A 72,089-nucleotide genomic window follows, 5' to 3' on the forward strand; every position below is an offset into this window, starting at 1 on the left:
AACAGCATCCTTAACTCACTGGGTCCCAAAAAACTATATTTTATGAATATTACAAACAGAAACAACTCTTTGATTTACAGTTTCAACTACTTGGTATATTTATTAAACTCTATGTAGCAATATGTTGATGCCATTCATGTTGGCATGCTGCGAACATGTTCCTATGCTGTTTCTCCTCTTTGTAATACAGTTTACAGTTGCTAACACACTAAAATGACCCATAATGCGTAATTATGTACACTGATTCTCAAAGAGCAAAACTTCACACACAGGAACCAATTAACAAATACACATGCCAACAGACCATAAACACCAAACCGCTTTGCTACTGACTCATCAATCAGGTTGTAAGCAGTAGTTAAAGGCTACAAGAACTTTTTACAACAACTATGGATATATGGACCTAGCAGGAAGAGGTAGAGGGAGGAGAAGAGACAGAGGGGCAATTACATTTTTTTTAGTTGCTAACAAACTAAAATGTTACATAAAGCACAATTATTTAAACTGATTCTCAAAGATCAAAACTTCAACTCAAATCTTCCAAACTACAAACACACTTTCAGCTCTGCACCCAGTTTGCAATTCAACTTGGCACTTTTTGCAAAACACTGCACATGGTTCTCTAAGTAAGACAGAAATCTGAAATGTTCACTTGTTTACCATTAAAAAAGCTACACACAGGAACCAATTAACAAATACATGCCAACTCACCATAAACACCAAACTGCTTTATTACAGACTCATCAATCAGGATGTAAGCACTAGAAAAAGACTACAGTAAGAACGACAGCAGCAAGAGGAAGAGGTAGAGAGAGGCTAAGACAGAGAAGGAGGGTGAACTGAAGTCAATTGAAGAGTTATTTGCAGTGTAAGGTTGAAGCTGTATGACCGTCAGGCCTATAGGAGCATGCTTCTTCTGCATGTTGATGAGGTGCTTTGCCAGAACCAGCTAAGCTTAAGCACTTTCTTTCCTCAGTTTTTTGCACAAATAGTTTTTGTATTTCTTTTTGCTCAAAGTTTTCCTCTCCATTTACTGTATATGACAGAGGAATCATTTTTCCAAAGTACTTTGGAAAAATATGTAAGTACTGTATAACAGTATATTTGTGTTTCTGTACATATTGTTGTAGACTCGACTGTTGTAGTCATACAGAACGCCATAAAAATTAGATGAATGTGCTTTTGTTAGAGCCATTTTTGTGTAATTTTAAATGATTATTTTCTAATTAATTCAGGTCTAATATATTCTTTTAATTTATAACTTTTATTAAATGTAATATTTTAAGAATAATTTGGATTGACCGGGACCAGCTGTTATATAAGGAAGGAAGGAGGGACTGAGCCTCGGAAACGGGGAATCGGGATAGTGTTCGACCTCAGGATACACTTAGAACTTTTTGTTTATTTGTTTGTTTTACTTTGTCGAAAAGGAAAATAAATCTGCCAAAGGAAGGCAAAGGAAATCAGCGTATGCAGAGCTTTATTTGTACGTGTGAGTCAAGAAGCGGAACCCTGTTTATGTGGCACAGTTTTAAAACATTCTACGAAAATGTGCCACGACAGTTTTAGATTAACCACATGTAGTTGGTTGGACAGAAGTGTGCGCCATTTGGTGCAAAAGATTGGTTTTGTTCATGTAGTTTTGGGTGCAGTGCTTCATTTTGCAAGATATATGAGGTGTTTTGCACTTTGGGTGTGTGGTTTTGTGAAATGTGTTAAGTAGGATTCAGCATAGTTAGCCTACATGAAGGGACACATACTGTAACACCATTTGTGTCTCCTACAGTGTGTGGCTAAATCCTTTACATTGTATGTTAAAACATAAAACATGTTTGAATTGAAACAGTATTTAATTTCATTTTACTGTACAATATTTAATTTTACATTCTGTTCTTGTATATAGGCTATTATATTCCATTTACATGTATAGACTTAGACTTCTTCTTGCACAATTATTATTTATTTGTATTTACTTGCATGAAACATTGTTTTGCAATATTTTATTTCTATTCTGATATTTCTTTAACTATTTGTATTTGTTCTATGTTCTCTATATATTATGTTGCATGAGAGGAGCTCGGGACGAACGGTTTTAATTGCCATACACACACTACTGTGCATATGACAATAAAACCTTCAAAGGTAATGATTGACATTATAATAAAGGCATTTTATCAGGTTTACATTATCATTTAAAATAATACAGACTGTCAGATTGTTAAATTAATAATATTTCTAGTGTCCAGCGGTAGTTTTAGTTACGTCATACTAAGTGGAAACAAAGAGCTGCATCGATCTCACTGGATAAAGCCGTCCATGACCGGAAGTAAAACACGTTTCCTTCACAATAAAAACGCTAAAACGAAACAAAAAATAGCGCTTTGCAATGCAATATAACAAATGGGTTGGCTATCAATCAGTGAAGTCATAATATTATATACAATAAAATCAATACCATAATATGTGTTTTTGTAATAATTTACAATTTCTGTATTTTTCATTGCATCCATGCATATCCTTATAAAAATAAGATAAAGATAAGAATTGCTTCATTAATCCCAGACTGGGAAATGTGTGTGTTGCAGCAGCACAATACCATACAAGTCATTGCACATAGTAGAAAATAAAATGAAAATAAGAAAAAAAAATTTAAAGTATGTACATAAAGAAGAAATAGTACAATTGACGTTGTGCAATAGTTGATTTACAGAATGATATTTTAGACATGTGCTGCTCTTTGAGAGATGTGCTGCATTGTTAGAATAGACTAACAAACAATAAAAACATGTTAAAAACGACTTCTAGTGAGAACATTACAATGCTGTGTAAATGATACAATGTGTGAATATTCCTCCACATTTGTAGTTTGCCGGGGTAGAAAACGTTTTGATATTCAAGATTGTCCCTCTGAGGCTCTTATTCTGAAAGCGGAAGCCGCCAGCAACGCGTGTTTATTATTTGGACGTTGACGCTGGTTCTTTTCCAGCACAGCGTGCAGTTTATCTCAAAGCATCTCTGCTGAGACATTCCGGAGGGAGAGGAGTAAGCGGAAAATGGAGGAGAGTCCAGCCGGCTGTGAGTTCTGCAGCCCGGGAGCAGAGATCCGGGGGTAACGTCACATACAGCCGGGACAGGAAGGATATCCATCAGCATTTACCGGAGTGCGGCAAGTGAGCATGCACTGTGCGTTAGTTTTGAATCCGATTTTTTTTCAAATCTGGACTGGTGGATAATTTGATGGGTTAAAGTTGCTGTACTTGTGTGGGAGATCCAGAGCCAGGTGATGGTTGTCCTCTGCTGCTGGCTCTGGGGGCGGGGGGGTGGGTGGATGGGGGACCGCTGTGCTGCACCGAGCATTAGATCATTCTCTCTCTGCTCACAACTACTCAGGGTGAGTGACGGTATGCAGATCCTGAAGGACTGAAATAAAGCTGCACACCTGCTACAGCTACTCTTTTTGTGTAATGTTGATTTTCCTCCTCTATATGACCATTTGTCATAAAATCAGCAAAGGCTATTTCATCTTAAAGAGTCTTAAGACAGTGGGACTGCTTGTTGGCCTGTGAGCATCTCAGATTTTCTGATGCTTTATGTGGGAAGAACATGCAAACACATTCGCATTAAATGAGCATTCAGATGTGTGATTTCCTGCTTCTCCTGAGGTAGGACCTCCTTTGTAAGCCCCCCCCCCCCCCAGCAGCCATGGACCCCCTCCCGGAGTACTCTCTGTTCCTGGTCCGGATCCTGGATGAGTTGGACACAAAGCACAACACCATGTCCTACCAGGACCTGTGTAAGTCCCTGTGCGCTCGCTTCGACCTGGTGCAGCTGGCAAAGCTCCGCAGCCTGCTGTTCTACACCGCCTGCCTGGACCCCGCCTTTCCAGCCACCCTCTTCAAGGACAAGATGCGCTGCTCCATGGAGGACCCACAGTCCAAGAAGCTCATGGTGGCAGCAGACATCGTCACCATGTTCAACTTGATCCAGATGAATGGAGGCATGGTCAAAGACAAGCTCCCCTTAGCACACAGAGGCAAGTTCCACAAGAACCAGTCGTTGGAGCTGTGCAGGTCTGATGATGACTCCTATAAGTTTCAGGACTGTGACAGGGGGCTTGGTTATGAGCACATAGATCACCCCAGAGCTGGACACCATCACCACCACCAACACCAACATCAACCTACCAAGCAGCACCCTGTGCCTCAGAGCATCACCCCCTCCGCTGACTGCAAGACCTGCCAACCGTTCATCCCCTCCTCGGACCCTAACTTCCTTCTTGGCGTCAACAAGGACCTGAAATGTAGAGCAGCGTCTCTGGACAAGCTGCACCACCTGCCCCAGTACTCCAGCAGCAGCCCGCCCTCTCCCCCATGTGACATAGAGAGCACCTACTTCCCCATGGATATGGACAGCGAGTGCACCACCGACCAGGAGTCCCTGCAGCACATGGGCCATCCAGAGCCCTTCTCTGTCCACTCCTGCATCCAGAAGAGGACCGTCTTCAAGGAGGACTTCCACAACTTCGTGGCCTTCTCCCCACAGGTTTGTGTTTTTATTTTCTAGAAAAAAAAAGGACGTTGGAGATGGGGAGCAACTTGATGCACTGTTGATGTACCTCAGGGATTCAAACAACACAACAGCGTGTGAAGAGCAAAGAATGATTTTATGAGTATGTGTTGGGTGGACAGTAAATGAAAAGTGTGTCGTCCTGAAGAAAAAATTACACATTGTTTTAGAGGCAATGGAAAATGTATTCACATATTTAAGAAAAAGGTATTAAATTAACAAAAAGAGACACAAATGGAAACCCTCTGTGCTAGTTTGCAGAATGGCCTGATTTAAACCTTATGAATACATATATCTAATTAAATATGCATATTATTATCTATGTATATTTACAGATATAATGTAGTGTATATGAGTATTGGGCAGGTTCGTTAAAAACACTTATATTCTGTGAGTAAAATGTATGTTTTGAATTGAACAGGTATCAAATAAACAGGAGGAGAATAAAGTTCAATATTTCCATCTAAAATGTGGATAAGTAGAAATGCTAAGTAATATAAAATGGAAGACTCAATGGTCTACCATATATTTTGTTACTTTTCTTTGCTGCAGAAATATAGGTAAAAAGGCAATGTTGTACTTATATATGTATACTGTAATTAGTAGACTAAACTCATGTCCTTTGTACAATCCCTAACATTGGTTGTCAAAGGATAAGTAATGTATTGTATGTATCCTTTTAAGCACACATTTAAATGCTTGCATCACCTTTCCAGTCTCTGTCTCTCTCTCTCTCTCTCTCTCTCTCTCTCTCTCTCTCTCTCTCTCTCTCTCTCTCTCTCTCTCTCTCTCTTATTACATTACTTACACTTTTCTGTTTTATCTGACAGGCTGTTGCGCTGGTATATGAGTATAAACACCACATTTATTTCTTATAGCATTTACCTCTTTTATCCTGCTGATCAGTGTTCCATATTAGAAGTATTATAATTCCCATTAACACAATTTCACTGAGAACTACTTGAATGCTTTTTTTTAATGTTTCACTCCATTTGCAAATGGTTATTTTTAATTTATTTTTTAATTCTAGTTCTTACATGAACCCAAAGTGACAAAAAGTAAACTGTTGTGCTGTGTTTGCTGTGTTAATGTGTTTTAAAGGTTTAACAGTTCTCGTCTCATTAACTTCCTGTAGGTGAATCCCAGTAAAAGCAAGCAGGGCAGCAAGGCTGCTGAAGGCTACCACAAGAGGGAGCTGCACAAACCTACTACCTTCTTCAACCACAGCTTTGAACTGCCCTACAGTAACCCCTACTTTGAGCCAACACTCAACTCTCCTCTTCAGGACAGGAGGAGGGTGAAGCATGAGAGCCTGGACGACTTACAGGCCTCCACATACTTTGGTCCCACTACGGTCTCTGAGAGCATCAGCAGCAGGAAGCACAGGAACAAAGCAGGGAAGCAGCCGTCATGGCCAGTGAAAAGCCTCAGTCTCAACACAGAAGAGGGGCCTCCAGAACTTGAAAGATCCTTTCTGAACAGCAGACCACTTAAAGAAAACCACCATTGCAATGTCCCCATTAGAAGAACTGACAATGAGCAGCATTTTCAGAGCCCAAAGGAAAAGGTGGTAGCTTCTCCTTCAGGGTTTGCAAAGAAAAGTGAAGGAATAAAAACCAAGGACGTAGCACTGATGACGAGTGGGCCGGTGGGTTTGGAGAAAAGAGAAGTAGCCAAAAGGTTCAGGGACAAAAACAGTCCGTCTTTTCCGGGAGTGGACAGCTCCTTTAGTGTTGGGACTCAAACAGAGCAGGCTGAGAAGAAGAAGGGGAAAGAATACCAAACGAAGTACAGTGACAGAGAGAGGCACGCCTTCAAACACTGTGAGGAGGACTCTGAGATCGTCAGCGATGACATAAGTGATATTTTCCGTTTTCTGGATGATATGAGTGTTTGTGACTCATTGGGAGTTGTCCAATCCTCATGCTACAACAGCAATGGCTCCCTCTCTCAGGTAACGCTGAAGTCTGAAGGCGACAGCTCCCCTGAACGCAACACGGTCAAACTAGCCAAGTCCAAGCTGGACCGCCTCTTCCATTCGCTGGAAAACACAGACGATGAGCTCAAATCCAGCGTGTGCAAGCTGGTCACGAGGATCGGTGAGATTGAGAAGAAGCTGGAGGGTCTGTCGGGGGTCCGCAGTGAAATCTCCCAGGTGCTTTCCAAACTCAACAAGCTGGACGAGAAGATCCAGGAGCCTGAGGCCAACGGGAGACATGGGGATACGGCGTCAACATCTGGAACCAAGGCCACCCCGGACAAGTTGCACCCCAACCCTCATCCACATCCCGACATCACCCTCTCACCTCGAGTTTTCCAGTGCCACACCACCGGTCACAACGTTAAAGTGGACAAGAGCCCCTCAGCGGAGTGGGGCTGCTCGGATGGGAACAGCGATAGCCTCAGGGTTAAAGCTCTGAGGAAGAGCATGTTCACCAGGAGGTCATCCCGCTCCCTCAACGAGGAGAACAGTGCTACTGAGTCAAAGGTCGCCAGCATCACCAACTCTCCCCGGGACTGGAGGACAGTGTCCTACTCCTGCCACCCTGGAGACGAGGGCCAGGACAGACAGCGGAAAGTCAAAGAGGTACAGACTGATTTAAATTCACTTTTAAAGGAAAGAGAAACACTCATTATATGACTGATGTAGAACACTAAGCCTGGAGTCTGTAATAATTCAAGACAGCAGTTATCACACACTGTATGGATAATACCTACAGTGTGCTGCATCGAAAAACACAAGAAGTAAGAACAAAAATATACATCATAAAAATATCTCTGGATAGAGACTAACAAATTATTGATAGGTACCTCGTTAGTTTCAGTTGTATGCTCTGCTGCAATGATTGTATTTAATACACTCGGCTATTATAACATTGTAATTCTTATAGTTTCAATTTTTTCATTGTTATATTTATAAAACTACATCAACTTGATCCCCCTGTCATCAGCCTCACAAGCTGTAAACCAACATATACAAATGATCCCTAACATATTATTTTATAAATGTGTAATGGTAAACTTGTCGGTAAGCAGTTGCCTATTGACACAGACCCAACAGAGATATCAACATGTTGAAGTTGTGTTTGTGCTCAGCCTTTCAGCTCTGTTTTTTGCCTCCTCCAACTCCTGAGAGAAATATCTGTTTCTAGCTGCTCAATGCAACACTGTGTGCACTATAGGGACTATTTCACTTTTTTCCCATGATCAACCCTTGTTAACTGATCATTAAACCCTAAGCAACATTAGTGCCCTGCATGAAAGGGTTCTGTGGTAGAAATTCCTAACAAGCCTCCCAGGTGGAGCAATTATCACACAAACAGGTTTAATTCATCAGTTATCGGCAGCTGCAGCGAGACAGAGAGAGTCCTGTCTGCAGAGATATCTCCAGGGTGTTTAGTGGAGGTTCATGCAATCTAGGGCCACTTTTCCAGGATCCTTAGAGGGGGCCTATTCTGCTCATTTGAGGTTCATATCAGTATGTAGCGTCTCTACTTTAAAGAGTCCTCTCCTGCTGATGTTCAGGTGTATTCAGTATGTAGCGTCTCTGCTTTAAAGAGTCCTCTCCTGCTGATGTTCAGGTGTATATCAGTATGTAGCGTCTGTACTTTAAAGAGTCCTCTCCTGCTGATGTTCAGGTGTATATCAGTATGTAGTGTCTCTACTTTAAAGAGTCCTCTCCTGCTGATGTTCAGGTGTATATCAGTATGTAGTGTCTCTACTTTAAAGAGTCCTCTCCTGCTGATGTTCAGGTGTATCAGTATGTAGTGTCTCTACTTTAAAGAGTCCTCTCCTGCTGATGTTCAGGTGTATATCAGTATGTAGTGTCTCTACTTTAAAGAGTCCTCTCCTGCTGATGTTCAGGTGTATATCAGTATGTAGTGTCTGTACTTTAAAGAGTCCTCTCCTGCTGATGTTCAGGTGTATATCAGTATGTAGTGTCTCTACTTTAAAGAGTCCTCTCCTGCTGATGTTCAGGTGTATATCAGTATGTAGTGTCTGTACTTTAAAGAGTCCTCTCCTGCTGATGTTCAGGTGTATATCAGTATGTAGCGTCTCTACTTTAAAGAGTCCTCTGCTGCTGATGTTCAGCTGTATATCAGTATGTAGTGTCTCTACTTTAAAGAGTCCTCTCCTGCTGATGTTCAGGTGTATATCAGTATGTAGTGTCTCTACTTTAAAGAGTCCTCTCCTGCTGATGTTCAGGTGTATATCAGTATGTAGCGTCTCTACTTTAAAGAGTCCTCTCCTGCTGATGTTCAGGTGTATATCAGTATGTAGTGTCTCTACTTTAAAGAGTCCTCTCCTGCTGATGTTCAGGTGTATATCAGTATGTAGCGTCTCTACTTTAAAGAGTCGTCTCCTGCTGATGTTCAGGTGTATATCAGTATGTAGTGTCTCTACTTTAAAGAGTCCTCTCCTGCTGATGTTCAGGTGTATATCAGTATGTAGTGTCTGTACTTTAAAGAGTCCTCTCCTGCTGATGTTCAGGTGTATATCAGTATGTAGTGTCTCTACTTTAAAGAGTCCTCTCCTGCTGATGTTCAGATGTATATCAGTATGTAGTGTCTGTACTTTAAAGAGTCCTCTCCTGCTGATGTTCAGGTGTATATCAGAATGTAGACGTCTCTACTTTAAAGAGTCCTCTCCTGCTGATGTTCAGATGTATATCAGTATGTAGTGTCTCTACTTTAAAGAGTCCTCTCCTGCTGATGTTCAGGTGTATATCAGTATGTAGTGTCTGTACTTTAAAGAGTCCTCTCCTGCTGATGTTCAGGTGTATATCAGTATGTAGTGTCTCTACTTTAAAGAGTCCTCTCCTGCTGATGTTCAGGTGTATATCAGTATGTAGTGTCTCTACTTTAAAGAGTCCTCTCCTGCTGATGTTCAGGTGTATATCAGTATGTAGTGTCTCTACTTTAAAGAGTCCTCTCCTGCTGATGTTCAGATGTATATCAGTATGTAGTGTCTGTACTTTAAAGAGTCCTCTCCTGCTGATGTTCAGGTGTATATCAGTATGTAGACTCTCTACTTTAAAGAGTCATCTCCAGCTGATGTTCAGGTGTATATCAGTATGTAGTGTCTCTACTTTAAAGAGTCCTCTCCTGCTGATGTTCAGGTGTATATCAGTATGTAGTGTCTCTACTTTAAAGAGTCCTCTCCTGCTGATGTTCAGGTGTATATCAGTATGTAGTGTCTGTACTTTAAAGAGTCCTCTCCTGCTGATGTTCAGGTGTATATCAGTATGTAGTGTCTCTACTTTAAAGAGTCCTCTCCTGCTAATGTTCAGGTGTATATCAGTCTGTAGTGTCTCTACTTTAAAGAAAAAAGAGAAACTGCCTCTGAAGCGAACACAGGGATTTTAGTTTTTGCAGACCATTTACATGCACTGAAACCTACAGTATATAACACACTAGAATAGAGGAAAGGGAAAAAGCAGAATAGGGCCTCTCTAAATCCACACCTCATCAGTTAGCTGAACTGTGAGGCTGTCAGCCGCTTGTCATACTCTGTCAGCTCAACTTAGGGTTCTTAAAAATGTTTCCTCCAGTAGACACTGCTGTAATGTTCACCAGATCCCAGACCTTTAGGTAGAATAGTCTAGTTACAATAACTGCTCTAACATTTAATGCAGAGTTTGTGCAGATTGAGCAGTTTTTTAGCTTCTGGAAGTTGGCCTGGAGCCAAGGAATGCTTGAGAAGCAGAGCTCTAAATGTAAAACGGATCAGAAAGGAGGTTTGTGACTTTATGTTGTTCTCCCCCTCACACAACAACACCCTGAAGGTCACTTGTAATGCATGAGGAGAAGGGGAAATATGAAGAGGTAAGGAACTTGTTTAGGGAGAGCAGGGCATGTGCACAACATATATATTTTAAATAAATATCCCTGTATGAAATAATAACAAAGGAAACAATAAAACATTTTATATATATAGTTATTTTCTAAGTACTCAAAGACATTTCACAATAAACAAAAATCATTGCATACAAGCACTGAAAGAAGCTGAAATGATAAACACCAGATGCTACAGTAAGGTCCTGACCTACAGCCATGAAATTAAAATGACACACAATTACGTGGGTAATGTGTTGAACTGTCTGTTACTGTTCTATTTTTATTCAGCTGTATTGTTTTGATCCCCACAGCAGGCTTTTAAACCACATGTTATAATGTCAAAATGTCTCATTAGGTGTTTAACACACTGTTTATTCCCTCTGACCTTTCTGCGCCATGCTAAATGGAGCGCATGGTAATTGAAAATGGTCCTGACCCGAGCCGTCTGCATGGAGCTGCTGTGGCACAACTAACGGCTATACTCCATCTCTCTGTCATAGTAATAACACTGACAAAGGAGTTTTATTCTAGTATTTGGGTGCTGATATAGTTAAAGGTCGCTTTTTGGAATACTTGCCCTCCATTCACTGCTACATTCTCTTGTTGTAAACATCCTCCATTTCTCTGGATATCGCAACTCCTCAGCTCTAATCCAGATAGTAAACAATTCCTGATCATATATTACATCCCCAATGTTTACACACCTGTCTGCTGCTGACAGATCTGTCTTGTACCATCTCTCTGAAATCTTTACCATTACTTTCAGCAGATATCAGTCTTCTCCTGACACTGTACCTCCTGTCATGACCCCGGGTTTTAGTAATATCCATCGAGTGACTCCATCTCTGAATCCCTGTGGTTTCCACACTGTCTCTGAATTGGTACCATGGCACGAGCTGAGCACACTACTATTAACTAACAGAAAAGCGTTCACGTACTGCCATTATAGGAGCATGTGAAGACCCAGGACATTACCTTTAATTTATGTTCCCTTTTTTTTCCCTCTTCAATTCCAACATTTATGTCTTGTTCCCATACATTTATTTTGTTGAACTTGTTGTTTCAGTTTTCAATACACAGAATAGACCAAAAGGTGGGTGAGCATCCCTTTAAAAGTCCCTATGTATGATAAATTCATCCATTATCAGGATATTCTCCATAAATCAGCTGAGCCCTCTGACCATTCTCTAACCCGGAACTAAACTCTCTGAAGCTGCCTTTACATCAACCAAGATCCTCTGGGTGTGACTCGTTTATAAGTATGTGCGTCAAATAACCTGTATAAAGAGCTGGAGGAATGAGTCCTAAAATCTGGAAAGAGTTTGCATTTACAACTTCCAGTTCATGTAGAAGTCAATGAAGGTTTTTAGAATGTGTTTGTGGTCAGAAGTCTGAAATAAGGTCTGTTGTTAAAACAAACTGAAGAGATTTTAACGCTTTGTCCAAAGACTGTGAGATATGTGAGTAAACACTAGCAGTGGGAATCACCAGGGTCCCCACGATACGATACTATCGCGATACTACAACATGCTAAGTGTTGCGATACGATATATTGCGATATATAATTCCACATCTTTGATTTAAACGCGACTGACGCATTTCTGATTTCTTTCTCTGCTGACTCCGACTCTTTGTTTGGACTAACCTCCTGCCAATCCCACTGACTTTACCCATGGCCATGACCGCACAACAAGCTAAGCACCATCTTGTGGATTTAAAAAGAAGTTGTTACCAAAACTTCAATTTGGATTTGCAATATGAATAGTTTATATAATAAAATATCGATACTTGGCCTTTGTGTATCGATACAATATCGCCTCGGAAAGTATCGCCATATGCTGTATCGATTATTTCCCCCACCCCTAGTAAATACCCTCTTTGAATATCTGAAGCTTGTATATGTCTTAAAAATGGCAGCTGCTAACAACGGACTGAATGAGACTACTTAACATCATCACTCCGATCATTAGCCACCTTAGCCATGAGATTGCGATGTACACTGCTCGGCCAAAAAAAAGGTCACACACTCTAATATTTGTTGGACCGCCTTTAGCTTTGATTACGGCACACATTCGCTGTGGCATCGTTTCCACATGCTTCTGCAATGTCCCATTTACTTCTGTCCGGAGTTGCATTCATTTTGTTTTGATCTTGTATTGATGACGGGAGATTCAGACTACTGCGCAAAGTCTTCTCCAGCACATCCCAAAGATTCTCAATCGGGTTCAGGTCTGGACTCTGTGGGGGCCAATCCATGTGTGAAAATGATGTCTCATGCTCCCTGAACCATTCTTTCACAATTGGATGGATCCTGGTATTGTCATCTTGGAACATGCCTGTGCCATCAGGGAAGAAAAAGTCCATTGATGGAATAACCTGGTCCTTCAGTATATTCAGGTAGTCAGCTGACCTCATTCGTTGGGCACGTTGCTGAACCTAGACCAGACCAACTGCAGCAACCCCAGATCATAGCACTGCCCCCTACAGACTTGTGACCTTGGCCGCGCATTAACACCTGAAATCACAGCTGACTGCAGGAGAGAGGAGAATCATTTTAAAGTGTGCGGCAGCACGGTGATTGGCTGCTGGAGAATGAGGTGAAATATAATTGGTTAAAGAGAACGCCCATGATGAGCTGGTTAATACAGCTGTGGAGTGAGTGAATGTACGCCCAGTCTTACTGAAAGAGCTTGCGCTGAGCTTTTTGTCGCCAATGATTTCAGGCTGAAATTTTGTGACCATAAATAATGTTATTGTCCATTATCATCAAATTAATTTGTATACTTACCAGCCCAAAGACAGCAGCAGGATGTTGCAAACTGATAAGTCTGCATCTAAACTGATACTGTTTTTGTGTTTCCTAACCCTAAGGAAACACAAAAACAGTAGGAGAGAACACTTTATCTTTATGAAGTTCAGAGAAATCCCTTTTCTTTATTATTGAACACCGTCATCATGGTTTTGACACAGGATTTGTTGAGTTGTATATAACTTAATTCATAAACAGCTTGAAAATAATATGTTTTCTTAGAGCTTTGCCAGACAAAGTAGAGGCAGGTTACAGGGTAATTAGTCAACAGGAAGCCAAACCACAGGGCCAAACAGAAGGAGTCAAGATTAAATTCAAATTAACACATGAAGGCAGATGAAGCAGAGACATAGTGGTGAGGAGCCAAGGATGATGAAAGACATGCACTACAAAAGATGAAAACAATCATTAAATATGAATTAAAAGCATGCTTTTGAAAGTGATGAGTAGAGGTTACTACCTGAGGATATAAGGCTTCAATGTTAGACGTCAATGACGGGAGTCAATTCTTAAACAAACTGGAAACCAATGGTTAAGTCTGAGGACTGGGATGGTGAGGAAGGCTTTCCTTTCTCATATGTTGGCTTTGTACCACTGGCTCTTATATAAAAAAACGAAGCTTGAAAGGGCCGAGAAACTGTTAAAAAAAACAACACTATTGTGGATTTTAAATACATTCTGGTATTCTGAGTGTGTCCAAGGTCTGCTGTGAGACATCCTTGCTGATGTGGACGGACTCCCAATAAGTATTCAACAGACTGAATCCAACTTCAATGCAGATGAATACACTACCTTATGGCATTATGTTATACGAGGTGATAGCTATTCAGCTCCATATTTAACCGAATGATGGAGCTGGCAGCTCTCACAGTCTCCTGAGGAGGTGAATTAAAGGTGTCCTCATCAACTTCTTTTCATCAGGAAAAACTCTGCTCCAGTGTGATGATATAACAGGGCAGAGGAGAATGTCAGCTTTGATGATGAGCCTTCTTTGAAACTCACACAGACCTCACACATACGTCAGTGCTTACAGATATAGGGGCATATTATTCCTCATATCCTGGGTGTTTGAGATACTGTTTTATAAGACCCTTGAAGCCAATATGCTTGTATAAATATGGTTGCCTGACTTTGGTAGTCCAAATTGCAAATGCTGTCTGAAATCTCTCACTTTGGATTATCAACAAGCTGGAAATCTGTCCAAAGCGGGGGCGTTCAGACATACTGTATCTGTCAGAGCAGATAAAACATGAGCTCCCAGATCCCATTGTAAATGTATTTATAATGCTCATCTTAATCACAAATCAATCAATCAAAGTTTATTTGTATAGCCCAATATCACACATTTGACATTGTTCTCAGGGTAAATTCAAATGGCATTACATCATCAAGTCAAAGGGCAAAAGAAAGACATTATAAAATGCCAATCAAGTTAAAAAAGGTCAGCCATATTTCTGATACATGTGACGTGTGAGAGAGAGAGGTTGCGGTCAAATTTTCTAAAAAATCAGGTCAGGTTCCTAACGTCAGTGAGAAAGGTCATGGGGTTAAGGATAGATGTGAGGGAGAATTCATCAGGGCTTCCTCACACAGAGAGACATGTTATCAACATGCAGCAGATTTTATTGCTGTGCCTCTGCTGTGGGAGCTAGACTACAATAAGCGCATCCAGATACTTTTCCTCGTGTGACAGCATTATCTACTTTCCTTTCAATGAAAGGATTGGAGCTACTTTCCTAACATCGACAGAATCTGTACAGCTCCTATAACGGCTGACACTGACGTACCTCCGAGTCATTTCACTCCATTAGGAACCTTCCTAAGCTAAAGCCAGAGAGACATGGTCAGATGGTTGCACTTTTTGGTTTCTGGGCTGTGCCAATTAGCTCCTATAACAGGTTGAGTGTGTGTCAGATATTGAAGAACTCTGGATGTCTCTACTTTGACTGTAAACATATCATAACTGACATATTTAAATATGTGTAGGTTTATGAAGAAGTTGGACCTTTATTCCCCCGAAGGGGAAATTCAGTTATCCACTCTGTTTTGTTTTATACACGCACATGCGGGCGTTATTCACACACAATTCACACAGTATGTACAGTATACACATGCCCATGCATCGTGAGGATCCAGAGTGGAGAAGCAGCCAGTCTAGCCGGCGCGAGGGAGGAGTTAGTGGTTCGGTGCCTTGCTCAAGGGCACCTCAGCAGTGGCCCAGGAGGTGATCTAGCTCCTCTCTAGTACCAATCCACACTCTGTAATGTTGTTCCGATAGGGACGTGAACCGGTGAACCTCCAGTCCAAAGTCCGAGTCCCTACAGACTAGCCTAATAAAAAAAATATATATACATCTTCAGGCGCATCTCCTTGCAAAACCCAGGAATCACGTGATTAACGACAGGTGTGCACTGTAGAGTTGTAATTTAGTATAACACACCTATTATTTTTTTAATTGGATGTGAATGTTTGTGGATGAGGTACTTTTTTGTCCATTGAAATCTTATTATCTTTTCATTTGAAAAGATGTTTTGATTTGATGTGGGTTGTGATGACATATAAAGACACAGGTCAGCGCTTTAGGTTGGGTCGGCTGGGTTTCCAACATTGCTACTAAAAACAGACTGAGGGCTGGACAGATAAGACTATATGATGCCGCCTAACATAATACGGATAATGATTGGAAACACTAGCCAACTAGAGTTGGTAGAATTTCATTCAACATAGATCTGCTTTGGTTGACTGCAGGGCTGGAAATGTGAAAGTAACTAAAATAATGTGAAGCTGTCTGAATGATGAACTGCTTTGTGAAATCATTTAGTCATTTAGCAGTCCAGTTGGTAGGAAGATCAGTGCAGTGTGCATCACTTTTAGTCAGTTGGGATTGAATGATTCACTGAAGATGTTGAAGAGAAGCTGGACTTCACTCAATTTGGACCTCCACCATTTCTCTCTGAAAAGAGAAAAATCAGTCACGATTCTACAAATCTACAAGAGGCTACATATCAGTGTCAAATTGCTGACCAGACTGAACACAACAAAACTGTGAATCTATCAAACTCTGAGTAATGGCCTCTGGACAAAAAACGGCACTTTGTTTTCCACAGTACATGTTTGGATACGTAAGGAGATTGGAATGAACAGAGTCCTCAGCTGTATAAATAGGACTGTTCTAAATCTAAACCACAAAGCATGATAAGTCCACAGCCCGGCCATGGCAAAGCTATCTTCTCAGACATATGGATTGTCTATATTGTCATTTTATTATGTTTTTTGTTTATATAGTCACACTGAATAAAATGGAAACGTTGACTTTAATTAAATGTATGATATCAACAGATAAAACATAACAGTATTAGGTTAGTTGAAAGCAATACTATTAAGTTCAAATAAATAAAAAATGTGTTGACTTAATACACTTTATCAAAGTCAACGGTTCAGTTTTTTCAGTGCAACATCTGTCTGTCCTCTGAAAAGGACCCCGCCTCAGTTTCTCTCCCTGAGGTGTCTTTTATTTTTCCCTTTAATTGGGTTTTGTATGAGGGGACGTTTGAGTCAGAGACTGTTTTATGCTGTACAGATGGTAAAGCCCCCTGATGCAAATGTGTGATATTGAGCTATATATATATTATTTGATTAATGATGAATTAATTGACACAGAAGAGTCAGCCTTTGCAAAACACAAGTTACTCTCAACAGATGGCTGTATGAGTGTGTACATCATCCATCAACATGTTGGTATGGGGGAAACAGCTAGCACAGAGTGGTCTCTTTTAGACTGCTGTCTTACTGATCCATCCATCCATCCATCCATCTTCTCCCGCTTTTCCGTCAGGGTCGCGGAGGTAACAGCTCCAGCAGAGAGCCCCAAACTTTCCTTTCCCTGGCCACATCAACCAGCTCTGACTGGGGGATTCCAAGGCGCTCCCAGGCCAGTGAAGAGATATAATCCCTCCACCTGGTCCTAGGTCTACCCCTCGGTCTCTTCCCAGCTGGACGTGCCTGGAACACCTCCCTAGGGAGGCGCCCAGGTGGCATCCTCACTAGGTGCCCGAACCACCTCAACTGGCTCCTTTCAACGCGAAGGAGCAGCGGTTCTACTCCGAGTCCCTCCCGGATGACTGAACTTCTCACCTTATCCCTAAGGGAGATGCCAGCCACCCTGCGGAGAAATCCCATTTTGGCCGCTTGTATCCGCGATCTCGTTCTTTCGGTCATGACCCATCCTTCATGACCATAGGTGAGGGTAGGAACGAAGATGGCCCGGTAGACAGAGAGCTTTGCCTTCTGGCTCAGCTCTCTTTTCGTCACAACGGTGCGGCAAAGCGACTGCAGTACCGCTCCCGCTGCGCCGATTCTCCGGCCCATCTCACGCTCCATTGTTCCCTCACTCGAGAACAAGACCCCGAGATACTTGAACTCCTTCACTTGGGGTAAGGCTTCATTCCCTACCTGGAGTGGACAATCCATCGGTTTCCTGCTGAGAACCATGGCCTCAGATTTGGAGGTGCTGATCCTCATCCCAGCCGCTTCACACTCGGCCGCGAACCAATCCAGTGAGTGCTGAAGGTCACAGACCGATGAAGCCATTAGGACCACATCATCTGCAAAAAGCAGTGGTGCAATCCTTAGCCCACCGAACTGCAAGTCTTACTGATCATTTTCTTTAATGAAGTGATACAGCAGCTACAGGACAAGTGCATACAAATACAGGGTCATGAAAACACACGAGTAAAGAGTATTTACAAGTATAGACAAAAAACAATGGCGACCAGGTGTGTGCGTGTGCGTGTGCGTGTGCGTGTGCGTGTGTGAGATAGAGAGAAGAACAACATTTATAATACAAATAATATAACATACGTAACAATAGAGTTGAATATTTCATTCTGATTGGTCAATATGGATGTTTCAGAGTTATAGACTGCCTGTCAGTTAGACAATAAACATTCATTTGTCCATCAGAAAACTCTTACATTTTCTAAATACTTTTTGAATATTTATTTGTATATTTGTTGAGAGCAAGACATATTGGATTAATGATGGCTAAACTGTCCTCAGCAAAGAAAAGTAAAAGAGACCAAGAGAAAGAAAGACGTTTAAATCGCTCCTGTCCAGCAGTGGCTCAGTAAGTCCAGCAGTGGCTCAGTAAGTAGGGGCTTGGACTGGGAATCGTACGTTCGCCGGTTCGAATCCCCGAACAGACTTGAAATATGGAAGGTGGACTGCTACTTGGAGAGGTCCCAGTTCACCTCTTAGGCCCTGCTGTGGTGCCCTTGAGCAAGGCACCGGACACCTCCAATCCCCCCTCCCCATTGCTCCCCGGGCGCTGCACGATAGCTGCCCACTGCTCCTAGTACTAGGATGGGTTAAATGCAGAGGACCAATTTCACTGTGTGTGCTCTGCTGTGTGCATGCATGTGACTAATAAAGAGGGTTTCATCCTCCAACTCTATCTGATGGTTGACCTCGACATTACAATTAAACTCCAGCCCACATGGGGGAAGTGGCCCAGTTAGATAATGATAGGACACCTGGGATATTAAAAAGTGATTATGCTGTAAAGACAAAATTACAGGTAACAAAATGGCTAAGACACCAACACAGCCAATAGGTCCTGAGAGAGTACTTCACTTTACCCTCGGAGAGCACAGCATCAGCGGTGCTTCTCATATAGTTGGATGTTGGCCTTACAAACTCCAAAATCATTATTTTATGCCCAAAACATGACGAATATTTATTCTAGTGTTTCCCCTTTTTCCTTTTGCAGCTGAGCACCGCTTTGTCTGTACTAACAGGGTTGGTAGTAAACCACACGTACTTCTGTGTGAGTAAAGAGAGCGTTTTGTTTTTAAGGTCCCCAATTATGCAAAATGCACTTTTTGTGTGTGTATTCAGCAGGATGTCTGCAGGAGGAACTTAGAGTAAAGTTGTTATATGTATAATACATATAATGTCTCTGTTCTAGTAGTAAACACTGAAGAAAGAACAAGCTATGTGCTGTATCAGAAACAATGCGCCACGTGTTTTGGAAGTAATATGGTCTGCGTTTACATTAGCAAACAGCGCTAACACTCAGAGCTAACGCTGTACTGGAGAGACTATATGTAATATAAAGGTCCTGTCCTTGTCGTAAACCGAGAGAGAGAAACGTTTGAGCTCCATACTGTTTCAGAGATAATGCTGGATGTGGTTTGGAACATAATATGGCGTTTAATCACGGCAGCGTTTAGCTGAGTTTCTCCAAGTAGAAAACTCTCTAGGAGGAGAGATCATGACGTGGCCAGCAGCAGCTCCAAAGGGGCGTGGCCAGCAGCAGCTCCAAAGGGGCGTGGCCAGCAGCAGCTAGTTCATTTAAAGCTACAGTCACAGAATCAGCACTTCAGGAACAGGGCTGAAATAGAGGGGGATGAGGCATGCTACAATGGGGGATCTGTTTGGTATTTTGAGCAAAACACTTCAGACATGTTTTCTAGAGATATGGCCCTCTATATATTGTTCAAATATAGCATAATAGGGGACCTTTACGGGATTATTGGGGTTTTGCCCTCATGAAGTATGTTGGAATTAATCTGCAGCCCGTTAAGCGCTGTGCACGACTCTGATAATGATAAAGATAATGGTCAGTGATGGGTCACATGGAAACTCCAGAGGCAGTCTGACTGCTCTGATTTATTTGCCATGCAGTAAACCCCTAATCATTATCTTTTAGTGAAAATGTCTGGCTTTTCACTGGGTGTTCTTTATCACTAGGAAATAACAGGTCACTGACAACCAGCTCCAAAAGTGACTTAGAATAAGTACGGTGTGGATCTTACGTAGGCTGATGGGAGGTTTATTTCAGAGAGTGACAGATAAATAATTAAAGAAGCATGCTAAATAATACATAAATGGTAATTGTGTTAGCAAATCCCCCCCACCCAGCCATCCGCCAGGCTAAAGCAGTTAACCTTGGGGAAACACAGACTCACTTCATTAACTATTTAAATGTTGGGGCCCAGGGTCTGTCTGGTCGTTTAAATACTACATTGATGGAAAGCTATGTTCTCACAGATCCCAACTCCATCCAATCTGTTGAGACCATCTTGCCGGGCAGCCGAGTGGGGCCAGCTAAGATCCGGTTTTCGGTGCTTAGAGCCGGCCCTGCTGCGGTGGAAACACGAAGAACCAGATCTTTTGTTATGTAACTTTAAAGGAATACAGTTCTTTCTTTGTATACTGATTATGTAATCCTGTTTCATGTTATCCATTACTCCCCATGCCTGCCAAACTGATCTATACTGTCTGCAGCACAGGAGTGCATATCCAAAAGTAAGAAAAACATGACAAAATAAAGACAGTAGATCATTCATTTAGACCATTTTGCATGGTTGCATTAATGATGCATAAATAAAACAGTATGTGTTTTAAAGTGTTCTCATAAAGTTGAAAAAGAATGTTCTGCTTGATGCAGTCACAACACAAGGTTGGTACGTGCCTATCACTCCCAAGCTAGGAAACTAAAATAACACAGTCCTGACTCATCATTATGAAACTTTCCTGATCTGCAGTCAGAAGGAGTTTGAGGGCTGCTGCTGCAGCGCGGGGCGGAGGAGGCTGTAGAGCCACACAACAGCCAGAAACAAAAGATAGGAATAAATAAATAAATCCAAAATTGCAACTCTCCACATAAACAAGTCGGCATTCACACACATTCATAAGAGGCTGCCATAACACACTCACACACTGTTGCCCCCGGAGAACATGGGGTTAAGTATCTTGCCAAAGGACACATCGACATGTTGACTGCAGGGGCTGGGGACCGATCCCCGTCCGCCTGATTGTGTGACGACCGCAAAGCCGCCCCCCGCCGAGCCTGTATTTCCATCATTTATTGAGACAAATCAAAACAGTACCAGAATGACAAAGGGGAGACAGAATTAGAATACAGGAAAGATCTGAACATTTTTAAGAACTTATTTTCCTGAAACGAGAAAATAAGAGTTTCTTGATGTTAGAAGACCCCCGCCCCCCCCCCCTCTCCTCACACAGCAGGCACACTGTGGATATGTTTATCAATTATTCAGATCTGAAGCAGGAATTTCATGGTGGCTAAAAACCAAGAACTGTGAGTTTTTCACGAGCAAATCTCCAAACCCTATTTTGTTTGTTATAGAAATGACATCTTAACATAGTTTTAGAAGGAGTAGAGCTGTGGAGTTGAACTGTATTTATCATTCTTTATGAATCAAACATTTGAACAGCGTAATGAGGTGCAGCTGCACCACGTTACGCAGCTGTCTGCAGTCTAACGTTGTCAGCATATTTAAGAAGTTGTCAGTTGGTATTCGGGGTGTTGTGAATCAGCATCTTTTTTTTTACTCAGTGTATTTCACATAGTGGAGCTTATTCTCTGCCTTGGAGATTTCATGTTCTCTCCCCCTATCTCCCTTGGTTTACAGGGTCGAGCACATGGTGTCCCAGGCATTGATTGGTGTCCTGCTACTATCAACATGGACTGCCACATATTGATTATCTATTTTTTTCACTATAAAACATGGGTGAAATCTTGATTCATTGTGGTGCATTGATTGTCATTCTCTCTCTGGAAAGATAGACGTTAATGCAGGTGCGGTTTCTGAGGTAGTCGATGTTACACTGGGTTCAGGCAAACACCAGCTACATTCAATTAGAAATACTTTAAGCAGTACTTCAGGTATTATGGATTTAAACCCAATGCTAATTGAGAAGCCAATAAAGTGAATAGGGCATCTGTTTCCGTTTGGTATGCAGCCTCACGTAGCTCCAGCCAAACTTGAGGCTTTGTGAAGCTGTGTGGCGTTACCTCAGTATTTCTTTTATTTGGTTGCCTTTCAAGCTGTATCATTGAAATTAATGATTTAAAAATAATACGTGAAAAAGAAAAGCGTAGATTTTGGGGACTCAGCTGCCACAGTCAGCCCCTGTGCCAGCAGACTGTAGCATGGACTAGCCCACCAGCTGGAGCTCCAAGATGGGCCTTCTATTTAGAGCACTATAAAACCCCGAGCTGGCATGTTCCCTGTGGTCTGATTCTGGGTTCACTCCTTATCTCCCCTACATTTAGACATTAGATTGGTTAATATTCAAGCAAACTCACATTTTGAATTCATATCTCTGTAATGATAGAGATATACAGATCTGGTTTTTATTATTTATAGGTATATCTTTGAGTTAAATGATTTTTTTTATTGTATTCTATAAACTACTGACAACATTTCTCTTTGTTGGAATTCAACAGACACTGGAATGGCTGCCATACATGTAGAGATAAAGATTTAACAAACATTTGGAGTGGTCTCTTTTTTTCCCGGAGCTGTATGTGTTGTTTTGGATGACTCTATGGACAGTTTGATAGTGTTGGAGATGAACAAGGGATTTATTTGTGAAATTGAGTTGACTTTGAGAGGTTAAACCTTGATTCTTCTCGTCTGTCAGCTTCATGAAAGCCATGATTGACTTTGAAGGGTTCAGACCCATTCTGCACATTTTGAAAGACCACCATCTACCAGGTGTATGTTGATTACATGGACATGGGAATCAAGCTAACCAGAACTCGAACCTAGAAACGTCATAGTCAGACACAGTATCCATTGCCCCATTTGCCATATATATTTGCTCACGTAAAGGCTGGAAACTTAGTAAAATGAAGAGACGATAGAGTAACTTAATGCAACAACTTAAACTGGACTTCCTGCTGCGGTGTTCCGGACTCGAACCGGGGTTGCTGCGGCCACAGAAGGCTGTTGATACTAAAGAAAAAACAGAAGCTTCCTGAAATCTTTTGACAGTTTGTAGAGAATTAGTGTTGGAGTTATTTGTTTGTGAGTTAAGCTGGCCAGAGATCAAAGCTAAAATCCCTCTGGTCTGTCAGTCTCATAAAAACGATGGGTTCAAAATGTTGAAACAACATTTACCAGATTTACATTGACTTTTTGGAAGGTTTGATCTCTAAATAACCTGCTAACAAAGTCCACTTAATCTTTACATCATAGCCACCTAAGCCACATTGAGGTTACAGTCAGGCTTATAGATTCCAGGCTGCATATAAATGTCGGATTTTACAAGGCAACATGTGTGCTACTATTTAAGATGAAACAGGTTAAAAGTAGCATGGCCTTTGTCTTTGCTTCTATCATTATCCATGCACTCACTGCAAGCACTCTTAACGACACCTACAAATGTAGAGGGCAAAAGACATGTTCCTATTCCGTGCGGACCCTGTGATGGGGCTGCCCGCTCAACTCCTACAACCCTGTGATTGGGTAAGCAGTTCCAGTCTGAAGCGCTGACTGATAAAACGTCCTATTGCTTCTCGTTAATGGAGTGGATGGTTGTTTATGTGTCAGGTTGTTGCAAACGGTGCAGACAGTTAACGTTAACTGTTGTGAGAAAGGTCAATGAGCTGCGGATTGTCTCCATGGTGACGTGATGAGTGTTCATGAATCATGAATGTTGTTCTCTGTTACCGTACTGTTTCACACCAGTTTCTCGTAAGAATACACAACACAGCCGCCTGAAGAACTGCTGCAAACACACACATGTTTTTTCTCTGAGCTTGGTATTGATGGAAGCTGCTCCTGCTGTGGATCAATGCAGTCGATCGTCTTTCTTCAGGACTGCGTTGTTCTTTTTTTGTCAGCAGAGGGAGAGATAATAATGAGAGGGAGTTAGCTTTAAAGATAAACTGCTCCCTGGAGATTAATTAGATCTATGTCGGATATGTAATGTTTTTAATACGAATGTTTTGAATTTTTAACTTTATGAGAATGCAACAGAGTATTTACTGAGTTGATTTCATACAACCTTTATAAAAGAGGACATCTATAGAAATACACACATTTTGGTATTTTTTCTCCCTTTTGACAGGGCTGCAGCTGATTCATCCTTTGCTGCAAACAACACTAAGCTTTATGCAAATAAATGTGTGATGACAAACCAATAAACGATAACCAATGAGAATAAAACGCTCTCTGGTGACTCTAGCTAATACAATTTTATTTATTCATACAACTGGTAGAATTGATGAAGCTAATGCAAAAGGCATATATGTTTGATGGGATGTATGGGGCCAAAGCTCTTTACATAGACATAGTGAATAGATTTATAAAAGACTGAAAACAAAACCCAGCCAACTCCAAAGAAAGGGATTGTATTTGAGAGTTGAATATGTACTGCGGTGATGATGGCCTTCTAGACTCTGACCTTACCAATCACCCCCTGAAAACACCACGAAGCTTTGCTGAGTGTGTCATGATCCTGGTTTCGTGTCTGTCATGTGTTTGTGTTGTTTGTTTTATTTTGAAAGGTTTTCCCCTCTTGTGTCAGGTTAAGTTTCACTTCCTGTCTTTAGTTTCCCTCCTTTCGCTGATTGTGTTCACCTGTTGCCCCTGTGGTTCTCCTCCCCTCTCCAGCTGTGTGTTGTTTAGTGATTAGCGTTGTGTATTTAGTCTTAGTTCCCTTTTTGTCTCTGGTTCGGTCGTCGTCGTTTCCTACCTGATCCTGTACATGTTACCTGCCTGTTCCTGCCCGTCCGTCTGTCTGCTCCTGTTCCCAGTGTCCCTGTATCCCCTGGTTAGTGTTGGTGTGGTTACTTTTCCTTTGAAAGTACAGCTTTAATTTAAATAAAGCTCGCCTTTTGTTTGGACCCATACCTGCCTCCCATTCATTTTACTGCACTTGGGTCCTGTTTCCCCAAACCCTGACAGAACGACCAAACCAAAGATGGACCCAGCAGTATGTTTGGACGATGCTCTGGTGGAGTTTTCATACCAAATTTTGTGTATTTTGGGAGAATGGAGGAAAGCAGTGTCTAAAGAGGCTCAAGATTCAGCTCTCCTTCGTGCACGCCGGGAAGTGGCAGAGAAGCCATGGTTCGTGAGCTCACTGCCGGAGTATTTGAGGACATTTGTCACTTCCCCAGAAAGCCTGCACCCTATCCTGAAACCTCGAGTCACAGCAGTGACGCCTCCAGCTCAAGCGGCAGCCAAGCCTCCTGCAGCCAAGCTTCCTGCTCAAGTTTCGGCCCTAGCCGTCATGTTTCCAGCTGCGTCCCGGCCCACTCCAGCCCCTGCTGTCCTGTCGGCCATATTATGTTCCAAACCACATCCAGCATTATCTCTGAAACAGTATGGAGCTCAAACGTTTCTCTCTCGGTTTACCACAAGGACAGGACCTTTATATTACACATAGTCTCTCCAGTACAGCGTTAGCTCTGAGTGTTAGCGATGCTTGCTAATGTAAACACAGACCATATTACTTCCAAAACAGAATGGTTTCAGCTCGCCGACTGTATATTGGGTACGATAGGTTGGCATGTTGCCAGGAGTTCAATCTAAAGCCAGCCCATATTTCGGTTTTTATGGCATGTTGGCAGCAAATCTGGATCAGCTCGTTTGTACCCCCGTCTTTAGAGATGTGGGTAAGTAGGAAAAGAGAGAGGGTTGTATTTTCTGACACTTTGTGAGTCTCCTTACACACCGGGGACTAGTGATGCGCGGGCTGGCCCAAAACCCGTGGGTCCCGCGGGCTAGCCCGCGGGTCGGGCGGGCCGGGTTGTTTTTTCCGTGGAAAATGCGGGTAGCGGGCGGGTCGGGTAAAAATCGCAATTATTCCAGCTATTATAGTTATATGTATCCGTTCATATGCTTGTCTTTTGTGTAAGGATAAAATGGGGTTTTCTCCCTCTCTTCCCGCTCCGTCTCATGCACCGCACACAGGCAGCACGTCAGAAGGCAGCAGCAAGCTGCGAGCTATGCCTCCTGTCAATCATTTGTTTAGCGAAAATAATAGCCTGCCGTGCATCTCCTCATAATTGTGAGCAAAACCCCTCGTTAATAGGCCTACCCAGGGGCGTAGCCAGGACATTATTTCTGGGGGGGCCAGCTCTGGCCAGTCTTTTATTTGGGGTGGCACTTGATTGTCAAAAACTACTATTTTAAAACTCACGCACTGCATCACTCAGAGCAGCAGTTTTTCTAACAGCTCATCTAGCCATAAACAATGGATTGAACCTTCTTATGGACACTAATGATGTCTTACTGTTACTGATAATCCCATGTTATTGGAATGGGTGCTTAGATAATGTGCGAGTGCGATGTGTCATGATTATGTGAGGGGGTTCAGGACTTTAACATGAGAAGGGGAAGCTTTTAGTGCAAATGACAGAAAGACACGATATGAATTGTCATTTTAGGCGATCATTTATTAAAGTAAACTGTAGCCTTTTAAGTGCAATATTCATTTTATTTGCGATAATAAACATATGTATATATAAAGAGTAAAAAATAAACGTCACACACACACATGTCCCATAAAACATAAAGAAAAACAAATATCAACAATGTGTAAAATGTACATTGAATTGTGTGTGTGTGTGTGTGTGTGTGTGTGTGTGTGTGTGTGTGTGAGAACATGTACATTGAACTGTTTCACTACAAACAGTGTGTGTGTGTGTGTGTGTGTGTGTGTGTGTGTGTGTGTGTGTGTGTGTGTGTGTGTGTGTGTGTGTGTGTGTGTGTGTGTGTGTGTGTGTGTGAGTGAGTGAGTGAGTGAGTGAGTGAGTGAGTGAGTGAGTGAGTGAGTGAGTGAGTGAGTGAGTGAGTGAGTGAGTGAGTGAGTGAGTGAGTGAGTGAGTGAGTGAGTGAGTGAGTGAGTGAGTGAGTGAGTGAGTGAGTGAGTGAGTGAGTGAGTGTAGGTAGATCCATGTAAATAATTTGACAATTGTCTTTTTTGTAATTCTTGAGAACATATCTGAGAGTGTCTGTCTGGAAGCTGACCAGATAAGTCTAAATAGAACAGACATGTACTAACATTGCAATACCCATGTCACATAATACACTTTAGGAAAAACAAAAAGAATGTTGGGCTGTTAATGATGCAGATTGGCAGGTATAACAGACAGATGCTGGTTACTTAGCTGTTAGTTTACAGCAGCTGTATTCTTCGGTTGTGATGATTTCTAGCAAATCGATCAACAAACTCATCTAAATTTAAAGACGCTGCCCTCCTGTGTTCTATGCTCAACACCCCTAGATCACTCAGCCTATCCTCTCCCATTGTAGTTCTCAGGTGTGTTTTGACAAGCTTCAAGCAGGAAAAACTGCGTTCACAAGCAGCTGTGCTGACAGGTATTGCCAATGCAATTTTACAAAGCCTGGAGAAAACATCAAAGACATCCTGGTATGGTTCAATAAAAGCTGCCAGCTCTACAATTGTAGGTGGTCTCTGCATCCCTTGCTTTATCTTACGATCTAAAACTCTTTTAATTTGGTAGAGCTCATGCTCAAGGTCCACAAGGTCACACCCATACAATTTGGCAAATGCAAAAAGGCTATCTTTGTCACAGAAGCTTCTGCTACTTGGATTTAAAGCTTGTATTCCACGCATTATGTCACAATTCTGATTGGAGAATCTGTTCCTGAGCTCAATGAGCATCCGGTCCAATACCAGATTAAAGATTCCTGTCCTGTAATAATCTTTGCCATCGCCTGTTTCTTGTCTGCCCACAGTAGACAGAACATGGTATCCCTGTAGCTTTGAACTTAGTGTTCTCTTACGTTTTGGAGCAGTGTCTACAGAGACATCACATTGCTTTGCAAGCTCCAAAACAGTGTCCCACAAATCACCAAACACCTGCTGCTCACTCCTGTAAGATTCAAAAGTACTAATAAGTGCCTCCACAAGATCCACTGCTTTGGCCAAATCAAGAGAGGAAGACTGGAGCATGTCTGACAGTAATTTTGCATCTCCAGAAAGTTTCTTAAATATGGCAAGAAACACAATGAACTGGAAATCAATCTGAGGCAAAAGGCCTCTGGCACCTACTGACTCTCGCCACTGTTCTCATCACCCAGTTCCTCAAGAACTTTCACAACTGCTGGCAACCTATCCCACAAATTACGGCAAGCATAATATCTGGAGGCCCACCGTGTGTCACTCAACATTTGCAACTCTCTGGGTGCACCTGCATACATCTCCTGTTGCACCTGTAACCATTTGGGATGCACTGCCGATCCAGACATGTAGACGTACAGCTGTTTTAATAAGGAAAAGAAGCAATCAGCCTCTGGGATCCCTCTCACAGTGTCCACCAGCACCAGATTAAGGCAATGCGCATTACAGTGAACGTAGAAAGCCAGCTTCGCTACTTCCTTAATTCGGGCCTGCACACCACTGTGCTTGCCACTCATGACTGCAGCCCCGTCATAAGACTGCCCAACAAGGTTAGTCTTATATTCTAGACCATATTTGGACAAGAGGTGAATTATTTTTATTGTCAAGCTCTCCGCATCTAGCTTCTCTGCTACCCTCGAATTCCAGAAAACTTTCAAGGATTTCACCATTGTAATAGTATCTCAAAACAAAAGACATTTGTTCCATTTTTTTTTTGTCTTTAGTCTCATCCACAAGTATGCTAAAAGCACCACTTTCCTTGACTTCTTTGATTATTGATGTGCGCACCATCTCTGCTAAGCATGACAAAATCTCATTTTGTATGTCAGGACTTGTATATTTAGCATTCCTGGGACCATCCATCTTTTTCAAAATCTTGTCGTCATGGTTTGCTATGATATTCAACATACCCAAAAAGTTCCCTTTCCTGCTTGAGGCCTCAGATTCACGATGCCCTCGCAGAGCAATGTTCTCGGTTGCACAATGAAGAACCACTTCAGCAAGAGTTTTGATGTACCCCCCTGTTCTCTTCAACAGTTTTGTTGTACTCTTTATTTAATTGCCCCATTAGAGATCCCTGATTTTTTTCTGCAATTTGGTATTCTTTCCATGCTAGCATGGCATTCTTGTGATGCTCAGATCTACTATGTGCAGCATACCCTCCGTCTGTATAGGTAGCTTTCTTCCAGTTTTTGAAACCGGAACCTGAATTAAACGTAGACTCATGGCCAGGTAAGCTGAAATGCCTGCAGGCAAAGCAAAAGGTGGAGTCTTCACATATTGAGTACTCCAACCAGGGGTGAACTTCATACCACTCACCCTTGAAGCTCCTGCTTCTGTCTCCCTGGAGTGTCTTGGGGAAATTAACTTTAGGTTGAGCTGGAGCTTCACCCTGGTACTTGAATGTTTAAAACTCAAGAATCCCATTATTCACTAAACATAATGTTATCCACTGCCTTACTTGTTGTTCTTTCAGTTCCTGATTGTTTGTGGACTTTTCCTTAACATACAGCTTTAATTAAATACATGTTTATTATTGGCCATCCTTAATCATTTATGCCTTGGTCTGTTCCCAAACCCGACAGAACGACCAACAAATGATGCCCATATGTTTCGATGCTCTGTGATTTCCATACCAAATTTGGTATTTTGGAGAAGGAGAATAGTGTCTAAAGAGGCTCACTCAGATTCAGTCTCCTCTCTGCACTGCTCGGCAAGTGGCGAGAATGCCATGGTCGCGACTCACTGCCCGAGTATTTGAACATTGTCATGCTTCCCAGAAGCCTGCACCTATCCTGAAACTCCGATTCACAGCAGTGAACCCTCGCTCAGCGGCAGCCAAGCTCTGCGCCAAGCTTCCTGCTCAGATTTTCGCCTAGCCTCCATGTTCCGCTGCCGGCCACTTCCACCCTTTTCTTGTCGGCCATATTATTTCCAAACCACATCCAGCATTATTCGAAACAGTATGAGCTCAAACGTTTTCTCTCTCGTTTACCACAAGGCAGACCTTTATATACACAGTCTTCCATACATGACGTTAGCTTGATTTAGCGATGCTTGCTAATGTAAACTACAGACCATATACTCAAACAGAATGGTTTCAGCTCGCCGACTGTATATTGGGTACATAGTTGGCAATTGCCAGAAGTTCAACTAACAGCCAGCCCATATTTCGGTTTTATGCATTTGCAGCAAATCTGGATCAGCATCGTTGTACCCCGATTTAATTGAGAATGTGGGTAAGTAGTAAAAAAAGATTTGTATTTCATGACCTTGTGAGTACCCTTACACACCGGTGACTAGTGATATCCGCGGCTGCCCAAACGTGGGTCCCCGCGTGCTACCCACGGGTCGGCGGGGGATCGGGGGTCCGGGGGGTTTTTCCGTGAAAATGCGGGTAGCGGGCGGGTCGGGTAAAAATCGCAATTATTCCAGCTATTATAGTTATATGTATCCGTTCATATGCTTTGTCTTTTGTGTAAGGATAAAATGGGGTTTTCCTTCCCTCCTCTTCTCCCGCTCCGTCTCATGCACCGCACACAGGCAGCACGTCAGAAGGCAGCAGCAAGCTGCGAGCTATGCCTCCTGTCAATCATTTGTTTAGCGAAAATAATAGCCTGCCCGTGCATCTCCTCATAATTGTGAGCAAACCCCTCGTTAATAGGCCTACCGTTTGGCAAATCACGACGTAAACTCACTGGTATCTTTTTTTTTTTTTTCTCCCATTTTCGCGGGTTGGGTCGGTGAAGCATGGGGGAGGAAACATCAAGCTTTGGGGCTGTTTTTCTGCAAAGGGACCAGGACGACTGATCCGTGTAAAGGAAAGAATGAACGGGGCCATGTATCGTGAGATTTTGAGTGAAAACCTCCTTCCATCAGCAAGGGCACTGAAAATGAAGCGTGGCTGGGTCTTTCAGCATGACAATGATCCCAAACACACCGCCAGGGCAACGAAGGAGTGGCTTCGTAAGAAGCATTTCAAGGTCCTGGAGTGGCCTAGCCAGTCTCCAGATCTCAACCCCATAGAAAATCTTTGGAGGGAGTTGAAAGTCCGTGTTGCCCAGCAACAGCCCCAAAACATCACTGCTTTAGAGGAGATCTGCAGGGAGGAATGGGCCAAAATACCAGCAACAGTGTGTGAAAACCTTGTGAAGACTTACAGAAAACGTTTGACCTCTGTCATTGCCAACAAAGGGTATATAACAAAGTATTGAGATGAACTTTTGTTATTGACCAAATACTTATTTTCCACAATCATTTGAAATTAATTCATTAAAAATCCTACAATGTGATTTTCTGGATTTATTTTTCTCATTCTGTCTCTCATAGTTGAGGTGTACCTATGATAAAAAATGACAGGCCTCTCTCATCTTTTTAAATGGGAGAACTTGCACAATTGGTGGCTGACTAAATACTTTTTTGCCCCACTGTAAATGTACATTGATGATAACTAACAGCAGCAGGCGTGGATTTTAAATCCACACTCACATGCTGCTCTGCCCGAAATAAAACGCAGGGCTTTATTCAAATTGTGATTTGCTGCCAGGAAATCATATCTCCGTCTATATGGATACTGGAACGGTATTAGTGAGATGCTGTGAGTGATGGTCTTGAAAAATATCTTAATCTTGCACATTGAAGACCAGGTAGACTTAATGACGCTTTATATTAGTGCAGGCTTCATATGAGCAACACAGCAGGCTGGTTTGGAAGGCACACTTCCACTTTTTATCCAAACGTATTCACATTAGCATTTTATGTTAACCAGCGGTCTGATGACGTGAGACCCTCGGTTTTGTTATGTAGGATAAACTACAATGAGTAATTCCCTAAAAAAAAAGGCACATACTAGTTCTCCTGCAGCAGAATCTCAGGATTCACATTGTCTCCTCTTATCCTCTCCCTCCCCAGGCAGAACGAGAGCGTCAGTACGAGTTCCCCCAGGCCCACCGCCCGTCTAAGCCGCCGAAGGAGTCCTATCTGAGCGAACAGGTTTTCTCTCCGCACCCCTTCACCCCCTCCATCAAGGCCCATGTGAAAGGCAGCCCCCTGTACACAGACCTGAGGATCAGCAGCCTGTCGGAAGGGCCAAGGGGCCAGCCGTCCTGGACCCTCGAGGAGTTCAAACGCAACTCAGGAGAGAAGGGGAAGCAGCTCACCGCTCTGGACCTGCAGGTACTCGACTCTGCAGACGCAGCACATCACAGGAGGGAATGGGGGGTCATAAGTATAGCTGCCCTGTTTCTTTGTAGGTTTACACCATTTTACTTTTACCTGTGACTGTCTTTTTTATCAGCAAAAGCCTGAGCATTCGATGTTTCTGGGCAAGTGCCCTGGGGCCCTTGAGCAAAAGGGGGCCCTCAGATAATTTAAAAAAAATGTTGTCTGCACAACCTCTCTTAACAACATTTTAAATAAAACTCACTCTTCCCCGCTGTAAATACCTCTGCTTCTGATGAGGTCAAATATTCTTGCTCAGCTGTCTCTGATAGGGTCTCACTAAACTATCTATGCACAGCTTTATTTATTTTAGCAACGCCCCTGGTTCAGCTGGAGGGAATTAATAAAGTGATATTCTATAAAGCAGCTGTGTGCAGCATTTACTGTAAGAATCACACACAATTATTCAATAGTGCAGACTTATTATGTGGTGTTACACATGCACACATTTCTGTCTTGGGGTGGGGTTGGGGGGCCCATGTGCTCTCAGTAGCCAAGGGGGCCCCTGGAGGTACTAATCCTGCGTTGCCTGTGAGGAAGACACAGTTTCTAACCGTTAAATGATATTATCCTACACAACGTAAAGTATATTTTTTCATTTGAGTTTTGTCTCGTTTTGATTTGAATGTATTGTAAAGAGCTGTTTTCTTTGTTGAATGTGTGTGGAAAGCCTTTTTATTTTGACACAGCATCAACACATAATTGCAATTAAGTTCAAATTTAAAATATTATTTAATTTTAATATTATTGCTTTCAACCAACCTAATACAGTTATAGGTAATTTGTTGACATATAACATTTAATTAAAGATAACGTTTCAGTTTTTTCACCGAGTTTGATGAATCTAGTGGCTTAATGGAGAACAATGAATCGAGCCATGACAACAGTCAATCACACATTTACACACTATAGCCACATACACTCAATCATTGAGACAAACTCGAAATGAACAATCACTCAATTCCTCATTAATCAATAACACACTTCTACTGCAAATAATAGAGTAAGTAAATAATAATCATATCATACATAAGTTTTGGTCTGAAGTGACCATAAATAGTAGATTTATTTTGCTTATTAAAATGTTAAAGTGTTGTTAAAAACACATTTTTACAAAAATGGGTCAAGGGAGATTTCTAACTTCACATTTGTTTCATACACAAAAACTCATAGTTCATAGTATAAATACACAGACACAGTTCAATTATTATTCCTGAAATTAAGATGCTTAATCGATCTTCAGCATTCTCTTGAGTAAAATACATTCCAACTGACCATGGCGCTGCACATACTCAGTTTTCAATATGAACATAAGCACTGGTTTACTGTAATTATTCCATACATACGGGCCTGTGAGGTAGTATAATTGAGTGTTGCACAACCCGAAAAATGTTATGCTACATTAGGAAAAAAAAAAACAGAAAGCCTTTTAATGTCTCCAATAAGAGACGAAACATCATCAAGACCAGAACATCCCGCCCAGCTTCATTTGACTTACTTGTAATTACTTTAATCAACAACAACAACAACAACAACAACAACAACAACAAGTGACTGAAGAAGGACTGTGAGAGCATTCTGCTTTAAAGCCAAGAACAACAAGCGCGCTACTGTCAGGGACAGCAGGAACTTATCTGGACTTACAACAGACAGTCCATCAGTTTAGACCTCAAGAACGTCATGTCTCCTTTTTTAAAACATTACTCTTAATCGTGCAGCTTAAGAGTAGGACTGGGAGAGAAAGAGATAGCATCGAGCAAAAGGGACGGTCTTGCACCCTGTGCATCTGCAGGAAAGATTACATCTGAAAATCTAAAACGTATTGCTTTCCACTAACCTAATGAAATGTGTCGGCATAATACATTTAATTAAAAGTCAACGTTTCAGTTTTTTCAGTGTACAAAGCCAAAAAACATTCGGTCCGCTTTATCTGGAACTGAACAATATAGTGTTTTACTTTATAACAACTTGTAAAAAATATTTCACATGCATTTCCTGCGTAGTAATCATGACACACCACCATTCAAACTAAAGTGGGAACTGCTATACTACTCTAGTTTCAGTTATCCCCCTGCCTTTTAAATCCATCAAATCTATGCTTACAAAAGACATAAAAGTTGTGAACATTGCAGTCAATGTCTCTCTCTGTAATCTTTACACTTTGCAAAGTCATCTGGCGGCCCGGATTGGACCCTCTGGAGAGCTGTTTTTTGCCCATGGCCGTATGTTTGAGACCCCTGATGTAGAGAATTCGAACAACTCTCACCATGGTCATTTCACTCCGTTAGGAAACTTCCTGAAATAATTCTATCACAACCATAGTTTACCAGGGGTGGGAATCACCAGGGTCCCCACGATACGGTACTATCGCGATACTTGAGCCATGATACGATAGTAATGCGATTATACGTTATACTAAGTATTACGATACTATATGGCGCATTTCTGATTTCTCTATCCCCGCTGACTCCATCTTTGTTTTGACTAACTTCCTGCCAATCCCACTGACTTTACCCATGGCCATGACCGCACAAGAGAAAGCTCAGCACCATGTAGTGGATTGAAAAAGCAATTACCAAAAACTTGAATTTGGATTTGTAATATGAATAGTCTATATAATAAAATATCGATGTGTATCGATACAATAGCGGCACGCAAAGTATCGCCATACTATGCTGTATCGATTATTTCCTCCACCCCTATAGTTTACACTGAATTCAGTTTCTAGAAATCTGGAGTCTGTGAGGGAATCTGTCCCGGTGTGACGAGGACAGACAGACAAAACATTTCTGATAAGCTTGGCAAGAAGGGAAATTTAATAGCAGTTGTTTGGTTTCATCCATTGAGATTGTAATTTATACCATATTTGAGTGTCCACTGATGTACAAATACCCACACACACTCATGGACCCTCCCCAGTATTGAGTGTCATGTGTGACCTGCAGGCCGTCTCCCCTGTGTCTGTGGTCTCTACTCAGCCTTGACTCCGGCTCAGAGGCACATTATTGATGGTCGCTGTTTGGCCTTCAGAGTCACACGAGACGTATCAATCAATTCCCCACTGTGGGTGAAAGCAGTGTAAACCTGAGCCTTGATAATGCCTCCTCTAACGTCCATACACGTTCACTCCGGGGGTTAACGGAGCTTTCACCCACTGCATGTAGACAAGTGACAAAGTGGAAAAAAACGTTGTGATTGTTTTTTCTGTGTATCTGCAACATCAATGTTCTTGTTGCATGGCAGTCTGTAATAAACAACGCAGTGCAATGTGGGCATCACTGTTCCCCCGCATTGTAATAATACCATAAAGCCTGAAAAGCAAATGTTTTTATGGGTGTACACACACACCTCTTTCACATTAGTCCAAGGAAGCATAGAACCATACAACAACCAGGGAGTGTTGAGCACCATATTCAGCACAGTAAATGTAAATGAATCTCATCCATACACTCCGGCTCCTGTACTTATGGAGCCACAAAGCACCACTGACTGTTGGGGATCTTCCTGAACCTGAGTTCTCTGGGGCAGCACAAGATGAAGATGGCAGCTCTACAGGAACTGTTGGATGAACACACAGGCCGCCCCCCAGGAAAATCATAATACTCTGGAGGAGTAGATCATACATCAGCATGCTCTAGCGTCAGGGCCTGGGGCCACATTTTGGAACACACAAAAGATGGCGTCACTTACTAAGGAAACCGGATAGCGGAAAGAAAGGACAGGATAATAAATACAAACCTCTCATTTATGTTCTGTAGTTATTGAACAGCACTTTCATGTAAATATGTGTATTCTCATAAATATTTCACTAACAGGTGGGACAAATTTACTTTGCATAAAAACTGTTTTCGAGGTCGGTGTAACGACACAGGCAGCTGAAACCAGAGCCCAGTCTGCTCTGATTGGTTAGCTGGCCGGCTCTGTTGCGATTGGTAAACCGCTTAGAGATGTCTCGCTCCTTATCACATACAATTTGTTTGGAGTGCTAGCCAAAAGAAGCACAAGTGCTACATAATGATGAAATGAGACAAAGGAGTCAGACTAAGGCGCTTCAGGCAGGCGGGGGTGGGGGAGAACACAAGGATTTTAGCCTTTGCAGACCATTTACATGCACCAACACCTATAGACCACACCACAGGAGAGGGACACCCCCAAATCGGGCAACAGGGCCTCTTTAAACACACCAGGTATAGAAGACAACACCATTTAATTGTTCCTGTGTACAGCTCATGTCACAAAACATATTTTTTGGTGGAACTCTAATTAAATAAAAACTGTTTTTATTTAATTAAGTTATAATGTACATATATATGTTTCATTACAAATCAGGGAATAAAAATGATGTAATCTCAGTCATCTGGTGCAACTTGCCGACCTGTGTCCCGCTCCGACGTGACTCCACTCAGGAGGGATTCCCTGATAATCCTCCTTGCTTCTTATAAAGGGGGGCGCTCTCCCCTGTGTATGGCTGGCATATATTGTCCTCCACTTTCCTGTTGTTGGCAGACCACTTCTCTTGTTATTTGGTGAGGGTTGGACCCTCTGAGGCAGCAGCTTCACAGCCTCCACTGCTGTCACTCACTGAGCCCACACTATGTCCACAAACCTGTTTTATTACTGCTCCCCCCCCTCCCTAACAAGAACGTTGATTTGATTTCTTTTTTTATCCGTTCTGTCGGCAGTTGCCATGCAGAGAGTTTAAATAAACATTCATGCACTTCACTGACTATCTATAGGTCGCTGTGGGTGAACCTCTAAAAGCGGCGCCCTGTTTCCAGTTGATTGTGATTTATAAAAAGGTAGGACATGCATGCGCGCTGACATCAATCAGAATAATTTAGTCAGTAAGCACTCTGTGTTTATCCATATGAACCTTTTGACGTGGATCCTACACAACAGTTATAAATGGGGCCCCTGAACTTCTTCACTGGGGATGAATCATCTGTCTGTTGTTGTGTGCATCCCAGTGTCTCAGAGTACACAGCTCTCACTGCATGTTTGGACGTCACATCACTGTGCAACATGTTCCTGCTACTCTCTAAATAGTAGCAAAGAATCTGTTAAAATAACGAGTTGTGATTGTTGGAAGCCTTACAGTGATGAATGTCTCCCCTGCAGTGTATTCAGCAAAGTCATCACAGAGCAGATTGGAAAAATGGCTTTGTTGCACAGCCGGGTTTTGTTGGGTATAGACTGCAGTGAATGTTCTCATCACATCCAGGCTCCAGAGAATGTTCCTCCACTTTCCACCTAAAGGATAAAATGGTAGCTACACTTTATTGATTTGGAGATGCTGTAGCTCAACTGAAACTATAAACCTCCCATCTCTCCACAGTGCGGCTGGCCTCTGGCTCTCATATCTGGGTAATGTGTCGGCCTCATTTGCAGCTCTTTACTGTTGCTTTCTACTATAACACAAAGTGCTTCCCAAACGAAAAACAATTAACAGACAGACAGAACAACACAAAACTGTGTGATCAATCGAAACACTAAAAACCAACAGAAGAGAATAAAAAGAGCCCTGAATAAAATAAGAATACATACAATTAAATCAAAAGCAGCATTTAAAAGGTGGGTTATTAGTTGGCTCTGAACAGAACCAACATTCTCTGCCTCCCTCATGTCGGCTGAAAGGCTGTTCCACACTGGGCCATAATATTGAAAAGACACTGGAAGAAGAGCTAGGGGTTAATAGTTCACAAAATATTTTGAATTGGTTCCAAAGGAGACAAGTAACCCATGCAGAGACTTTTAAATCAGGGTTGTGATTCAATTCTTGGAGCAGAGAGAGAGCTTCGAACTGATGTCAGACACTGACAACTGCCTCCGCCCAACTAGCTCTGAGCTTCTGTCCCCCAAACGTCTCTTTTTACCATCAGAAAGCTTCTAATCAAACGTTCCATCCGAAATACATAGAAGCAGGCTCCAGAAGGCCTCTGTTAGATCAGGTTAAACATGACTCACCTGTTTAGTCCTGTCATTATCTGTAGGAGAAAATGTTTACAACCTTGCTGTATGTATATTCAGAGTTCAGAATGAGGTAATCTCTCATCACAGCTGATGAAGAGAGCCGGAGCAAACAGTCACCAGCTAATCCCTTTACTCTATGCTGCCCAAGCTCCAAAGCCAGATGCCTGCTGTCTGCAGAGACAGAAACTGAGAAATAATAGAAGGAGACAAGTTAAATAATTCTCTATCAGGGGTGATATGTGTTCTCTTTCTGGTCATTATTAATACTTTTGCTTCTGAGTTTTGCAGTAGAGGAATATTCTTTTTAGGGAGACCAGAGAGTAAAGCATGACAGTAATGAATTCTCCATGTAATCGGAGCATTAATGTCTCTGGGCTTGAGAGAGAAAAAGCTATACTCATGAAATGCTCTTGAGATACAATATATCCGTTTTGTTTAATACTAATTTGTCGCTCAAAGCCTAGCTGTGGATCAAATATAACAAATATAGGTTATTCACTTTTCAGTTTTTAACCCAGTTTCTCTCTCTGAGATCTAGAAGCAATAACCAAGGGTTCAGTTTTGTCCTGATTGAGCTGAAAAAGCTCGGTACTCCTGACGCAGTTGCAAGGTATCGACAGGCCCGAAGGGCAGCAGCCTCAGCCGTGGCCGAGTCAAAGCAGCGGGTGTGGGAGAAGTTCGGAGAAGCCATGGAGAAGGACTTTCGGTCGGCACCAAAGTTGTTCTGCAAAACCGTCTGACACCTCAAGAGGGGGAAGCAGGGAACCATCCAAGCTATGTACAGTAAGGATGGGACGCTGTTGACCTCAACTGATAGTGTGTTAGGGCGATGGAAGGAACAGTTTGAGGAACTCCTGAATCTGACAACTCCGCCCTCTATGTTAGCGGCGGAACTGGAGTATCAAGGGGGATCAATTCCAATCTCACGGGGGGAAGTCACTGAGGTAGTTAAACAGCTCCACAGTGGCAAAGCCCCGGGGGTGGATGTGATCTGCCCAGAAATGCTGAAGGTTCTGGGTGTTGAGGGACTGTCATGGTTGACACGTCTCATCAACATTGCATGGAAGTCGGAAACAGTACCGAAGGAGTGGCAGACCGGGATGGTGGTTCCTCTTTTTAAAAAGGGGCAAAAAAAAAAAGAGGCATCACATTCCTCAGCCTCCCTGGGAAAGTTTATTCTAAGGTGCTGGAAAGGAGGGTCCGGCCGATTGTCGAACCTCAGATTGAAGAGGAACAATGCGGTTTTCGCCCTGGTCGTGGAACGACAGACCAGCTTTTCACTCTCGCAAGGATCCTGGAGGGGGCCTGGGAGTACGCTCATCCAGTCTACATGTGCTTTGTGGAATTGGAGAAGACGTATGACCGGGTTCCCAGGGAGATACTGTGGGTGGTGCTGCAGGAGTATGGGGTGAGGGGGTCTCTACTCAGGGCCATCCAATCTCTGTACTCCCAAAGCGAGAGCTGTGTCCGGGTCCTCGGCAGCACGTCGAACCGATTTCCGGTGAGGGTTTGCCTCCGCTAGGGCTGCGCTTTGTCACCAATCCTGTTTGTGATATTCATGGAGAGGATTTGGGGCGTAGTCGTGGGGGAGGGGGTCTGCAGTTTGGTGGGCTAAGGATTGCACCACTGCTTTTTGCAGATGATGTGGTCCTAATGGCTTCATCGGTCTGTGACCTTCAGCACTCACTGGATCGGTTCGCGGCCGAGTGTGAAGCGGCTGGGATGAGGATCAGCTCCTCCAAATCTGAGGCCATGGTTCTCAGCAGGAAACCAATGGACTGTCCACTCCAGGTAGGGAATGAAGCCTTACCCCAAGTGAAGGAGTATCTCGGGGTCTTGTTCTCGAGTGAGGGAACAATGGAACGTGAGATGGGCCGGAGAATCGGAGCAGCGGGAGCGGTACTGCAGTCGCTTTACCGCACCGTTGTGACGAAAAGAGAGCTGAGCCAGAAGGCAAAGCTCTCTGTCTACTGGGCCATCTTCGTTCCTACCCTCACCTATGGTCATGAAGGATGGGTCATGACCGAAAGAACGAGATTGCGGATACAAGCGGCCGAAATGGGATTTCTCCGCAGGGTGGCTGGCAGCTCCCTTAGGGATAAGGTGAGAAGTTCAGTCATCAGGGAGGGACTCGGAGTAGAACCGCTGCTCCTTCGCGTTGAAAGGAGCCAGTTGAGGTGGTTCGGGCACCTAGTGAGGATGCCACCTGGGCGCCTCCCTAGGGAGGTGTTCCAGGCACGTCCAGCTGGGAAGAGACCGAGGGGTAGACCTAGGACCAGGTGGAGGGATTATATCTCTTCGCTGGCCTGGGAGCGCCTTGGAATCCCCCAGTCAGAGCTGGTTGATGTGGCCAGGGAAAGAGAAGTTTGGGGCTCTCTGCTGGAGCTGTTACCTCCGCGACCCTGACGGAAAAGCGGGAGAAGATGGATGGATGAGCTGAAAAAGTAATTCTCAACCACCCTTAGCTTAATATCTAAAATACAGTTTAAATGGGCATCAACTGATCTGTAGAGCTGTGTGTCATCAGCATAACTACGGAAATGTATGCCCAGCCTCCTGATGAAGTGGAAGCATATATACATTAAAAAGTGTAGGACCTAAGATGTAGCCTTGGGAAACACCACAATTCATGTTATAGCTCTGAGATGACCATACATCCATGTATGTATAAAGGAGCTCCCTGGTGGCAGTGTGTACACTCACTGGTGTAGTCAAGATGCAAATCTCAGTGGAATCTGCCATGTGGAGTGCACAGAGAGGATGGGGGTGAAGAAAGCACAAGGAATATACGGAGAGAGGGTTAGTTTGGTGTTTGCTAAATCAGTTTTTCTTTGAAGCATCAGTCAATTGTTGTTGTTTCAGTTCAGAGCAGCCACTTCATGTGTTTGTTAATTAACAATGAACCTCTTTGGAATAAATGGTAATTGGCAGTGATAATAATATTCACAAGCTTGCCGGGAAAATCTCAATTGCTTTCCATGCCACATTAGCTCTTTGAAATCACATAAAGCGGATAATTATTGCTCATTTTCCACAAATGCTCTTATTCTGAAATGTTTTGCAGTTCTAAAACACAAACACATTTACTTAAATGCAGAAATGAATGATGGGATGTAGAGATGGAACAAAAGTAGAACTTTGGCTGTGTTTTGACCCTTCTTGACCACATCTCAAGTCCCTGAACACTATCATAAGTCAGAGTGCATAATAGTACAACAGTACAACTTTTTTCTGACCTGCATCCTTTTATTGTGTACCTCTGTTTGTTTCTTCAGACACAGGAGTCCCTCAACCCCAACAACCTGGAGTACTGGATGGAGGATGTGTACACCCCAGGCTACGACTCGCTGCTCAAGAGGAAGGAGGCGGAGTTCAGGAGGGCCCGGGTGTGTAAGATCGCAGCGCTGATCGCAGCAGCTACCTGCACTGTGATCCTGGTCATCGTGGTTCCAATTTGCACCATGAAAACATGACAGTACCAGGATGGAGGAACCCTTCTAATTTATGAAACACTTTAACTGCTGCCCCCTGTGGACGGGGTCAGTGTGCAGTGGATTTACTGACAAAATGATGTTAGGGTTGGACAATGTCAGCTGGAGGTTTTTGTTTTTAATTCAGTTCTTATTCTGGAGGTCCTTTTGTGCCAATATTAACATAATTAGGACATCTATTGTACAATAGACATGAAATCAGCAAGTGCACCATATATAAATATACTGTATATCTATTGGTTTACCAGTTGTAGTCGATTGTATTGTTATAAACTCTGCCGGACAGTTTGAAGGTCATTGATCTCTTTATTTAGCATCTTTGCCGCAGATTAACTGAAATGAAATTGTTACTGTAGCCAGCGTAACATTTTTTATTTTCGTATAATTACTGAAAGCCGTATTCTGATCAAAGTTATTTTTATGAATTATCGGGTTGAATGTGAGGTTTTATTTTATTGTTATTTTTCAATAACAGCAAGCATTTAAAGTTATGAAACACTTTTTTCTAACTTAAGATATATTGTACAAGTACTTCAGTTGAAATATATAATATATGAATATGATAGGTATACTTGTACATAGATTGCAGACAAAGTATGACTAAGCAACCGAACTGAATGTATTGATAACTATATCCTGTTCACTTGGAAAGCAATGAGTTGAGAAGATACTTGAATGTTGCTGCCGTCTCTTTTTCTGAGTTATAACCAGCCAACAGCACACTGCTCCTCCACACACCGTGGATATGATCTGTTCTTTGCAAGAGTATGCTCAGTGGCGTCTCATCAGAAAACACCTTTTCCTCCATGTTAACCCATATGAGTGTGTGTTAGATTAACCAGGGACCCTCAGAGTTTACCTATGTTGGATGACCCAGATTTCTTCTTCATCAGATCATCAGACAGGAGCCACACAGGATTATCCACTACTTCAATACATTTGGTCCAAAATTGCTCATGTTCATATTTTCCCCCCCTAAAGTCTTAATATGTAAAAAATGAATATGCTCACTAGGTTAAGTACCAGACTGAAAGAGTCCTCTCCTGCTGATGTTCAGCTGTATATCAGTATGTAGTGTCTCTACTTTAAAGAGTCCTCTCCTGCTGATGTTCAGGTGTATATCAGTATGTAGTGTCTCTACTTTAAAGAGTCCTCTCCTGCTGATGTTCAGGTGTATATCAGTATGTAGTGTCTCTACTTTAAAGAGTCCTCTCCTGCTGATGTTCAGCTGTATATCAGTATGTAGTGTCTCTACTTTAAAGAGTCCTCTCCTGCTGATATTCAGGTGTATATCAGTATCTAACGTCTCTACTTTAAAGAGTCCTCTCCTGCTGATGTTCAGGTGTATATCAGTATGTAGTGTCTGTACTTTAAAGAGTCCTCTCCTGCTGATGTTCAGGTGTATATCAGTATGTAGTGTCTCTCCTTTAAAGAGTCCTCTCCTGGTGATGTTCAGGTGTATATCAGTATGTAGTGTCTCTACTTTAAAGAGTCCTCTCCTGCTGATGTTCAGGTGTATATCAGTATGTAGTGTCTCTACTTTAAAGAGTCCTCTCCTGCTGATGTTCAGGTGTATATCAGTATGTAGTGTCTCTACTTTAAGAGTCCTCTCCTGCTGATGTTCAGGTGTATATCAGTATGTAGTGTCTCTACTTTAAAGAGTCCTCTCCTGCTGATGTTCAGGTGTATATCAGTATGTAGTGTCTCTCCTTTAAAGAGTCCTCTCCTGGTGATGTTCAGGTGTATATCAGTATGTAGTGTCTCTACTTTAAAGAGTCCTCTCCTGCTGATGTTCAGGTGTATATCAGTATGTAGTGTCTCTACTTTGAAGAGTCCTCTCCTGCTGATGTTGAGGTGTATATCAGTATGTAGTGTCTGTACTTTAAAGAGTCCTCTCCTGCTGATGTTCAGGTGTATATCAGTATGTAGTGTCTCTACTTTAAAGAGTCCTCTCCTGCTGATCTTCAGGTGTATATCAGTATGTAGCATCTGTACTTTAAAGAGTCCTCTCCTGCTGATGTTCAGGTGTATATCAGTATGTAGTGTCTCTACTTTAAAGAGTCCTCTCCTGGTGATGTTCAGGTGTATATCAGTATGTAGCGTCTCTACTTTAAAGAGTCCTCTCCTGCTGATGTTCAGGTGTATGTCAGTATGTAGTGTCTCTACTTTAAAGAGTCCTCTCCTGCTGATGTTCAGCTGTATATCAGTATGTAGTGTCTCTACTTTAAAGAGTCCTCTCCTGCTGATGTTCAGGTGTATATCAGTATGTAGTGTCTCTACTTTAAAGAGTCCTCTCCTGCTGATGTTCAGGTGTATATCAGTATGTAGTGTCTCTCCTTTAAAGAGTCCTCTCCTGGTGATGTTCAGGTGTATATCAGTATGTAGTGTCTCTACTTTAAAGAGTCCTCTCCTGCTGATGTTCAGGTGTATATCAGTATGTAGTGTCTCTACTTTAAAGAGTCCTCTCCTGCTGATGTTCAGGTGTATATCAGTATGTAGTGTCTCTACTTTGAAGAGTCCTCTCCTGCTGATGTTCAGGTGTATATCAGTATGTAGTGTCTGTACTTTAAAGAGTCCTCTCCTGCTGATGTTCAGGTGTATATCAGTATGTAGTGTCTCTCCTTTAAAGAGTCCTCTCCTGCTGATGTTCAGGTGTATATCAGTATGTAGTGTCTCTACTTTAAAGAGTCCTCTCCTGCTGATGTTCAGGTGTATATCAGTATGTAGTGTCTCTACTTTGAAGAGTCCTCTCCTGCTGATGTTGAGGTGTATATCAGTATGTAGTGTCTGTACTTTAAAGAGTCCTCTCCTGCTGATGTTCAGGTGTATATCAGTATGTAGTGTCTCTACTTTAAAGAGTCCTCTCCTGCTGATCTTCAGGTGTATATCAGTATGTAGCATCTGTACTTTAAAGAGTCCTCTCCTGCTGATGTTCAGGTGTATATCAGTATGTAGTGTCTCTACTTTAAAGAGTCCTCTCCTGGTGATGTTCAGGTGTATATCAGTATGTAGCGTCTCTACTTTAAAGAGTCCTCTCCTGCTGATGTTCAGGTGTATGTCAGTATGTAGTGTCTCTACTTTAAAGAGTCCTCTCCTGCTGATGTTCAGCTGTATATCAGTATGTAGTGTCTCTACTTTAAAGAGTCCTCTCCTGCTGATGTTCAGGTGTATATCAGTATGTAGTGTCTCTACTTTAAAGAGTCCTCTCCTGCTGATGTTCAGGTGTATATCAGTATGTAGTGTCTCTACTTTAAAGAGTCTTCTCCTGCTGATGTTCAGGTGTATATCAGTATGTAGTGTCTCTACTTTAAAGAGTCCTCTCCTGCTGATGTTCCCTCTGATACACAGGGATTGTAGCCTTTGCAGACATATAGAACACACTACAGGAAATGGTAAACCCCACAAATCGTAACGGGCTCTTTAAGAAAGAGGTCAGTCTCTTCCCTTGAGATATTTCTTCAGTTTGACTTGTAATTGTCACATGACTGGAAAAATGAAATCAAATAACACAATGAGAAAGTCCAGTTTAGCAAAAGTGTGTAGTGCAGGGCCAATTTAATATCCTTATTTTTTACTCCTGGTCAATTGATGATTTGGACAAAATGTTCTTTCTGCTCCAAGGAAAGAAGTCTTCAACTTACTTGAAACTGTGGATAACCCTGTTTGTTGATAATAGGGGAACAGCTCTGTTTATTTGCGAAGAACATATCTGTGTGTTTATATGGGGGGGGGGGGGGGTTAGGGTTAACCCTGGTTTTAAATTCTAATGGAAAGAGGTGAGGGCAGAGGGAGGGTTTCTCACTGGATGGCGGTACTTGGGGTTCTGCATCACTGTAGACTAATGAGGCCCACCTGGGGGAACGTGTGGGCTCACCACTATTGATTGATTGTCTCAGCTTCCCACACTAGCACAAACTACAGAACAGAGCCGGACAGTCCCTCCGGTCACTGCTTCAGCCCCTTAGAGCTAAACTCTTCTGTATGCCAACCGGTAACATGTCTATTCCAACCCTTTCTATAACCAGTGGTGCCGGGATGATGTGTTTTTGTTGGGCAACTCTGAATTCATCATGGCTAGTGTTTGATGGGATCTCGTTTAGTGCTTTCATTAAGTCACTTATTAGCAACCACAGTGTTTATAGAAGCTTCAGACATTCACAAATCAGGTATTTAGTAGTTTTTTTGCCATAGAACCAAACATTAAAATCTCCTTTACCTGTGATAACCACAGACCTGAGACCTTATGTTAGGCATCCAAGCAAAAACAGTTGACAAGGTAACCCGAAAGTGCATGTTCAGGTTTTAGGTCCTATTCCTGCCCCACTCTACGTACAAAGGTATCCCTGACATTATTTGAAATATGACCCAGTGCACAAGAGATTGAAGGATAAGGCTGAAAGTCATTTTTTTATTGTACCCTTTAGAGTTCCCCACACTCAATGCAGCAGCCAGTCCTGAGTATCGAGATGTTGAGCTTGTATTCACAAACATCCAGTTTCACTTTCAAAACCATACACTATTGTCATTTAAAAGAAAACTCAAAGAAATGGTCAATTTGTTGGGGACTATTTTCAGTAGACATTTGGTGCTAGTGAGGATTTGTGACAGCCGGACGGTGTATGATGGACTGAGTCTAAATGAACTACAGTGTGTGTGATCATTGCAATAAAGGAACATGTCACCCAGTGTGGACTATTCATGTGTTTTTAATCCTTTTTGAACCCAAACGCTGTTCTGTGGCTCAAAGGAAAAAGGCTTAGTAAACACCAGTGTTCAGTCACTGCCTCTCTATGATGTACTGAAGTCAACATCTGCATTATGAATCCTGTAATATTCATTAAACTGTGTTTTATTATACTATGTGCTCATTGTGTTAGTGAGTAGAGCTGTTTTATTGGAGTATATTTGGCTGAGAAACCCTCTGATATTCTGCTTCTGATTTAAGATTTATAATCACATTTCAGCCTACTTCTCTGATCATGTTCTGTATCTTAATGAACACAAAAAGAAGTAATGAATCAAAATGAAAGCAGATTGGTGTAGTTCCAGAGTCCTGCATTAACAGAAACATGCCTCCTCAGAAACAGCGAACACAAACTCAATGTCACGCTGAGATTAAAGTGAAAATCAATCCAAAGGGTCGAACCCTGTGGTTATTTGCATTTCTCTTTTTCTCCATAGCAGAGTATGTATGGACGATAATAGAACAGCTACAAAGATCACTGATTTGATCTTTTTGCAGCGTCATTTTCAGTATAAGCAGTTCAGTCAGACAACTCACGTGTATCATTAATATGTTTATTAGAAACAGTATATAGTTTGAGTTTGGCGTCTAGGCTCGGCCTCATCACTCCAAATTTTTACATAGAACATTGAGTGATGATTAGATAACTATCCCTGAGCCTACAGGTGGAAGCTGGGTGGAAGCTGGGGTGGTGGTGGGGCAGGTAAACAGCTGCAACGTAAATTACGCTGTATTTGGTTGGTTGTAAGAGCGGCAGGGGGCGTTATGTGCGAAGGTGTCATAGGTGCTCGAGTTGACTGCCTGAACTAGCTCACAGGCTTCGCCCCATTTATTAAAACAAATAGTTAGTTAGTTCATCTTTGAAGATCAGAATCAGACTTCATTTGATTCTTGTTTTACCATCTGTATTAACAACACACATGCATGTATAAATAAAGCATCACAACAGCAGCAATACACAAGTCAGCGAAAACAAATATGTACACCATGGTAAAAAGAAGTCTGAGTGAATATATACAAATATTGAAGGAGCCAGTAAAGTGAACACATTATAAATACATTATAAAGTAATAAAAACCTAAGTTGCACATATTTGTATATTACACAAAAGCAATGTTAATTATGAACAATTGAATTGAACACATTTTAAATAAGATCTTAGTTTTCGTGAAGACACCTGGTACAGATCCTGCAGGAGTAATGTGCCCAGTAAAGGGTCAAATCCTGTACAACGCAAGAGATAAATCATAGTCATCAGTCATCAAAAGTTGTGTAAATTAGTCATCATGTTGTGAGAGGAATGAGTCAGCATGTTGTGAAAGGAATGAGTCAGCATGTTGTGAGAGGAATGAGTCAGCATGTTGTGAGAGAAATGAGTAACAGTAAGTGAGGACTCATTCAAAGTGTGACAGAAGTGTTGGAACAACTGAAGTGAGGTTTATTTATTTTCATGTGATTTGGGCGAGGTGTGAAAAGTGAATATTTAGTGATAATAAAAAGCAGCGCTCCTTCTCAAGCACAAAATACAGATTCAAGAGTTTGCTGATGATGATATTTTCTGGGATTCATTGTTTTTTTTCTTTCTCATATGTTCTGACATTTACATCACATTACAACCATAAGCACCTCCGATAATTAATGCCTTTTTACTCTTTTGACATAGACAGGCACCATGGTGAAAATGAGAAATGAAACAGTTCTACTCCGTGAAGCAAGAACATTGTGTCCCAAAATGGAATTGAAATAGTTCTGAAGGATCAGACCGGCTGTGTTCAGTCAATGATACGCTTCCACTGCCGCTGCAGTACCGTGAAGCCTGTGGATCACTGCAGAGAGTCAAATCTACTGAAAGATATTAAATAAAGTTCATCTCCCATCTCAAACACTTTTAAAAAGCCACTGAGTGACTTTTAACAAACTCCAACGGGCAGGCTTTGTGAGTAAATGATTACATGTAATATGATTAAAAACAAAGGTAACTGTATTATGTAACATAAAAAAAGACCAATCAGATTACTGTTACATTTCTAAAAACTGAGGATAACTAACAGGATCACAGTGTGACTAAAACCTAAACAGAGCATCTAGTGTGTGTAGTAAAGGATCAGATGTTCTCTCTCCTCTCAGCTGTTCTGTTCTGTTCTGTTCTCTAATACTTTCAGAGTGAATCTATACGTCTACGTGTGTGTGTGTGTGTGTGTGTGTGTGTGTGTGTGTGTGTGTGTGTGTGTGTGTGTGTGTGTGTGTGTGTGTGTGTGTGTGTGTGTGTGTGTGTGTGTGTGTCTCTGCTCATGTGTTTCAGTGTGGGTGTAGAGGCTGCTGCTGAAGATGCTTCATGAAAGACAGCTTTAACTATCAATAAAATCATGTTTCATATTAAATATCTTGCTTTCTTTTTTTCTGAGGTCACATTGTTCGGTTGTCTAACGTAATACACTTCAGTAAAAACATCTTATTGATATTTATTCAAAAGTAACTGAAAGTAATCAGATTACATCCTTTAAAATATGTGTTATTAGTACTTTTATTTTTAAAACTCAGATAAGGTTACTGACTTTTTTTTACAGGTGACTCATAGTTGTGACAGAATAGATATATAAAGTTAAACTCCAAACCCTGCAGACGAGACTGTCTCTCCCATGCTTGCAAAGCTTTAATAATAATCTTGCAAATTATTATTCATTTATTATTATAAAGGTATTGAATTGATTTGAAAGTCTTACTAATGACTTATAATGCCCTGCATGGCATTGCTACTACCATGTAGTTGGTTAGCTAGTTTCCTATAACCACAGACTGAACCGCTGCCACAGGGAATACTGCTGTTTATAGCTTCATCGCCAGGAAAGCACGACAGCTGCTATACCTTTGAATGAGCTACATATTAAACTTTCGTAGCCAGCTCTGTGCTTGAGATCAAATACTGACACATAAAGTGAGACAAACACACACACACACACACACACACACACACACACACACACACACACACACACACACACACACACACACACACACACGCACACACACACACACACACACACACACACACACACACACACACACACACACACACACACACACACACACACACACACACACACACACACACACACACACACACACACACATACATACATACTGAGGAGAGCATAATGAGGATTTTGTCAATGCCCTACTTTGTAATTTGTGGTATATTTGCTTAATAATCAGAAAAAGATTGAGATTAAAGATTTAAAAAGAGATGATAACCAGGAAGTGAAAAATAATAAGTATAAAATAGGAGAGTCAAATATTTTATGGAAACCCATTTGAAAGAAATGTCATGTTCACAGAGAAAAGTGTGTGGTGAAATCACACCGCCTGAAAATGAGATGGTTCCTAACGATGCAACACGAGTTATCTTCAGTGATGGATTGCCTATCAATTATGCATTTCAGTTTGATTGACACTGTTCAAATGCCAGGTGGGAGATATGAAAACTCCACGTCCTGTAAGAAATGTGTTCTCAGCTTGTTGCAGTTCCATTGTGTTGCTGTTTCTCTGACAGCTCATTCTACCTTTTCCCCCTGACTCTGAGCCCCCAGTGCAGCACACATAATCAGCTGAGCTGTTTGATGCTGAGGCGGCGAGCGACAGAGGGCCTGCAATCTGCTGCAGGAAGCTACACCACCAAGACCTGAACATCAGAGGGGGGAGAAGTACTCAGGTCTTGTACTGGAGTAAAAGTAGAAGTACTCAGATCTTGTTCTTGAGTAAAAGTAGAAGTACTCAGATCTTGTACTTGAGTAAAAGTAGAAGTACTCAGATATTATTTCTGAGTAAAAGTAGAAGTACTCAGGTATTGTACTTGAGTAACAGTAGAAGTACTCAGGTCTTGTACAGTGAGTAAAGAAGAAGTACTCAGATCGTGTAGTTGAGTAAAAGTAGAAGTACCAGAGTGTAGGAATACTCTGTTACAGTAAAAGTCCTGCATTCTAAATGTTCCTCCAGTGAAAGTAGAAAGTATTCTCATCTAAATGTACTTAAAGTAGCGACAGTAAAAGTAGTCATTGTTTGATTGGTCCATTTCAGAATAATATCTCTGATATGTTTTATAATTATTGATCATTAAAGTGTTCTCAGAGCTGGTAAAGGTGCAGCTAGTTTGAATGGCTTTGTATACTGCAGGGTAGCTGCTGGATTTACTGCAGGTGAACTAAAGTCTGATTTAAGGGCTGATTATATTTACCATCATTAATCCAGATCTGTAAAGTAACTAAAGGGATTAGATACATGTAGTGGAGTTAAAGTACACCTCTGAATTGTAGTGGAGTAGAAGTACAAAGTAACTTAAAATGGAAATCCTCAGTTACCTTACACATGGTCACTTCCTGTCCACTCATGTCTGTTTCACATGACTGCAGGAAGTGACAAGAACCACAATGCACCTTGATGACACCCCTGATCCGCCTCTGTGTTGCACGACACTGTTTTACTGCCACCATTGACATCCTGAGGAATGTTGTTTTATTTTATTTGTGTATTTTTATCCACCAAACACCAGCGCACATTGCTTGCATGTCTAAAGCAGAATGTGATTCTGAGAGGACCGTGGGGGCGGCAGAGATATTAACCTCCTGTTGCTTCCCCCTGACAAAGTTCCAAAAATAGATATGGAACGTTTTTTTTTAGCCCGACTCCTATTGTCATCTGCATTGTTGCAGCCTGGCTCACAGACTGCCACACTGATAAGACCAGTTCACTTGGAACAAAAAGCACATTTATTTGGAACATTTAACATAAAGCCACTCAAATAAACATCAGTAATCAGTTGTGTGTGCAGGTATGTGTGTGACAAATGTGCCACGAAGAGCAGCTGTGTTCAAAGGACAGTGATGGGGGTAACGCACTACAAAAGAACAGTAATCCGATTACATAAATCTGTAACGCAGTAATGTAACACATTATTGTTGGTTCAGCATTAATCACATTACACTTTCTAAGCTCAGCATCATCCCCTTACTTTAAGATCTACGACTAGCTGCTTAAGCTTGCGCTACACTGAGAGATCATGGATGACGAGATGGAACAGAAATGTCAGAGTCTCACAGCAGAGCTAAACTTGTTTCAGCGTACATGTAATACGATACAAACAAAGGTAACTGTATTACTTAAATAAGGCAACTTTGGTATGTCATTTACAAAGACTTTTGAAACTACCTGGACCAGTGTTATTCCGTGATGGCACACATGAGGTTTAACTTTATATTGTCATGTGATTTATGGTGCATCTCAGGTGATGTTACAGAGTAATTCAAAAGTAATTTCAGCAGTGAGTCATTTATTTTAAAGTAGCCTAACTAGTAATGTGTAATGCATTACTACCCGAACACTGCCAGAGGAGGGGTGAGAGATGGGCTCAATTCCAAACCACACCCTACCCACTCCCACTCCGTGATGGAGTCAGGTGCGATGCAGACTTGCTGTTGGAGGGCTTGATAACCCACTCCCCCTCCACACTCGTTGGTTTGGAATAACACTTAATGTGGCGGAACGTCCACAGGAACGTGAAAAACAGAGGGATAGTGTGTAGGGGTAGGGTGTAGGGGGCAGTTTGGAATTGAGACATCCTCTGTTGGACGGTGTTGGCCTTCGGATCTTAACTGCCCAGGTGTGGCCCGTCAGGCTGATGATCTGGATCAGCTGGAACACAAACAAGAGCCAGAACCCATAGAGCGTAGAGAGCCGTGTGGGAAGGAGAGGGTCATCACAGCATTGTCTGTTGAAAGCTTTCCATGTTCCTTATCTAAAGGACAGTTTGTGCTAAAATGTCACTGGGACAAAGCAGGGTTATGAAACATAAAAACAAGGGTGTGTGTGTCCAAAAAAAATTCTCAAAGCAAGATCCTGATCAGCCTCACTCACATTTTTTGTGTGCCGGCTGATTTGGAATTTTTTAATGTTTATTCGATGGTCCAGTGTGACACGGTTCTCTAAGTCTCCCTTAAATGTTCTGTTTGTAACAATTGTTATAACCTTTAAAAAAAAAGTCTGCAAATGATGTTGTGTTTTCTGTTGTGGAGCAAAAATATACATAACATACATCAGTTACATTAAAGCTTAATTTAAGGAAACTGTTCATATAACACGATTAATTTCTCCCAAAGGTCAAGCCTTTGGGAGAAATGTGGGTTTCTCCGCAGAAGTCGGGGATTGAACCGACCCGAGCAAACAGCACTCTCCGGATATCCGCTCCCGGACTGCTGGGATCTAACCGCTCCAAAAACAGACACAATTCTCCATCATCAATAAAATGGTTTGAAACTAAATCAAAAGAATATACAGAAGAATGTAAAAATGAACAATAAATCCTCTGATCAATCATTCAGTTACCCAAATAGCATTGCATTACTATTCTTTACAAAATAGGAAGTAAGTGACCATGAACTTGAAAGAAAAAGCAAGAGTTCAAAATGGAATACATTCCTTTGGTCCCAAATATTAAACCATGAGAATAACATTAATAAAATATTTTAAAAAACAACATGGCTAGCAGCTCACATCTGTCTTATTCTGCCATAATATGAAGCTAAATAGAAACATGTATTGTCTAATGATCACGTAACACAGGTGAACTGATTCTTTGGAGCAAATTGAGATTGAGGAGATAGCGTGAGAGAGAGACTCCCAGTATATCTGCAGTGGCTGATGGGATATGTCCAGGTAATGAAAAACAAACTTATCTAATTCATATTAAAAAGATTTTCTGTTTTGTTTTGTTCCTCTATAATGTCCACCTCTGTTCTGGGGTTGCCAGATAATATTGCAGGATTGATTTTACTCTCCTCATTGAAATTCCTCACATGAACTGAGGGATGACAGACAAGTAAACTGCAACGAGCTGCTCTCCTGACCCCCCACACAGTGTGACTGCTAATGACTGTGTGTACTAAGCGGGAGGGGGCTGGTTTAAATGGCTCACTCACCCACCTCGAAACCAGTCATGGCAACTCAGATAAAAACAGCCATTATGTGCGAACCTTTACAACGATCATTAATGAGATATTCAAGCCCTGTGTTTGTGATCCACTAGTCACAGGATATAATAAAGCAGAATGATACCATAATAGTATGTGTCCAGGTTTTCACTAAACTACCTGCTATAGTTTAATAAACTCCCCTCTGGAAGGGTTATCCGGACAAGTACGGCGATACAACTCGAGTCACTTTACGAAGTTTTATTGCGCACACATACACAATAAATTCACCCACTGATTAGCCCAAGTGTATCAGCTACACTAGCCCGTTGGTAACGTTAGTTAATTAGTGACATTTAGTTAGGTTGTAAACCTGCAATGCAAACACAAAACAAAACCCGAATTAACCAATGAAATTATACACTTGTTCATATTAACATGAATTCCTCATTTAACCTAGCTTAGTTTATAGTCACTCACCAACAAGGCGTACCAGTCCTGACCATCAATTGAATGAAAACAACAAAAGGTGGAGGCACCTTGTGGCGAGTCGTGCATATACACACACACAGGTCGGAAACCAAGTATGATAACAAAATAAACCTTAATATAACATGAAAGATATTACAGCAATCAGTTACAGTAACCTGGTTTGATTACAATATAAATATAAACATAACTTCCTATCACTTATAAATATATATATATATATATATATATATATATATATATATAAAGCAATAGTTTCCTCTGCTGGAAGGTTCTACAGTATGTCAGCTTGGTTATATGATAGATTAGGCAATCTAACACTTTTTTACCATTTATTCCTGATGAATGAGACAGCTGTACCTAGAGGAACATCTTTGTGTTGAATCTTGGCAGGACATCTGCTGCAGAGTGTCTGAGGGACTCAGTGGACTCAATGCAAAGCTGCTATCACTGTAGCACGTGACCTACGACCTCAAAGGTCCACAGAATTGCGCTCTGTACCAAGTCATGGTTATAAACAGCAATGATTAGATAAAACTACATACATGTTATATATGAATATATAAATACTCATTCCTGAAGGACACATCTCTGGGGGGGACGAGTCAGCCTACAGGTGTGAGATTGACCATCTGGTACAACAACAGGGACAACAACCTGGAGCTCAACGCTCTCAAGACTGGAGGTGGTGGTGGACTTCAGGAAGAATGCAGCCAGTCCATCCTCCCCTCCTCCATCAAGGAGTCCATCCTCACCTCCTCCATCACCATATGGTATGCTGAAGCTACAGCAAAGGACAAAGGGAAGGCTGCAGCTGATCACACGCTCTGCAGAGAGGGTGATACGCTCAAGTCCACCCACCCTCCACAACCTGCACGCCTCCAGGACCCTGAGAGGGGCAGGGAAGATTGTGGCCACTGTCCGCTGCAACCATAACCAGGAAACCTGAAATATTATCAGATGATGTACTGTCACAGCTTGATGCGGTAATCCAGAGGGAAGTATGCATTTCCTTAGCCACTGATGAGTCTACCGATATATTGGATAATGCCCACCTTCTGGTGTATGTGAGAAGAAAGAGGTCTGTGAGGACCTGTTGGGTGTGATATCACGATACTCAAAAGGAGAGGACAGATATAAGGCCATAAAGGAGATGCTGATAAAGAGGAGGATTGATCTGAACAGGTGACCTCAGTCACTACAGATGGTGCCCCAGCCATGGTAGGAAGACAGAGGGGAGCTGTGGCACGGATGAAAGAAGGCAACCCTGAACTCATAGCATACCACTGTGTTATCCATCAGACGGTTCTCTGTGCCCCTCTGAAGGAAGAGTTTTCTCAAGTAATGAGTACAATGAGGAAACTCATCAACTTTCTCAGGGCATCATCATCCCATCAGCATCTCCAGCTGAGAGAATGTTTGAGAGAAGTTAAGGCAAATTACCTACTTCTGCACATCAATGTAAGATGGCTGAGCACTTCTGGCCCATTCAAAAAGAAACAGCAGATTTCTTACAGCAGCTCACAAGTCAGAAAGCAACTCAGTTTTCAATGTTTTTGCAAGATGAGCACAAGAAGGATATGGTGGCTTTCTTGGTCGACATCACAGCACACCTCAATGAGCTCAACTTAGAGCTGCAGGGCCGAAAAAAATCAATTTCTGATTTGATGACAGCTGTCCGCTCCTTCTAGAGGAAGCTGGACAGTTTCAGCAGTGATTTTGAAGTTGAGTGCACACACTTCCCAAATGTGAAGGAGCAAATTCAGGGTGAGCGAGACATTTTCTTCTAGTGTCTACTTGATAGACAAGCTGAAGAGAAACATCAGTCAAAGATTCAACAGCTCCAGCCTTGGGAAACAGCTCCTCATGCTCATGCAGAATCCATTCCTCATCAGAGAGGTCACCGGATTTTCAAATGTAGGCTTATTTTATCTAATCTTGAAAATATATGTAATTCGTTTTTTTTGGTATATTCTTTTAATTAGTGTTTATTTTTAAATATACATTCAAATTGTTTTAAATAAAGACTCATCATTTAATTAATTTGAAGGAGGTGAAACGGACCTTAAGGTGGGAGCATGCTGGGTCTCTTCAGCTGGAGCTCACTGGTCTGCAAGCAGTTGTTGCACTACGAGAGACTTGATCCTGCTACTTTCTGGCTCCAGACCTGAGACTGCTTTCCCTGGTTTAACCAAAGTATCCCAACACACCTTGCCCATGTTTGGATCAACCTACACCTGTGAGTCAGCATTCTGTGATACAAACATTATTAAAAACAAGTATCATTCCAGACTCACCAACCAGCTCCTACAAATGTGCATGAGAATGGCACTAACTTCATTCAGGCCAAGACTTAAGCTACTGGCAGGGCAGTCACATACCAATTTTTCTTGCTAGGAAAGGAAGTACAAAAGAAAGTTTTTAAAAAATATCTCTTTTGCACCTAGCTGACCTCAAAGACAGAAGCAAAGTCCAAGCAGACCCCGGGATCGTACTGCTAAACAAACGTTGTATTAGCATCTTTATAGCTAAGTATTCTCCCTCCTTATTGGTTGAGTCGAAACAGCGCTCCCAGAGTCTTTGTTGTAACTCTTTTTCGCAGATGTTTGCGGTTTAATTCGGCGCACGTGACCGTAACTTTAAATGCAAATGTTTGCATTTATCCACACTTCCGCACACGGGCCATGGGCTCATTCCGTCACCTTGACCGCTTCTTGACCTTCACCAAAGTTCACCATCAAATGAGAGGAGTTTTACTACTGGGTTTTTTCAGTCGTAACGTCGTATCGCATTAGTTTCAGATAATGTTAAAAATAACTAAGCTGAATCTTAAAAGTGACCTTTTCGTTTAACCTGACACACACGCTCAACGCAGTCCAGGAGTTGGAACTTCTTTGCCTCTACTGAGCTGGTCACCTCCCCCTGCCTTTGCAGGTTCTCCCAGTCCTTTCTCCATTGATGGAAATTTCTTTTGAATCCGTCGAACCTGGGTAGACTGGTTGGTTTTATTTTTACTATTGGTTGATTAGCTGGCACGGGCAGTGGTGGTGTTCTCCATCTTCTTTCCTCTTCTGCCATTCTTTGTGCTGTGATAAATTCTGCTCTCCTCGCTTCAAGGCTGGTGTTTAGAGCTCTCAGCTCCTCCACTCTGTCCTCCAGACTTGCCTTCTGTAACGCTGGAATCCACATCTCCCACTCTGATAGGCTTGTAGCGGCACCTTGGATTTGCTTCTTCACACTGTCCCACCATAGCTCATAGCCATCTCTATTCACGGCGAAGACAGGTATTCCCTGAAGTCCTTCACAGGCTGTCTCTGCCTCTTCTAGTGCAGTTCCTGTCTCACCTTCCCCATATCTGGGCCAGAGATTGTTTTGGACTGTTTTTCGGACTTCATCCAGTTTTCCATTGCACTCCATTACCTTTTCCAGGTCTGTTTGCTGCTGCTTGTCCAGCTTGACTTCTTCACCTTCAAGGTCTGCCTGTAGGCCAGCCCTGTAGCCAGTACCGGTTCACCCAATATGCACACTACGCACGTTGCGTAGGGCCCTGCAAACTCATAGAGGCCCCTTGGGGAAAAAAAACAACAAAAACGTGACGACGTGACCGTCCGTCCGCTGCTCGCGCACGTCAGATTGCCAGTGATGCATGTGCATCAACGGCATCAGCAAGATGAAGCGGATTTATCCCTCGGGGAGCAGAGTCGGCGCCAGAGCAGATCTACTGGGGGGGCATTGGGTCATTGGCGGGGGGGGGGGGGGGGGTCATTTGTGTCATTAAAAACTCTTTAGCAACTTCAAACTCAGCGTCAATTATAGTCGATTGTGACAGATCGAGAATATGCTTCACAGCTGGTAGGAGGGGCATCAATGACCGCTAGGGGGGGCACGGCCCTCGAATGCCCCCCCTTAGCGCCGGCACTGTCGGGGAGTGAAAAGAGAAAAAGAAAGTGGAGGGAGGGACGGGGCTAGTCCGTGTTTGACCTACATAACAGGGCGGTGAGCCCTGGGTGAACCCCGGATGGTCTCCGTGTGCGTCTTGCTAGCTTCTGTAATTTAAGTGTTATATCAATCGCTCTGAGTGTAGTTACAACTGCACTTATACAAAATGGAAAGTAATGGATAAATATTTACTAAGATTGAATTTTGTTTGTTTGTAAATATAGATGCAGATATATTAGTGGATAAATAAAACTCGTGAGATATTATGACAGTGGTGCTAAATAGGCTAAATAATAATCTAAATCACCTACATTTTAAGTATATGAAGGTAAAACAAGTGCAGTCAATTTGATGGAGCTGAATTAATGGTAGCCTGATCTTTATTTTACAGGCTTATTCTTAAGTTCCTAACAAGCAGCACTGAGTCCAGTCAGTCAGCCAGTGGAGGGACAGACCCAGATAAGACAGGCACAGACGAGCCACCTTCAACCAGCAGCAGCACAGGTCCAGTACAGCCACCGTTAGGTATGTGTGTACAGCAAGCATCAGAAGCTAGCTCAGACCCTAAAGCAACAGTCTCTGCTCCACCAAATGATCCAGCAGACTGGCCCCCAGTCTTAACGGACTGTATGCAGACTGAGTTAGTGCGCAGAGGTCCATTCAAGCCAGGAGTGGATTTTTCTTACCCCAAAGACAAGTCCAGAAGAGGGTTCCATCCAGGATTACTACAGAGACGGCTGTCAAATGGTGAAAAGATTACCAGGAGCTGGCTTTCACAAAATAATAGGAGAAGGTGATAATGACTGGTCAAATATCAACGCGATTCTGAAGCAGCATGAGGGTAGTCCTGAACACACAAGCAATATGATTAAGTGAAGAGAACTTGATCTGCGCTTAAGTCGTGGAAAAACATTTGACCACATAGAAATTACAGCTTTGAAGGCTGAAAGAAAGAGATGGCGAGATGTCCTTACACGCCTCATAAGTTACACAGTCTCTAGCTGAAAGAAACCTAGCATTCAGAGGTTCATCAGATAAGCTCTTCCAGCCAGAAAATGGAAACTTTTTAAAAGAGGTTGAATTATGAGCTAAATTTGACCCTGTTTTGGAAAATCATGTCAGCAGAATTAAAGACGGAGAGACTGTGAGTGACAGGATTCTCACAACTATTGTGACTCAAGTGAGAGACTCAAAATACTTCTCCATTATCTTAGACTGTACACCTGACATTAGTCACCAGGAGCAGATGTCCATTATCCTCAGAAGTGTGGCTTTAAAGGGACAGCCAGAGATAAAGGAGCACTCCCTGTTCACGCACGACTGCATGGCCACACACAGCTCCAACACCATCATCAAGTTTGCGGACCACACGACCGTCATCGGCCTGATCACAGACAGCGACGAGATGGCGTACAGAGAGGAAGTCAGAGCCCTGACATCTTGGTGCCAGGACAACAACCTCCATCTCAATGTCAGCAAAACAAAGGAGCTGATTTTGGACTACAGGAAGAGGCAGAGAGAGGCACACACACCCATCACCATCGAAGGGACTCCTGTGGAGAGTCAGCAGCTTCAGGTTCCTCGGGGTAAACATCAGTGAGGACCTGACATGGACACATCACACCAGGGTCATATCCAAGACGGCTCGACAGCGGCTCTTCTTCCTCCGCAGGCTGCGGAAGTTCAACATGGACTCCAGGATACTCTGCAACTTCTACAGGTGCACCATCGAGAGTATCCTGACTGGTTGCATCACGGCCTGGTATGGCAGTTGCACCGCCCTCAACCGTAAGACTCTACAGAGGGTGGTGAAAACTGCTCAGCACATCACCAGGACGGAGCTGCCATCCATGGAGGACCTCTACACCCAGCGGTGTAGGAAGAAGGCCGGTAGGATATTAAAGGACCCCCATCACCCCAGCAACAATCTGTTCTGTCTGCTGCCGTCTGGCAGACGGTACCGCAGCATCCGGACCAAGACCACCAGACTCAGAGACAGTTTTATACCACAGGCTATAAGACTGCTGAACTCCTGAGCTCTGTGAATGTCTACTCACATCTGTTTATAGTACACACATATATATATATATGCATATATACATATATATGCATATATACATGTATATATGCACATATATATACACAGACATGCACATACATACACACATACAGACATACATACACACATACATACATACACACATACACACATACTGTATACATATACATACACAACATACATTATACACATCTGCCATACATATCTGTTTATAATACACATGTCTATATATTATACATCTCTGCCATATAAATCTGTTATAATATATGCATCTGCCCATACCTCCTCAGTCAACAGTGTAAAGTATTTAAATACTCTCAATGTATTCCACATATGTATATATTTCACCTCCTCAAATCTTTATTGTTGTTATTGTAAATATTCTTCTCTCTTTTTGCACTATTTTATTTATCTTATTCGCACCATGTATGTTGAGTTGTTGGAGGAACATGGGATATAAGATTTTCATTGCCAACATATACGTTGTATATGCTGTGCATATGACCAATAAAACCTTAAAACCTTGAAACTTCCTCGGCTTTGTGAATGTTGAGGCTACAACTGGCTTAAGTCTGTCTACAGTCATCTTGGACAAGCTGACTGATCTGAAAATTCCATTTGACAATTGCAGAGGGCAAGCCTATGACAATGGGGCCAATATGAAAGGTAAACACCAAGGAGTACAAGCCAGACTGTTGAGAATGAATCCCAGAGCTGTGTTTGTTCCATGTGGTGCACACACATTAAACCTCGTCATTGCAGATGCTGCCAAATCTTCCAAAGATGCTGTTGTTGTTTTTTTTTGGCTATGTACAAAAGCTGTTCACCTTTTTTTCTGCTGGCACACAAAGGTGGAATATCTTGAAACAACATGTGAACATAACAGTGAAGTCATGGACTGACACAAGATGGGAGAGCAGGCTTCAAAGTGTCCATGCAGTCAGGTGTCAGGCCTCTGAGATTCGAGAAGCCTTACTGGAAGCCAGACAGAAGATTAATGATCCTGTGGCGAAAGTGGAGACACAGTCACTTGCAGAGGAAGTTGGTTCTTACCGCTTCTTGATTTGCTGTGTAGTGTGGTGTGAGATACTGTCAAGAACAAATACAGTGAACAAGCTCCTCCAATCTGCTTCAATGCAGCTTGACGTAGCTGTGCAGTTAATCTCAAATGCAAAAGCCTCTCTCACTCAATACCGGGACACTGGGTTCTCAGATGCCCAGACAACAGCCAGAAGCATTTGTGAGGAAATGAGTGTAGAAGCTGTTTTGAAGGACAAGAGGCTGAGAACCAGCAAAAAGCATTTTAGCTACGAAGCTCCTGATGAGCCAGTGGCTGATGCACTGCGGAATCTTGAGGTCAACTTCTTCAACATTGTGGTTGACTCCACAATAGCATCCATTGATGAACGATTTGAAACTCTGAACCAGGTGAAGACTAAATATGGAGTAGTGCTGAACTTCAGCACTGCATGTCAGATGTCCAGTGACTCCTTAAAGGCTCAGTGTATGGAACTTGAGAAAACTCTGACCTTCAACCAAGACTGTGACATCAGTGGAGTTGATCTGGCAAACGAAATCAAGAATTTACCTGACCTACCATCAGCTAATATGACTGCCTTTGAGCTGCTTTCTTTCCTTTGTGAGAAAAATCTGGAGGAACTCTATCCTAACCTTTGGATAGCCCTGAGAATTGCTGTCACTCTGCCTGTGACAGCTTCAGCAAGTTCAAAATGATCAAAAACTATCTGAGATCTTCCATGTCCCCGGAACGTCTGAGTGGTTTGGCCATCATGAGCATCAACTATGATGTGGGGAAGCAAATATCATATGATGACATTATTGATGATTTTGCATCCAGAAAGTGCAGAAAGGGACACTTTTAATGGTGAGTAATGTGTTACACATTTAGTTCGATTTGATCTGGTCTAATTTGGTCTGTATTTATTTTGAGTTAGACTAACAGGTGGCGACACTAGTGCAATATGTTTAAAGGGGGGATGAGTGGAAGCACTGAGTGTCAGGTGCGACTGTTCAGTTAAGAGGGCCCCTTAGCAGAATTTTGCCTAGGGCCCCATGGAGGTCTGAACCGGCTCTGCCTGTAGCCATCATTCGTTTCCCCGACGTTCCTTGCCAGTGACGTGAGCTTATTGAACTCCTCTTGTAATTCAGTCTTTGTCAAGTTTCCTGACATTCTGCTCAGGAAGTTGGCTTGTTTGGTGAAGGCACTTCTAGCCAAGGCCCTCTTTTGCTTCAGCTGTTTCACTGTTTTCCCAAGAGCTTCCTCCGCCATTGTGTTTCCCAGTCAATTCTCCCTTTGAGGTGACAGCTTTCCTTTCTTCAGGCTTTAATCCTGGGTCTTCACTGCAACGCTGGATATGAGCTGGTTATCAACTGTCAAGTTATCCAGATGTTTAAGGTACATTCAGCTCTGCCCAAACTTGAAAATGGCTTGTTCAATACAAATGATGCAAAGGGACAACTCTGTTCTGTACTGGTGATTTATTTTCTTCGAGATGGATTTGATGGTTCTTGAAACATTTGGGTATTTGTATGGAATTAGGTGAAGTAGCAGATTGATGGCACATAAAGTGGAACTTCAGAAGAAGAATAGGTTGATAAACTTCAAGATAAACAAAAGGACAAATTACATTCCACATCCAAATCATAATCATTAAACTAAACATCTCATGGTTTATCAAAGTAATTACACCAGCCTGCTGCTTGGTTTACAATCTTAATCAGTCTAAAAAGCCAATTGCCAGTATTTCCATTACATTTTAGCTTGGACTTCACATTTAAATTCAAAACAGATCAAAATCAAACACGAAACAGCAAACAAAAGATTCCTTCAAACTAAATATTTGACTTAGTCCATACCAGTTGCGTCTATGGTTGAACATGAGCTGTGTCGGTAGGCTGAGGAGACCGAGCAAAGAGGGCTCGCTAAGCTAGCTCCAAACATTTTACAGGTGAAATCGGTCCCTCCAGAAACATGGGTTGCATCTTGTCTGTTGGGTGTGTCTAGGTTAGCTCTCTCTGCCCCCTTCAGGCCTGGAGTTCCTCCACCGATGCTGGTCTTACGTTCAAACTTGTTTGACGCCACCTATAGAGTTGGGTGTCGTAGGCGTAGGAATGAAAAAAATGAGACGATTTGGCAGATGATTTGACCGAGGGGGAGCATGTAGATGGTAGACAGCAGCCTGTACATCTCTGGTCTTCGTGCCACCTGAAGTCCCCCCACAGTGCTGCTCCAGATACTGAATCTTAGAACTTGTGTTGTCATGAATTCTTAACTCAGGGGAAATCAATGATGCTCCAAAACAAAGATTGCTTCTTTACCACTGGCACGTATAGCTAAGTGGGGTTCATTTTATCTCTCCGCTTCTCTCTCCTTTATTCTTTTTTAATCTAAGCCACCATAGTTGTATCTGTAGGAGGTGGTATTCAATTAAAAATGCAACATGCTGTGAAATGTTTTGCCTTCTGGCATTTCTAGCTAACACTACCGCAGTGTATGAGTGTTCCTATCTTTATTCATGTGTCTTGCCATCCCAATGAGCCCCCCCACCCCAATACCTCTCCTCCTGCTGCCTGTTATGTCTCTGAATCAAAAGGTTGTGACCTTTCCAAATCATTAAGACTTCCTGTGAGCTTATTTTATAGCTCCTCTGACTGCGATACAGAGATCTCTTTCCCTCTCACCACACTTGATAGAATGTTACATTTCACAACTGCCAGAGGTTCTTTGAAGGCGGCTCCAATGAGTGATGTCAATATAAAGATTTGTCCTTCAGATGCTGTTATTCCTCAAAGACATTTTCCTTTCAGAGTTAATTAATGGAGCATGTTGGTTAAATGTCGCTTCATTAACCCTTTTAGGCTTCATTTACCTACAGTACATCATCACAATAACACCAGGACATCTGTGTCCACCTCCAAATCATTTCTAATTGTGATATTTGCTGTATGTTATTGTATCAGGAAACTTATCTAGCCTCCCTAACCTTGCATATTTTTCTATTCTTTTTTTCTATTCTTTTACTTGCCCTAGTTTTTTGTTTGTTTATTTGTTTTCTGTCTGCCCTCACAAAATGGAAAGCGACCTTTGGTACCTAGAAAGGTGCTATATAAATTATTATTATTATTATTATTATTATTATTATTATTATTATTATATATTTTGAAGTTTTTACACAAAATGTTTTTCACACATACCTGGTATTTAGATTCATGTTATGTATAGGAAACTAGAGCAATGCCCCACATGTATTTTTCCTGGACATTTCCACACACAATATTATACACACCTACACATTAAACCTACAGGAGCTTTTATGATGTCCCATTCCACATTCTTAGGCATTAATATGAAGTTGGTCACCCTTTACAGCTGTGACAGCTTCCACTCTTCTGGGAAGGCTTTCTACAAGATGTTGGAGTGTGTCCCATTCATCTAGAAGAGCATTTGTGAGGTCAGACACTGATGTTCGACAAGAGGGCCTGGCTCTCCGTCCTCGTTCATCCCAAAGGTGTTCAGTGGGCTTGAGGTCAGGGCCATATGCGGGCCAGTCCAGTTCTTCCACACCAAACACATCCAGCCATGACTTTATGGACCTTGCTTTGTGCACTGGGGCACAGTCATCCTGGAACAGAACAGGGCCTTCCCCAAACTGTTTCCACCAAGTTTGAAGCATAGAATAGTCCAGAATGACTTGGTAAGATGACGCATTAATCTTAATGATTAAGAAGTGCCCCTTCACTGGAACTAAGAAAAACCTCCCATAGCTTTATCCCACCTCCACCACACTTTACAGTTGGCACACTGCAGTCAGGCAGGTAACGTTCTCCTGGCATTCGTCAAACCCAGACTCGTCCATCAGACTGCCGGATAGAGAAGCATGATGGGTCCGTCCACAGAACATGTTTCCACTGCTCCAGAGTCCAGTGTCGGTCCGCTTTAGACCACTCCATCCCACGCTTGGCATTGTACTTGGTGCTGTAAGGCTTGCATGCAGCTGCTCGGCCATTAAAACCCACGCCTTGAAGCTCCCAGTGCACAGTTCTGGTTCTGTTATTAATGTCAGAGCTGGTTTGGAACTCTGCAGTTAATCAGTCAGCAGAGTTTTGGCCACTTTTACGCACTATGCGCCTCAGCACTCTGCGACCCAACTCTGTAACTTTGTTGTCTGACACTTCGTGGCTGAGGTTCCTAGATGTTTCCACTTTGCAATAACACCACTTACAGTTGATCGTGGAATATCTAGGAGAGAAGAAATGTCACAAACTGACTTGTTGCAACGGTGGCATTCTATTACAGGACCACGTTCGCATCCAGTGAGCTCTTTAGAACGACCCATTCTTTCACAAATGTTTGTAAAGGCAGACTGCATGACTACTGTAAGCTTGATTTCTACCCCTGTGGCAATGGGACTGAAGGAAAAACCCTGAATTCAATGATTAACAAGTGTCTCAATACTTTTGTCTACATAGTGTATGTGTACTAATAGAAGTGAAATCACAAAATACACATCTGTAACGGCTGCTCCTGGGACCTGATGCAATATTGTTACAGCAATGTTTCTATAGTTTTAATCCCAGATATATTTTATTTTACTGTTCCTCGGGAAGAAGTATTGTGTGCAAGAAACGACAATTTAGATAAGACAGCCTTTATTAATATATTATTTATTTTCTAGTTGGCTGTTTTACTCTCCTGTTTCTGTATTAATCTCTTTATTTTATTTCCCTGGCATCCCAGTTCTTTACATATGTTTTTGCTTCATTGCACCAACATTTTTACTATTTGTATCCTGAAGTGGCAAGAATACAGATACAAGTGATCTCCCCCGTGTTTCTAGACTCTCTGTAGGATGTGTAGCAGGTTGCTGATGGAGGACCAGAAGCTCCAGGGGTGAAAACATTTGACTGACGGTAAAGAAAAGTTCTGAGGTCTTTGCCAGTCAATTAGGAATAACATGACTTTTTTAAATCTAAAAAAAGCCCATATCATGGCTAGACAGGCAGAAAATGACAAGAAGTGATTGATATTAAAAATGAAGGTAATTAAAAGCTATGGAGGATCGATGTCCCTCAGTCTGCCTTTAGGACGAGTGGCAGGCAGCAGGTTAACCTGATTTTTCCATGGCTTGTTAGTGTTTCATATTTGAATGCAGCATCTAACATCCATACTGACATTTAACACGGTTTACTTTAATAATTGGCGCTAGCCTTATGAGCGTCATAGTTTAGCTGTGGTAAAGTGTTTCCCATAGGCGTACGGGTGTTGACTAGCCAGGTCCCATTGATCATTCTTTCTCTCTGTGGGGGCATGAGGACAAAGATCTTCTCTTTAACTGTCTTCTTCTCTAATTGAAAGTAAAAGAAAAATTATAACTTTGGATCGTTGTTTTATGTGCACTTCCCCGCAGCTTTAGGATTGATGGATCTATCTTTTCTGCATGGTGCCAATGCTTTGTTTTCCCCGGTAAGGGGGCGGGCCGTCCTTTCGCCAGGCAGCTAGCACTGCATCTCATCTATGGATGTTTGGGTGGAACCAAGCCATTGAGAGCTTAAAAACAAACAAATGGTAAAATGGATTCTGTAGAAAAGTGGAACTCCCTCAGAATGATGGCTCTTTCCCTGGTTCCACTGAGCAGCATTCTGAACAATGCACAGCCCTCAATGACCTTGAGATCCTGGAGGGAGCCTAAGATAGTTGACCAATGAGTATATGGAAACATGGAGGACTATTTAATGTTCTGGGTGATTGCAAAAAATATATTTTCACTTACTGTGTTAGCCCCTTGTATCAGAACCTTCGGAAAATAGGGCTCAGCTTGGAATCCAAGGTGAAGGATGGAAGGTGGAGTATGGGTCCAGAGTTTTATATCATTGAAGTGTATTTCAACCAAAGGTGTTCATTATGAACTGCAAATAAGGCTACTGTGAAATCAATACTGATACTTACAACAGAGAATGGAGAAGAAGAGAAATGGGTTGATGTGAAAATGTCAATATTTATTTTAGTTTAAGCTAAATTAAATCTAAAAATCTTGACAGAAGCCTGTCCTGCCATCCTCTTTAATACAGGGAAGGAGATAACTATATCAGCCTCTTCTACTAAATGATCATTGAACAGCTTTTCATGTTTCCTCCAGAGACCCCGCACGCATTCTAACTAAATTATTCACAGCGCTGGATGAACAGCATATGGCCGGAGCAGACAATGTTTTTACCATCATCCCTCCCATGGTTCTTACATTTCTTTAAGTGTTGGACCTGAGTGTGCTGCTAATTGAAATAAATAAATCCAATTTAGCTCAGCTCTCCTGTAACCAGCTATGGAGCTGGTTGCACATTAAGAAGTTGAAGTGTGTGTGTGTGTGTGTGTGTCTGTGTGTGTCTGTGTGTATGTAAAATGAATAAATGAATCAGAAGGGGCCTGGACATTTGTTAAGAGCCAAGATTGAAAATCTCTCCCTCATAAATCATGCAGATGTTGCATTCTGACAGCTGCTGTTAGTTCACAGTCTCTCTCCCACAAATTCACACTCAGACTCTCTCACATAAAATCATTAGAACATATATTGGGAGAAAAGTATTCGGCCTATTTAGCTTTCCTGTTGTCTTCGGGTCAACTTGATAAAAAAGGGTTTTTACTCACGTACACACACACACACACACACATACAAACACACACACATACAAACACACACACACACACACACACACACACACACACACACACACACACACACACACACACACACACACACACACACACACACACACACACACATACAAACACACACACACACACACACACACACACACACACACACACACACACACACACACACACACACACACACACACACACACACACACACACACACACACATACACACACACACACACACACACACACAAAAGATCAGCCATGTTGGAGTTGTTTCCACGGAAGAGGTAGCGTCACCATAGAATCTACAATGCAGCCTAGGAACTTTTGTCCTGTCCCCACGCTGGTTTTCTTGGCTTGTGTTCTAAATGGTGGTTGTTCACCGTTGAAACATTCATTAGCTAACAATGACATTATTACAATTTGAAATGAAAGATCTTTGAGGTTCTATTAATATAAAGTGAGCTCCAGTTACCAGGTACTCTATAAAACAGTTGGTAGTTATCTGTACTTTTGACCTGAGTACATTTCCAAGCCAGTAATTCATTGCTTTTACTTAACTAAAGAAGTTTAGTCAGTACTTCTACTTTTAGCAGAGTATTTTTAGACACGAGTATCTGTACTTTTACTGGAGTAAAGGATGTGTGTACTTTTACCATCTCTGGCCCCGGTACTTCTGAAAATAGCACTACACCCCTGTAAAGAACCAACTTAGAAGCCATCAATGGCAACTACAAAAGATCAGCCATGTTTGTAAAAATACCTGGCAGGTGATTGGATGATCCATCTGTCAGACAAACTTGCAAAAGCAGGTCAGTAAAAACTCAAAAATCATGTTTTCCATTGAGAAATACCTTCAGTACCATTTATTACTGTACTTTCAATGAAAACATACTCTACATTTCTAATAGAATTATATGATATGTGTTACTGCTGCATCCACGCTAACTTCTTGCTAGGAGATGCTATTGTTGAGTCCTGTCGTCGCGTAAAACACCTAAACCATGGCTGTGAGTGCCAGCAGCTCCTCAAAGAATGCTGGCTGCTTCACAACACAAACACTTTACTTGAATCCTGACAAGATTCAGATTTTATTGTGATCCGCTGATTTTGCAAAGAGTTGCCGTGCAAAGTAAACGCTCTGGCCGCTCCAGTTGGATTTACAAGTGTGGAAGTGGTGAGCAGAGTTCTTGCTACTTCTAGTGAAGCGCTTTGATCGACAGCATGAAAGATAAGAAAATCCAGCTTGTCATTTATCTTGTAGAGATTTCACTGTTTGACTGATATGATTTATAAATATTCTTAGCCATTCTCGGTCCAACATTTGTACAAAATGAGTGACTATTTCAATAAAAAAATCCCAACAAAATAAAAACTGTTTATACAAACTTTATTTACTCTATCAACATCATATGAAACAGGAGTCTTCCAAACTGATTATTACATTTGAGCTGTTTTCAAAGGAGATATACATTAACTAAATTATAACTCAGCGTACAACAATAATTAAATAAGGATAGATGCTATATAATGCATGTGTCTGTATGTAAATTCGACTTTTGGTAAACATACTTCAACCTCATTCTTTTTGCAATAAGAAAGGACTTTATTAAATTTGTCAAAATAAGCTAATAACATTTAGCAATAAAAAATGGGAACACTGGTCAAATGACACTGACTGACAGAGTTCAGCAGATGTTTTTGACTGATAATTGACTAAATCTGATAAAACGATCTACATAATACCTTTGAAATTCTGTATATTTCTGTATGAGTCCCTTCTATGTCAGAAATGATGCCATATAACTTTCACAGCAGGTCATTGTTTATTTAGCTGTTCCATTTGATTATGTGCATAAAAACCCGGGTTAATAAAGGTTTGAAATTATGCCTTAAAACGTGTTAATAAAGGTTTAAAATATGCCTTAAAACGTGTTAATAAAGGTTTAAAAATATGTCTTAAAACGTGTTAATAAAGGTTTAAAAATATGCCTTAAAACATGTTAATAAAGGTTTAAAAATATGTCTTAAAACATGTTAATAAAGGTTTAAAAATATGCCTTAAAACGTGTTAATAAAGGTTTAAAATAATCAGTGGCAGCGGTTGCCAAGCAACGGTTGTAACGCTCCGGTCGTTGTGTGGGTGGGCGGGGCTTAGCGATCATTCGGTGCTTAGATCTCTGACGTCACGTTCTTGGCTTTGAAGATCAGAATGGGCATAGGCATATTCAGAATGACAGAGGCATATTTTCGTGCAAAGGGAGCAGTTTCTCCCTGTCAGTCAGTCTTTTGGTTCTTACCTACTGATCAGTTTGTTCAAACTCACGCACAGAAGTCCACACAGCATTGAAAATAACCCACATTAGTCTTTGAATATCAGGACATTTAAATATAATCCACATTATTTTAGTAATTGTTAGATATTTAAAAATAATCCACATTGTTTTTTAAATATCTAGATATTTAAAAATCATCAATAATAACAGTATTGTTTAAATAGCTGGTTAGTGCATTAATACCGTTATAATGACCATGAGCAGCCAAGAAATGCCAGATCTCAGATTGACTCTGTTCCCTGTTGTCGAATCCTTTATTAAAGGGATTACAGGAGATCAGTGGCTTCTGTTAAGATCAGGCAAACCTGATGACGCCACCTTAATCGTAGTGGCCGATCTTGCACTGGAGATTGTCATGTCCCTAAGTAAGGCCATTTTGAATGCTTTTAAGGGCATAAAGAGGTCCGTCTCTGAGGAGAGCATCAGGTCCAGTCTGGGGGACGCGCTCTCCCAGAGTTTTGCCCAAGCTCTGGACGTTCAGAGCCAGGTCCAGGAAGACAGCTTTGAGCTTTTAACAGCTGTCATTAGCAAAGAGGTGGCAGAGAGCGTGAACTCTGCCCTCTCTACCCCAATGCACAGTGCTGAGGGCGTTGTTCCCCCCCGCAGGCTCAATGTTATGGTGGAGCACACCTGCACAATGCTGAAGGCATTTTCAGGAAAAATTAGAATTGGGAGATGCCGCCGTAGAACACGTGTGAGAAGATTGGATCTCGTCCCGCTGGAGGAACCATTGCTCAATAATAAGGAGTCCAGAGCCGAGTCCCCGCTCTCAGTGATTTCCTTAATACTAGGAAGCGAGGGGCAGAGTTCCTCAGGGGACTCAGTCATTGAGATCCGGAAACAAAAATCAGTTGAAGAAATCATTAACCAGGAGGTGAGAAAGATCATGGATCCTGTCCTGGAAGAATTGCCTGACCTGGCCTATGCTCTGCTGCAAGAGGAGCGCTCTCTGGAGATTGCGAACACCGCGGAGGGCATCACAATCCTTCTGAACGAGAATGAGGAGAATTTGGAGGAGACGGATGTTCACAAGTCCACCGGTCAACAGAGCCAGAAGAGCAAATGCAAGCAGGGTATAAATCTGAAGGTCAAGAACTGCTTGGCAAAGCGTTTTGCCAAAGCTTGGATTCATCGCATGGTGGTACAGCTAAAAAAGAAATTCCACTCAGAACCCAAAGCGGAAACTAAGAAGTCCATGTTGTCACTGATGAACAGCGTAGGCGTTCTTCTCGCGACTGAGGGAGGTGAACAGGGGGGAAAGGAAATGAGTGTCTCTAAAAGGTTCAAGGACAGCTCCAGTGTCAAGCATGTAGTGTTTACTCAGGCACTAATCGACATGTTGTACAGACATGTTGCTAGTGGTATGTCACAGAGTGATTTCCCGCAGCCTGCTAGGCACTCTTCTGTCAGGACATTGGCCATTCCTCAGGCGCACGCCGACATGTACGCGGAAATCCGCAATCGGTCGTGGCGTTTTGTGTCAATGATGAGCTGGTTTGTGAACACTCAGGTCGGCACTCAGAGTCAAAGGGTCCAACAGGCCATCATGGGGCCTGATGCTCCGTTTCAGTCAGAGGCCTTGGTTAAGAGGGAAGAGGCTATTGAGCGAGCCTCGGTTTGTGAGGAGACGACTGCCAATCGTTTGGAGGACGACGTAAACAGGCATTTGAATAGAGTCTTTGTTCAGATTTTTGTGGAGAAGCTTGTCACACGAGCCTTCAAGAAATCTAAAGTGACCCACACTCTTGTGGACCACGGGGGCATCATTCAGAGTCTCTTTGATAGCATTTGGGCTGAAGTAGAGGGCGTGGACTTTTATATCACCCCAATAACCTTCGCTGACCTTGACAAGACTGTTTACCAGCTCTTGTGCGAGAATGAGGGCTCTCCAGATATGGTCCTGGCCCTTTTGGCTTTAAAGGACCCAATACTTGGAGGTTTTATTGCCGGGACCGTAAAAATTCACCTGCAAGAACCTCCTCGAAAACGTAGCCCCATCTGCAGATTCTTTAGGTCTGTTGGAAAAGTCATCTCCAACCTCTGCAGAAGCGTTCAGTAAGTGAACTGTGTCGCAGGGTTTTCTCCAGGTTTTCCCACATTTTAGCATTTAACTGCAAACAAATGAAAAAACTGTAGCGTGCGTTATCTAGGGGTATATTAAGGGTAGATTTCCACAGGTCTTTAAAAAGTAAGATTTAACATCCATTTGGAAGGAAAAAATGTCCAGGTCTTTCTGCCTTCAAAATAAGGGGGGGGGGGGGGGGGGGGGTGATTTAATTGAAAATAACTGTTAGATTTCTTAA

General features: G+C 42.1%; 1 protein-coding gene across 1 annotated transcript; it reads left to right on the plus strand.

Annotated features, from left to right (window-relative positions):
- The first annotated feature begins 3,702 nt into the window (after positions 1-3,702).
- Positions 3,703-43,147, plus strand: minar1 (membrane integral NOTCH2 associated receptor 1). The gene is made up of 4 exons (XM_063880563.1): positions 3,703-4,542; positions 5,702-7,153; positions 31,813-32,076; positions 41,367-43,147. Exons 1-4 carry the CDS (start codon positions 3,703-3,705, stop codon positions 41,562-41,564), a joined length of 2,754 nt encoding a protein of 917 aa, XP_063736633.1. The 3' UTR covers positions 41,565-43,147.
- Positions 43,148-72,089: the final 28,942 nt, after the last annotated feature.

This window comes from Eleginops maclovinus, chromosome 4 (assembly GCF_036324505.1).
Source record: "Eleginops maclovinus isolate JMC-PN-2008 ecotype Puerto Natales chromosome 4, JC_Emac_rtc_rv5, whole genome shotgun sequence".
NCBI lineage: Eukaryota > Metazoa > Chordata > Actinopteri > Perciformes > Eleginopidae > Eleginops > Eleginops maclovinus.

What these genes read in the sequence shown, in the direction of transcription:
- minar1 (XM_063880563.1), top strand. Translation starts at nt 3,703, where the DNA reads ATGGACCCCCTCCCGGAGTACTCTCTGTTCCTGGTCCGGATCCTGGAT. An exon ending in TCGTGGCCTTCTCCCCACAG is followed by an intron (nt 4,543 to 5,701) that starts GTTTGTGTTTTT and finishes AACTTCCTGTAG; the next exon opens with GTGAATCCCAGTAAAAGCAA. An exon ending in TCACCGCTCTGGACCTGCAG is followed by an intron (nt 32,077 to 41,366) that starts GTACTCGACTCT and finishes TTGTTTCTTCAG; the next exon opens with ACACAGGAGTCCCTCAACCC.